The 51,503-nt window shown below is 44.5% G+C and overlaps 4 protein-coding genes across 14 annotated transcripts; 2 read left to right on the top strand and 2 right to left on the bottom strand.

The window, feature by feature from the left end:
- Positions 1–4,042: 4,042 nt before the first annotated feature.
- Positions 4,043–12,496, bottom strand: JMJD6 (jumonji domain containing 6, arginine demethylase and lysine hydroxylase). 3 transcript variants are annotated; one of them, XM_043461783.1, is made up of 7 exons: positions 12,152–12,496; positions 11,231–11,619; positions 10,120–10,406; positions 9,132–9,267; positions 7,696–7,834; positions 6,875–7,002; positions 4,043–5,486 (listed from the first exon to the last, which is right to left on the bottom strand). In XM_043461783.1, exons 1-7 carry the CDS (start codon positions 12,278–12,280, stop codon positions 5,450–5,452), a joined length of 1,245 nt encoding a protein of 414 aa, XP_043317718.1. In that variant the 5' UTR covers positions 12,281–12,496; the 3' UTR covers positions 4,043–5,449. The 3 variants fall into 3 exon arrangements, 2 of the variants coding, with proteins under 2 accessions (XP_043317718.1, XP_043317726.1); XR_006268186.1 differs by lacking the exon at positions 4,043–5,486 and adding an exon at positions 8,553–8,646 and having other exon boundaries at positions 12,152–12,481; XM_043461791.1 differs by lacking the exon at positions 4,043–5,486 and having other exon boundaries at positions 6,608–7,002; positions 12,152–12,476.
- Positions 12,497–12,667: 171 nt separating this feature from the next.
- METTL23 (methyltransferase like 23) lies at positions 12,668–19,834 on the top strand. 3 transcript variants are annotated; one of them, XM_043461891.1, is made up of 5 exons: positions 12,668–13,053; positions 15,653–15,757; positions 17,092–17,329; positions 17,415–17,499; positions 17,834–19,834. In XM_043461891.1, the coding sequence occupies exons 2-5, from the start codon at positions 15,674–15,676 to the stop codon at positions 18,006–18,008; spliced, it is 582 nt and encodes a 193-aa protein (XP_043317826.1). In that variant the 5' UTR covers positions 12,668–13,053; positions 15,653–15,673; the 3' UTR covers positions 18,009–19,834. The 3 variants fall into 3 exon arrangements, with proteins under 3 accessions (XP_043317826.1, XP_043317836.1, XP_043317846.1); XM_043461901.1 differs by having other exon boundaries at positions 12,682–12,749; XM_043461911.1 differs by lacking the exon at positions 12,668–13,053 and having other exon boundaries at positions 15,669–15,740.
- SRSF2 (serine and arginine rich splicing factor 2) lies at positions 18,432–21,943 on the bottom strand. 6 transcript variants are annotated; one of them, XR_006268192.1, is made up of 4 exons: positions 21,060–21,943; positions 20,525–20,835; positions 19,408–19,516; positions 18,432–18,897 (listed from the first exon to the last, which is right to left on the bottom strand). XR_006268192.1 is itself a non-coding variant. In XM_043461854.1 (3 exons), exons 1-2 carry the CDS (start codon positions 21,419–21,421, stop codon positions 20,532–20,534), a joined length of 666 nt encoding a protein of 221 aa, XP_043317789.1. In that variant the 5' UTR covers positions 21,422–21,943; the 3' UTR covers positions 18,432–19,516; positions 20,525–20,531. The 6 variants fall into 6 exon arrangements, 2 of the variants coding, with proteins under 2 accessions (XP_043317789.1, XP_043317797.1); XR_006268191.1 differs by adding an exon at positions 20,149–20,252 and having other exon boundaries at positions 18,432–19,516; XR_006268194.1 differs by having other exon boundaries at positions 20,149–20,835.
- A 194-nt stretch (positions 21,944–22,137) lies between these two features.
- Positions 22,138–49,078, top strand: MFSD11 (major facilitator superfamily domain containing 11). Of its 2 annotated transcripts, XM_043461842.1 has the most exons (14): positions 22,138–22,279; positions 22,560–22,733; positions 23,222–23,277; positions 26,092–26,199; positions 26,773–26,852; positions 26,965–27,061; positions 30,237–30,295; positions 30,826–30,970; positions 34,670–34,710; positions 40,402–40,467; positions 41,940–42,065; positions 44,654–44,828; positions 45,538–45,673; positions 46,202–49,078. In XM_043461842.1, the coding sequence occupies exons 2-14, from the start codon at positions 22,638–22,640 to the stop codon at positions 46,364–46,366; spliced, it is 1,350 nt and encodes a 449-aa protein (XP_043317777.1). In that variant the 5' UTR covers positions 22,138–22,279; positions 22,560–22,637; the 3' UTR covers positions 46,367–49,078. The 2 variants fall into 2 exon arrangements, with proteins under 2 accessions (XP_043317777.1, XP_043317769.1); XM_043461834.1 differs by lacking the exon at positions 22,138–22,279 and having other exon boundaries at positions 22,286–22,733.
- The last annotated feature ends 2,425 nt before the right edge of the window (positions 49,079–51,503 follow it).

Raw genomic sequence — 51,503 nt, forward strand, 5'->3', positions numbered from 1 at the left:
TGGGTTCGATCCCTGGGTCGGGAAGATGCCCTGGAGAAGGGTATTGCAACCCACTCCCGTATTCTTGCCTGGAGAATCCCATGGACAGAGGAGCCTGGCAGGTTACAGTCCATGGGGTCGCAAAGAGTCGGACACGACTGAGTGACTAAGCACAGCCAGGGAATGCTGAGGGCAAGGTAAAGGCTGTAGGACAATGAACCAATTCTGCTTACTTTCAGCCGCTTTCTAGACCCATCGCCAGCGGCTTTTACTCTTTGGGGTTGCCTTGGTACGTTCATTCTCACAGAGGACGTTTCCAGGTGCTGGCCTGTGAATGCCCCATTCCTGTCCGGACCCAGCAGGGAGGGTCGTGGAGGCTGCCCCCAAAGACCGGCTTCAAGGTCAAACTCGATTTTCTCTACCGTCTTTCTTCTTCGAATAATTCTGTAATGTAGGAGAGGGTGAAATGAAGGAAAAGATGTCTACTGTTTTTGCTTCTCCAGACCCTTCCAGGGCTGTTACTGAACGGTGGAGGTTGGAGATAAATGTAACAGAAAACCCTTTTCCCTACCACTCCCAAACCCTGCTCTAGTTATTTTAAAAAAAACAGACAGTGGACAGCTTGTAAGGTGCTGTGCCAAACACAGGACTAATATTGAAAAACCAGGCCCTGGTTTTCGCTTAGGATGCATTCAATACTTTTTCGGGAAAAGCAGTGTCTGAGTTGATATCTGATGTAAGATGCTGGAAGGAGTGAGTTCTTTTTTAATTAAAAAATATGTTTTACTTTTATTCATTTGGCTGTGCTGGGTCTTGGAGCAGCATCCCAGATCTTCGCTGCAGGTTCTTTAGTTGTGGCATGGAGACTCCTAGTTGCAGCAGGTGAGGTCTGCTTCCCCAACCAGGGATGGAACCAGGCCCTCTGCACTGGGAGCATGGAATCTCAACCACTGGACCACCAGGTCCCACCCACCCATCCCCCGCCCCGCCCAGTGCTTCTTTTTAAAAGGAAGATGCAAGAACACTCTCAAGCTTCCTCTTGAGCTCTGGCTAGGACAAGCAAGATTCCAACAGCAGGGTGAGCTTAATCCTGCAACATCACATAATGTTAGGGGGACACACAAAGAGAATTTTAGTGTTGGTTGATGAAAAATGCCCACTACTCTGAAGTGTGGAATGAGGTTTTTCTCCTGGCTACTGGCTTTTGACCACTGGGGGGACGTTCACCCAAAGTGTTTGGACCTTTTTTTTTGTCACCTGTCTCCCGTGTTTTAAAGTGTACAGTTGACTCTTGAACAACATGCATTTGAAGTGCATAGTTCCACTTACATGTGTATATTTTTCCATTAAACAGGAATTGCAATACTATGCAATCTGAGGCTGGCTGCAGAACTGTGAAACTTGGATACGGAGGGCTGACTCTCAGCTTTTCTTGAATTTTTCACTTTGCATAGGGAGGGTCATACCCCTAAACCCTGAGTTGTTCAAGGGTCAAGTGTATTTTTAAGAGGTCCCTTTGTACGGACAAACTCAGTACACTCTGTTGACTTTCAGATGAGTAAGAATGAAAACAAGGACAAGACAATGCAAAAAACCCAACCCCAAATCAAGTTGCTTTATTTAAAATGGTGAACAAGTTTCATCATAGTCCAAGTTAAAAATGCCAATCCAGTGGCAGCTGTCCCCCAGCACGCTCAGGCATTTGGTGACAGTCCCCACAGGAAAAACTAAAGCAGAACCAGCAGGCGCTCAGCGTGCTTGACTTAATGACTGAGGAGGCACCAGGCATTCGGGGGATGGTCCCAGCTCCTCCATAGTGTCTGGTCCCCGTGGAGAGGGCAGGCGAGGTCAGTTCTCCTGCTCCCAGGAGAACAGAGGATGGGTGCGAGGTGTTCCAAGTTTTTGAACTTGAACTACAGATGAGACAAAGTTAAAAGCCATCCTGGGAGGGCTCCTGCAGTTTTGATGTATCATCATGACAGAAGCTAGGGAGGTGGGAGTGAGGAGAAACCAGATTCCACATGGAACCATCAGCAGAACCCACTACACATGACAAAAACACTTATTTGTGGAAATGCTACATACAATTCAAAAATCTACGGCTGCGTGCCTAAATGCCTACTTCCTAGACAGTACTTTTTACATTTACTGCAAAATCCCTGTTCCACTCCAACTCTTATCTAGCATCGTAATAGAGGAAGAGCCTCTAATAAATTTGTAAAGCACTTGTACCAGCAATTTTTGTGCTGCTTCTTAAATACCATTAGCTGATTTACAAAGAAACTGTGTCCTCAGTTAAAAATACAGCTAAAATTATAATTATGTTCCTTTATGAAGATCTCATTAACTTGTACTTAGTAAGGGCTAGACTTGCTTTTCTGATCACGGAGATGGACGTGCACAGTTCTCCTTGCCCTGACCCATCCGTAGCGCTTGTAACAACAGCACCCTCAGTCCATGAAGATCTAGGAGGTCAGGGATCTGGGCTTGTCCCTGTGGCGTCTCCAACACCTAGAACAGAGCCTGGAGCTCCGTTTGTTGAATGTTTTAATGGTGAACAAACGGGCATCTATAAGCTGAGCAAAATGTGAACAGTGTTCCTGTTTTTGGCGGCTCTCCCCTCACAGGCGTCACATTCAACATCACGGCACTACGGACCTCAGAGGCACCTACCGGTGTGCGACACTGGCCGCCTTGGGCTGATGGTGAAGCCTTCATGACCTCCCTTGTCTCCACAGACCCAGATGTCCTGGGTCCCCGACTCTGGTCTCACCCACCCCGATCTCCTCTTCAGTAATTACTAGTCTAGATCCTTTCTTCTAGGATCCAGCTTGTTGGGTTTGTGTTTTAATCATTTCTTTATTTGGCTGCACCGAGTCTCAGTTACAGCATGCAGGATCTTCAGTCTTGTTGGGGTAAACGTGATCGTTAGTGGCAGCATGTGGGAATCTAGTACCCTGACCAGCGATTGAACTGCCTGCATTGGGAGTGCAGTTCATAGCCACTGGGCCACCAGGGAAGTCCCCCCCCCCCCACCCCCCGCTATTGGTTTTAACGTCAGTTGTCATCTCAGAGAATAATCTCTAAAAAGAGTTTAATGTTGTATCTTTCTCCTTACTGTCCTTGACACCACTCAAAGGCGCAGCTCATGCCAGGTGGGTAGAAGGGTTGACTTTAGATCAGATGGGCCCTTGGAGCCCACTTCCTACCTCACAGTGACCAGACCACCTGGCACATTCTACTGCTTTGCTCCTCACCTCGGCCCTACTTTCCTTCCACAGTGGTGTGTTTGCCTGGCACAGTGACAGTCAACGGCAGCTGCTGAATCTCACCCGGCTAAGACAACGAAGGAGGGTCCCATGGTCCTTCACAGGGTGGCCTGTGCCACCCAGGCACTTTCAGGAGAGGGGACTGCGGGCCTGTCACACAGGCTGGATCTCTCATTTCTGGATGTTGTTTATCAAACAGGAATTACCTTTGGCATTGGGGGAAGTAAAACTGGGTGGCCAGTCTCTCCAACCAAACTTCCACTTCACCATGCCCACCACGCCCCCTGGTGGCAGGCGGCCTGTTCGGTGGTTTGATCCTTTACGCTCAAGTTGAGGGAGAAGCGGTTGGTAAGGATTTGAGGAAAAGGAGTGTGAGAGCCCGGCAGCGACACTGGGGAAAAGAAGGAGGCACTTTGAAGATGTCAATAAAAGCTTTTAAAAAGGAGGAGGAACGCCATTCAGATATGAACGCGATCTCTGGATGATCCCTTCAGGGTCTGGAGTCGCTCACCCTAGAGATACTTCCTGGGCTTCCCTGGTGGCTCAGTGGTAAAGAATCTGCCTGCAGTGCAGAAAACTCAGGTTCAATCCCTGGGTTGGGAAGATCCCCTGGAGAAAGGAGTGGTACTCCATTCCAGTATTCTTGCCTGGGAAATCCCACGGACAGACAAGCCTGAGGGCTCTAGTCCATGGGATCACAGAGTCAGATACCACTCAGTGACTGAGCACTCACAGGTACAGCCACTCCCTGGAGCCAGAGGGTGTGTGTGTGTGTGTGTGTGTGTGTGTGTGTGTTGGGGGGGGGGGGCGCGGGTACAGGTAGACTGATACTAGGAAGTGAGCAGAAGTTCCATCCAATCCACACATGAGTTTTGGTTGGCCTTTTAAAATGCAGAAAATTGGGCGAAGACAAAATAGGGGACCAGCCTTCTAGAGTAAAGCCACATGACCAACCCAGGGAGTTAGGAAGGGACAACTGGTCGGTAGACAAGTAAACAGGATTCCCCTGATTATACCCACTTTAAGGGAGGATTCTGAGTGGCAATGGGCATGACTCCAGTTGACAGCCACACTCCTCTGCGCCTGGTGGCGCTGGTGAGGCTCCTCTGCCTTCACCTGCTGGTGCCCTTCTCTCCCGCAGTCCAACCTGGAAATTGTCACTGGGTGTGTCCTCGACAGCCCCCTCTTATAACACTTTAATTGAATTTAGAGACAGATGAATGCAAGCAGGTGAATCGAGAGGGCAAGAGATGGAACCTACTGGTCAACCTCTAAGTATTTAAACCAGAGTTATTTAGAAACCTAAACAGATCCCAAAGACCAGACGAACCACCTCTGCATTTATTCCTGGCTGCTAACAGGATCGCCCACCTAATGTCTGCAGGTCCGGGATATGAAGCTGTTAATCATGAAGCCTCTTAGAGAGTGAGAGCTTCTGACTCAGGGATCACGTACATGGTGGGAAAGATGGGGACAAATTTGTAAGAACCTGGTCCTGTTTATAACTTCAGTTCTGTGATGACAACACACTGAACACCTTTCCCACTTTGATCATAAACCCAACAAGCCCGATGTGTCATCCTTCCCCCACAACACACACCATGTGAAAATATCCTTGGAATCTCACATCCTCTCTGACCACGGAGAAAAGGTGACGAACGCTAAGGCTGCACTAGGCAGTGGGTGAGTGAGTGGCGCTGGCCCCCGGCCAGGTTTCTGCTGCCGAATGCATTTCTGGACGGATGACGGCACACAGGAAGGCGGTGTCCTCGTGGTCCTTCTTTTACATAACTGGTTCACACGGAACTCAGAGTCCACTCACCACTCTTGGCGTCTCTGCTTGCGTGCAGCCAGACACATGTGGCTGGTGGGAGTCCCTCAACACCACCAGCAAGGCGACAAGGCATTCAAAGGATCACAGCCCTCCAGGCTTGCAGTTGGCGGAGACAGAAGCTTCTCACCTGACGTCACGGCGGCCTTCAGGGCTTCACTGAGCGTGCTGAATTTTTTTTTAACTTCTTGACAATCTAGTCTCAGTTAGCAGAGAAAAAACAGCATTTGACTGGAGACATGAGCTTGGGCCAGAGAGGATTATCCAAATTCAGAGAAGACAAAGGAGAAGGTAGGAGCAGAAGACAGGAAGACTGAGGTGGGTGGCTGCCAACAGCTCCCACGGGAGCCACCTCAGGGAGAGCTTCAGTTTAGGGGTGAGCACGGCCTCCACAAGTGTCCCTAATCCTGTCAAGGAAAGTACAACCACCTGTGATCAGCAGGTAGACAACAGGGGCTGCTGCAAAGGGGAATGAAAGGTTAAAAGCAGAACCCCCAGGGCCCTGGGCTGAAATGGATAGCAGGGCCTTCTCTAAAGACTTTCCTTATAAAGTATGAATACAAAGTCATACCCCAGGGGCAGATATAAGTCTACAGCAGTAGAAACAAGGCAAGAAGAGAAATCTACAGCTGGAAAGGACAACTAGGGCTGAGAAATGAGTGATCCAGTCTGATCAGTTCATCTGATTAGGACACCCGAATAGCCCCCCACAGGATTCCAACCAGACCCCAGAGAATGAGGAAAAGATGACAGAAAGGAATGGGGTCCTCCATTTCTGTCACATTTAGGCAAGTGCTAGGCTGCTTGGAGACACAAAGAATGTAACAGGGGCTTCAGCTGCAGCAGGCAGGGCCTTCGGACAGAATCCCAAGAGCTTCGGGATTTCACTGTCTTCCCAGAAACCATCCATCTTAGTGCCGCCCCGGTGACACTTCAGCCAGCAGCATGTGGAACAGGGCTCGGGGGCTCAAAGACCGGGGACGCAGCAGGGTCTCCACACTTCACTGCAGCGCTGGGAGAGCCACTTGCAAAAAGCTTAGCTTATTGATTTTATCTCAAGTTTTAACTTATTCAGATCCAATTCAGGGTTTTTTTTTTTTAATAATTTATTTAATTTGTTTAGGCTTGTGGGATCTAAGTTCCCCAAGTTCAGGGACTGAACCCAGACCACTGGCAGTGAAAGCTCAGAGTCCTAACCACTGGACCACCAGGGAATTCCCTCACTCAGGTTTAACACAAAAACAAAACCCCACTGGAGACATGATTAAGATTTTATTTAAATAATCTGCAAGTGCTCCACGGAGCAGTGGCAAACTGGGAGAAAAAGCAGGAGGCCACACCTCAGACTCTTCAGAAGTTTGGGGATGACTTCTCAGCGTTTCCCCCTTTACTGTGATAACAACCATCATTTCCCCACCGAGGGCAGCCACCACCCGCCAGCAGAGTCAGTATTTTCTCCTAAGGTCAGGGCAAGAAGAGCAATGAGAGGAGGTTCTGGTGTTTTCCAGGAAAAAAAAATTCAAAGATATAAGATGAATTTAACTTTTATTAAATAACGTCAAGGTTTCCCTTGGCACCATTCACACAGATCCTCACCCTTATGCATAAAACAAGCCACGTTCATTTGCATCGGTAGCGGAGAAGAAAGCTACTGTCGCAAACACTGAGTGAACGGCTCCCGTGCCCCAGAGGTCCTCATTCTCTGGCTTTCGCCGGCCCTCCCCGGGCAGCCCCGGGGCCCTGCTGCAGGCTGCAGACGCGTCCTCGCGCACAGACAGCAGGCACGCGCGGTCACCTGGAGGAGCTGCGCTCTTTGCTCACGCAGTCGTCCTGCGAGGTGGTGTCCCCATTCCCCACCATGCCACACGTCCGCCTCTTCTTCCTGCGGTGCATCGTGCCTTCACCTTCAGAGCCAGACTCGCACTGGACGCGGAAGGGAGAAATAGGGCATCAGTCGGAGGCAGCTAGGGATTGAACCTGGGCCCTCAGCAGTGAAAGCAGAGTCCTGACCACAGAAACCAGGCAACTCCCTCTAGGTTTATTATTTACCATCCGCGGAAATTCCCAACGTGGGCTTTCAGTCTGGAGAATGCTTGAGTTTAAACCCAACACCCCTGTCCCCAGCTGTGTGATCCTGCGTCATTTACCTAACCGAATCTTCAGCTACTTCTCACCCCTAGAGAGCACTCTGCGTGCGTGCCGTGTGCACGTGAAGTCGCTTCAGTCACCTCTGACACTCTGCGACCCTATGAACCATAGCCCGCCAGGCTCTTCTGTCCACGGCACTCTCCAGGCAAGCATACTAGAGGGGATTGAGGGGATCTTTCCAACACAGGTATTGAACCCGTGTCTCCTGTCTCCTGCATTGGCAGGTGGGTTCCTTACCACTAGCACCACCTGGGAAGCCCAGTGATTATTTAAATGATTAACAAACACCTTCAGAGTTATAAAATGGGCAAACTTTACCCCACAGAAGGACTGAGGACAGTCGCAGTTCTTGGAAGAAGGTGAAACATGACCCCCCCTCTCTCCCTCCTGGGGAGGAGGCAGGAAAGCCCCCTCTGGTTTTTCCAGGGTGCCCTGCCGCGGAGGACCAGGGAGCGAGCGCAGCCTCACCTCTGAGTCTGAGTCGGACGAGCTGGAGCTGGAGGAGCTGGAGGAGTCGCTGGAGCTGTCGGAGGCGATCCCTGTGGATTCCTGCAGGTCGACGGAGTCAGCCAGGACTGCCAACTCCGGGTGCTCCTGCTTCAAGATCCTGAGGGACGAGACACGTGCTCTCAGTGCGGCGACACCCACCCACAGAGCCCCAGACTCAGGGCTGAGCCCTGCCTCTCCTAGATGTGCCGGGACGGTGGAGAGGACACACACGGATCCACAGGCCGGGGACAAGAGCCCCCCCTGCTGCTCAGGCTTTCCTGAAAGGAAAACTAGCCACACGCAACTTGCTGCTACCTCCTGAGCTGCCCAGCCACGTGTGCTGCCCACACGAGGCCACGCTTCCCTGAGTTAGTCTTGGGAGAAACCATCTCTCTCCCTCGTACTTTTCCCTGCACCTTCCTAGCTAATGTTTTTTAACCTCTCCTTTCCACAGCACAGTGCTCAGTGATGGGAGCTGGGCTCGGTTAATGTTCTTTTTGTTAAGAGCAGAAACAATGAGGTTTGTGAGAGGTAAGAAGCATTGGGTGACGGAGAGGGTCCCCCCTCACTGGAAGGTAAAGCTGGACGGGACTGTCGGGGGGCAGCTGCCAGCCCGCCCCTTAGGGACCTCATCTGGCGGCCCCTGCAACCAGGGACAAAAGACGTACTGTTCGGGAAGGCCTTTTGGAAGGACCAGACGGCAGTACGCAGCGGCCTGAGGGATGGAGTCAGTGGGCCTCGGACGCCCAAGAGTCCGGGGAGAATAAAGCCACCACCCTTGCTGGCCCTCTCAGCAGGGAGGCTGAGCACTGAGCAAGCCGGGATCCCTCTCTTACCCCGAGAGCTGGTCCCTCCAGGTCAGGGTTGGGACACAGTGGCACGGGGTGGCTGGGGGTGGCTTGCACTGCCGCTGCCCGTGCTGTATCTGTTCTGTGGATAAACAGAGGAGCTAAGTCTCCAGGGCAGTCACCTCACTCACGAGAACTGAAGGTAATAAGTTCAAATGGGGGGTAAAGCTTTTGGAGTAAGGAAAAGAAAACAACCAAAATCAAACCCAAACAAAATGGCTACCTTTGCTAGAGCTAGCTTTGAGGAAAACCAAAACCAAAACCAAACAAACGAAAACAGAAAATGAGGAACAATACCAATTATGACCGTGTTTGTTTGTTGGGACTACCTGGCCTTGATCAAACATGCAGTCTGAGCCTGTCACCTTGAGGCGGGCAAGCCTCCTGAGAACTGGCCCTGACCTTGGACCCACTCTTCTTCTACCTGTGAGGTTTTGCAGCCCCAGTTGTTCTCAGGCCTGATTTAAACTCAGCACATGTTATAGCAGCAGTGGACTCTTGCCATTGTATCACTGGGGTAGAAGTTTGAGAAAAGCAAAAAATAAGGAAAAAAAAAATGTCTCTCACCTATACCATTTCCTCGACAACTTTGGTCTCCCTCTTACCGTCTTGTGCCAGACAACAGGGAAGTTGGTACTGCTGGCAAAGTTCTGGGTGATGGCAATGGTGGTGTCAAGATTGAGGACAACGTGCCACCAGCCTCCTGAAATCCAACAAATAAACAGTTAAACAGGAACAGGCTCTACACACAATCACCCTACAACACAAATTTCACATAACATGTGACACAAACTTCAGAAACTGGGGATTCCTGTCCACAAGGGACAGTCTTAAGAGAACCAGGACCCGGTGTGGTAAACGCTCCTCCTGAGGCAGGAACCACCAACCACCTGCTTGTGTCAAGTTTCACTGGAGCCTGGCCATGCCTGCTTTCCTGCCACCTGGGCAGAGCTAAGCACTTACGACAGAAACCATCCGGCCTGCAGTGCCTAAAATATTTATTCTCTGGCTCTTTTACATAATAAATGTGTCCAGCCCTGACCATCCAAAGCTGTGACCAAAACTGTAAAGGCAGCAAGTTCTCCGGTTTCTAGGAGGAGGGTGCATACCTTAAATACCCTCAATTCCAACACTTAACCTATCAAAACAAAGTGTAATTTTCAGGTGTGGGATTTCCTGCCTCTTGGCTTTTAAGTAACTGTTTCCTGACTCAATCCACCCAGTGCTACACTGTGTCAAAAACCCCATTTATGGAAATAAGCACAAGTCACTGAACACACACAAAGACACTGGGTAACTAGTAGGAATAAAAATGAACAGGCACTCCAGCAGATAAGAAGTTTTTCAATAGTCATTATACACACAGGCTACAAGAAAGGTGGACAGCAGCCCCCGAGCAGATCATCACACAGCAACACCTCACAGTCAGAGGCAGGCCCCAGTCAGTTCACCCAGAGTCAGCATGCAGAGGGGCTTCTTTGACTCACTGTATGTAACTGTGCTCCAAAATGACAGATTACTGAAATCAAAGAAAGTACTTTCGGATCATTTATACCTGGTACAAAGACAGTCTCTCCTGGTTTCTGTAAGATTTCCAGGGGTTTGAATTCAGGTGGCCAGGTTGGAAGCTGCGTCCGGGGATAGATGATGTTAAACCAGGTAATAGCTTCATCTTGCTGGTTCCCTCCTTCTTCTCGGGTCACCTTGATGAGTTCCCTAGGTGTGCTGGTAGGGAACAGGCACCAGCGCTTGTGGCCCTGAACTAAGGCATTCCAGGCACTGGTTCCCAGAGGGTCGATGTGGATTCCTGTTCCAGAGCGTGGTGGCCCCATCACAAACCACCTAAAGGATGGAAGCATCCAAGATGTGCAGTGTAATTTAACTACATATATGCCACAAAAGCAGCTTTCAGTTTTATACAAATGTTACTGTTATTTTGAAAACTGGGCAAATTCTGATATACAGAAATGCTGAGTAAATTGTACATGGACTGATCCCTAACAGAAAAATCATTGACGTGGCTTATTGCTGGACTTTAGCTATTAAAATGTCCCTTACAGAGACTTTCCTGGTGGTCCAGTAGCTAACACTACGAGCTCCCAATGGAGGGGGCCCAGGTTTGATCCCTAGTCAGGGAACTAGGGGCTTCCTTGGTGGCTCAGCAGTAGAGAATCCACCTGCTATGCAGGAGATGCAGGTTTGATTGAACCGATCCCCTGGAGTAGGAAATGGCAGTCTACTCCGGCATTTTTCCCTGGGAAATCCCATGGACAGGGGAGCCTGCAGAGCTACAGTCCCTGGGGTGGCACAAGAGTTGGCTACGACTGAGCGACTAAACAACAACAAAAGGGAACGAAATCCTGCATGCCTCAACGTAAAAGAGCCTGCATGCCGCAACCAAGACCTGGCACAGCCAAGATAAGTAAATATTTAGGGAAAATAAAATGTCCCTTACAGATCACTGGTTCAACTTTGATTGCATGCTTGGGTCACATGAGCGAGCTTTCAGAAATCTGATGCCCAGGCAGCATCAGGCAGGAGGCTCTGGGCAGGTATGGGAAGCCCTCTAAGTTCCATGAGCAACCAAGGCAGAACCACTCACTGTTTCAGAAAAAAGATTAGTTGCTGGAGACAAGATTATAACCACATCACCGCCCAGTATTTACCTGTAAGGGGGCCTGCGCTTCTCCCCCGCATACTGGAAAAGGTCATCGGTGAAAAACTTGGGCACCTTGTAGTCTTCCAAAAGTTTCCTTCTTTTGGGGTGCTCCCCGTAGCTGCTGTCAAAGATGTAAAGGGGGCTGTCATCGCGGGTGCTCTCCATGTACTCGATGTAGTATTTCATCTTCATCTTCACTGAGTACCCGTCGTTATCCTCCCCACACTTGAACTTCTGGTTCCGGTATTTCCTTTTGAGGCGCTCCAGAGTCCACTTCTCCTGCGCGGACCAGCCCTCTTGGGCATTCAGCAGAACCACGGGCTTGTACGGTCTTTCATATCGCTCCACAAATTCTTCCACTGACAGTTGTAAAGCGTCTGCCCTTTCCACATTGTCCTGAGGGAATCAGAAAAGACCCATCGAATTAAAAAAAAAAAGAGAGAGAAAGAAAAGCCCAGTGGCAGGTAAGGGTGTTCCCCAAAGCCAACTAGCAATCACATGCCCAAGGAGCCAGATTCTAGTTCTGCCTCCTCGTAGGGAGGGGAAAGGACGTGCGTGCGTTCGGGCACGGCAGCGCCACCGCTATCCCACCAGGCAAGCGGGGCTTCGCGTCTCCCACTCGTGGCCTTGGACGCCCAAGTCCCCTATGGCCCCGCCGCCCAAAAGGGGTGCAGGGGTGACAGGCCTCGTGGAGGGTGTCAAGGGCGTGGGGCTCCAGCTGCCCCCGGCAGGCGCGGCTGCGGCGAGGAGAAAGGAGGCCCGCCCTGGAACGGGCGCCGACGACCCCGACCTCCGCGGGGTGCGGGCGAGCCCATCGGAACTCCGGGCACAGCGCTGGGCGGCTGGCGGACCCCGGTCCCGGGAGAGGTGCGCACAGCCCCCGGAGGATGCCCGTGGTCCGCCCGGCCCGCGATCGCGGCCCGCTTACCGCCACGGCCGCCGGGTTCAGCGGGAAGCTCTCGTAGTAGTTGTGCCGGGTCCAGTCCAGCGAGTCCTTCAGCTCCGGCCGCGCACTCCGCTTGGCCTCGCGGATCCGCTTCTTGCTCTTGTGGTTCATCCTGCAGGGTCACCACCAGCTGGTTCCGCGACAACCTCGGCGCAGCTCGCTTCCTGCCACCAATGCGCCGCCCCCCTCCCCGCACACACACACCCAGGTTCGGGCGACGGCAGCACCAAATCGCCCTTCGCTTCGGCCCGGCGCCTTTAAAGTCGCTTTCCAGAAGATTCACTCCCTAACCACCTCCCGAGCCTCCGGTTGGACCAGTAGCTGTCGTCTTCCCCGCCCTCCGGCCTCTCGCGATAAGCCATTGGCCTCCGCGTCTCCGGGTCCAGCCCTCACACAGGCAGGATCTCCGCCATGTTGGGAAGGTCAGCCCAGTCGTGTTACCTCTTCGTTGCGGCTCCGCCTCTCCCGCGCCCGCTTCCGGTTCGTCACTTCCGGCAGCGCACAGTGTCTTTTTTGGCCTTCTTCCGGCCGGCTATCCGCCCGCTCCACCTGTTTTCTGTCTCGTTTGCCTGGTGTGGGGGTCTGTTCTCGCTGCATGGTCGTTTCGTCGCTCGAGGGGTGCTTCCCCCGCTTGCTGTCGGGTAGTAGCGACCTGACGTGCTCCGGGGAGACGGCCCGAGCCGGCCCGGGGGCCCTCGCGCGTGCAGCTTGGCAGCCTGGCGGCCCGGCGCCCTCCCCTGCTCCCGGCCCGCACGGAGGCCACCGACTCCTCTTCGGACGAGGGTGGCCTCCGAGGGCAAGTGGTCCGGGCCCAGCGCTTTCGGTTCTCGGAGGGGCCGGGTCTGGGAGATGAGGGGGCCGTACTGGAGGTGTGCGTCCCGCAGGTGCGTGTCAAGGCACCTGCCGGGAAGCGCCTTAGAGCAATAGTGTGTCTCAGCCGGCCTGGGGCTGTAGGGAGGGGTATAGGGGAGGGGGTCAGGGGCTTTTTCATTCCGCCTTCGGGTGAACCCGCAGAGCCAAACGGTTTGGTATGAAGCCTTTTGGCAGGTTAAATGTCGAGAAGGGGAACTTCTCCATACCTAATTATTTCTTGCTGGAAAAGTGACATTCTTGACACCTAGTTTTTATAATCTTGTTGAAGGGCGTGTTAATTGAGATTTATCTGGGAGGGGATTCCAACTCTCACTAATCAAAGTTTCTGGGGCTTGGCCTTGCTTCCTTTCAGCTCATGGCTGCCCCCAGATTCTCAATAGCAATTACATATTTTTTTATGCGTCCGGTTTTTCAAAGCACTTTCACGTTGCAGTGTTTCATTTGATTTTAACAGCAGCTGGTGGGGTAGACATTGGCATTAACGGTTTTGAATATGAGAAACAGGTTAAGAGGAGTTGTATGCTGGAGTTGAAGGAGTGGAATCCATTTCTGGCAGTCTCTAAGAGCCTTCGTGTTAAAATTCCCCTTTCGATTTCTTCCCAAGTTTAGGAAGTGGATGAAGATACACCTTGTGAAAAAATACACCTTTAATTTAAAAAATGTTTTATTGGGGTATTGTTGAAGATATGTCTTTTTTTTTTTTTTTAATTACCTAAATTTGGATAACTCACTTCAGATTAGAACTCCTTCACTGTACTCCTGGGCAAAATCCACCAGGGCAGGCATTTTTGTTTTATTCACACCTAGAATATTTTTTTAGGTAAGAAGTGCGTTTGTTTAGAAACACACTCCACAGACAAAAGTGGGCCATTTCAATGGGCAAGTGCAGCCTAAGCACTAATATCTCTGTTGAGTGTATTGAATGATTACATTCAGACCTTCAGTTCCTTCACTTTTTATATTTTTACCTTTTCAGCCTATCACCCTGGGAGGCGCACCGTTAGGAAACAGAAAGACTTGCAGTTTTGCAGTTTAACAGTCACTAACTTTGTATACTTTGTACGAACAAGTTTTCATTGAATTTTTCTGACATTCTGTGAAAATAGTGTTTTGCAGTTGAGGAAACTGAAGCACAGGTTAAGTAACTTGAGTGAGGTCACACAGCTAGTATTGATAAATTACATTTCTCAAGTTTGAACTCAGGCAGGCTTATTCCAGAGTTGTGAGCTGTTACCTTGCCTCCCTAAATACCATGCTCATAATTCAGTGCCTCCCCAAAGGCTTTACAAGTTGCCAGCCTTCCTAACTCCAGGACTCAGGTCTACTCAGACCTCATCTGAGGTGTCATCCTAGAACCACCCTGTTCCTCCTTAGCATTAGCACGTTCGTGCTTGTTCTGTCGCTTAGTTGTGTCTCTTTGTGACCTCATGGGCTGTAGCCCGCCGACCTCCTCTGTCCATGCAATTTCCCAGCAAGAGTACTGAAGTGGGTAACCATTTCCTTCTCCAGGGGATCTTCCCAACCCAGGGATCAAAGCCTGGCCTTCTGCATTGCAGATGGCTTCTTTACCATCTGAGCCACCAGGGAAGCCCATTACCAGGTTATACCTAGCTTAAAACCCTCCAGTATCTTCTCACTGCACTTAAATAAAAAGCTAAACTTCCTGTGGCCTACAAGGCACCACATGTCTGGTCTTTGCTTTCCCTCTGACCTATGCTTGTACTATGCAACCCTACCTCCAGCCCTCAGGCCCACACTGCCAGGGAGAGGGCCCTGGGAGAGGCCTTGGCCTTTGCCTGAATCATCCTGTCTCCCTATCTTGAGCAACCACCTTGTGGTCACTGCCCACCCCCATTACTCTCACATCACCCTGGTACATTGTGCTGGCAGTAGTATTACCAAAAATATTTGCTTGCTTGTTGTCTCTCCACAGTGAGATACACACACACACACACACACACACACTATTACTACCAAAAATATTTGCTTACTTGTTGTCTCTTCACAGTAAGATACACACACACACACACAATTATTACCAAAAATATTTGCTTACTTGTTCTCTCTCCACAGTAAGATACACACACACACACACACACACACACACACACCATGAGTTATATCCTCAGCCTAAAATAGCCACTAAGCCACTCAGGCCCTGGATAAATTCTAGTTGAATAAGTGAATTATGAAGAATGCTTATCACAAAAAAAAAAAGGAAAAAAAAGTGCTTATCACATTGCATTATAGATTTATATTCCCTCTCCCCCACCCAAGGTGCTTCTCTGATGGCTCAGTTGGTAAAAGAATCCACCTGCAATACAGGAGACCCTGGTTCAATTCCTAGGTCGGAAAGATCCACTGGAGAAGGCATAGGCTACCCACTCCAGTATTCTGGCCTGGACAGTTCCATGGACTATAGTCCAGGGGTTGCAGAGTCAGACATGGCTGAGCAACTTTCACTTCACTTCCCCACCCATAGGATGTAAACTGGAGAACAGGGAATTGTCGTTTTTGTAATGGATGCCAGTGCCAGGCACTCAGTAATTGCTGTATAAATATTCTGACTTCCAGCATGTTATTTACGGCATACAAAAAATTCCTTTTCAGGTCCTGCATCTTCAATATGGAATGTATGTTTGGCCCTGTGCTGTGGTCCTGGCCCAGTACCTGTGGTTTCACAGAGGATCTCTGCCAGGCAAGGCTGTCTTAGAGGTAAAAGTGCCCTTGAGGTTTGCAAAAATCCTAGATTATAAATCTGTATGCTGGTTATTGGGTTTTGTTAGATATTTTTAAGTCAGGGATGACGTGCCCAGCCTCCATGGGAGGTAAGTTAAAAACACTTTTTAAAGTGTAAGTGAAACCCATTGACTAATCTTAAGGAATCTTGGCATGGAAGCAGTCTTTGAGGCCATCTTTCTGGGGTGTCCCAACAGGGTCATCCAGGCTCTGCTATACCTTGCAGCCTTTCTCGAAAAATGGCTTTCATCTTTGGAGATCTTGAGGTTAGTTTTAAGATGTATCCGGTGCTTTCTCTCTACTCCACCTGGCTTAAGACTGCTGAAGGCTTACAGAAGTAAACTTAAGTCATTTGCAGAAATGGTACTATGCTTAAACCCAAAGGCTGAAGACAAATCAGCTTAAGGACACCTCCTAACTTTTGCAAAAGCATATAAATGAAATGAAGGCATTTGGTGCATAATTTGGGCTCAAAGTAGTGATGGTTTTTAGCTACTCAAAAAAGGTCCGGAATCTTCAGTGCTGATCCTTGAACAGGAAGCATGTTTCAATCCATAGCAATAATAATGTTTATGAAGGGGCTTTTTGGTATTATGCAAAGTGAGTATGTTTAAGTTCTTTGCTGCTCTAAAAGACCCAACTGGAAAAAAAAAGACCCAACTGGAAAAATCCCCTCAAGTAAAGTCATGCTGAAGACCTGTCAGGCTTTAGCCGTTTAAAAGCTATTTAAAATTTAGTAACTTAATGGCTGGTTGTACATTCAAGTCACCCACTGAGCTTCTAGAGACCTGGTGTCATAATTAGGAACTCCTTATAGATCATGAGAACTGAAAGTGACTGAAGGTCACTGTAGTGCTATAATGCCCTGGACATCCTAAACAATGTAACTGCTCAAGATATGCTCCCATTTGGAAATGGTTGATCCTTTAACAGCTCAGTGATTGGAGCTCCCACCCTGCACAAAACTGAAAATCCACATAAAACAAGTGGTTGTTCCCACATCCCGGACTCAACTGGATTGCAGAGTCCTAGTTACAGACCCTCCCAGTTCAAGCCTGTAGTTGCAGAGTTGAGGGCCCTTTAAAATGCTGAAATAGACCAACTCCTTTGACCCAGTTAGAACTGTCATGACAAGTTTAAAGGAAGCTCCACATAGTACAGCAGTGTTGAATGATGGTGTTTTATAGACATGGAAAATTCAAATTTACACATTGACCCTGTAAAGGCCAATGCAAGCATGAAATGAGAACCATTTGCCAAGATCCACAGCTTGTTGCAGTTCTAAGCAAAACCTTTAAACTTGTTTTCAGATTGGTGCTGGAGTGAGCCTTCCAGGAATTGTGGCTGCAAAATGTGGTGCTGAAGTTACACTGTCAGACAGTTCAGAGTTGCCTCACTGCCTAGAAATCTGTCAGCAAAGCTGCCAAATGAATAATCTGCCTCAGGTCCATGTTGTAGGACTCACGTGGGGTCATGTATCTCGGGATCTTCTGGCTCTACCACCACAAGACATCATTCTTGCATCTGATGTATTCTTTGAACCAGAAGGTAAACCTTTTTTTCCTTCTCAGTATTCAATTTAACCAGAGATACAATGGAATTAAAAGTCTATTAAGAAGTCTTTTCTTCCTAGACTTTGAGGACATTCTAACTACAGTTTACTTTTTGATGCAGAAGAACCCCAAAGTCAAATTGTGGTCTACTTACCAGGTAAGAAGGTAAGCTGGTGCACTAGGAAGACCCAGAGGGATGGGAGGGAGAGGGAGGCAGGAGGGGGGATCGGGATGGGGAGCACATGTAAATCCATGGCTGATTCATGTCAGTGTATGGCAAAAACCACTACAATATTGTAAAGTAATTAGCCTCCAACTAATAAAAATAAAAAATGGAAAAAAAGAAGGTAAGCCTGAATAATCCTGGTTTACTCCGTTTTATTAAAAGTTAATGCAAGCCTTACTACTCATTCAGTGTCTAACTTAAGGATAAAATGAGAACATATCTAAAGCAAAACAAGAAAAGCTCAGTTTTTAAAAGTAATTTATTTTTTTTCAGTGCTGACTGGTCACTTGAAGCTTTGCTCTACAAGTGGGACATGAAGTGTGTCCACATTCCTCTGGAATCTTTTGGTGCAGACAAAGATGATATAGCAGAATCTGCCCTTCCAGGAAGACATACTGTTGAAATGCTGGTCATCTCCTTTGCAAAGGACAATCTGAATTACACCTAAAAACTGTTTTGGGACAATGTCAATACTGCTTAGCAACCTGGCAAGACAACTATGTGACTCAGACCACTTCAGCTTCTTGAGTACAGTGGGTTTGAAGATGGTCAGATCTGCTGGCTTTAGATTGTGATGGGTCACATATTAAGACAAAAATTAAAACTAAGAAAAAGGACCTGGATTGTTCCTAAATTATTAAAATAGGGCATATATTAGGTTATAAGAAGGTGGTATTTCACCTTTTAACAAAGTGCTACCTTAGAGCATTGAGGAGAGTGGGTGCTGAACTACCATTTCCACTTTTTAACTTGGGGGGGAGGGGAAATCAACTACCAAACATTCACTTTCATTCTTTACAGTCAGTAACATTCACAAGGTAACTGCACAGGTCTTTCAAATAAATGGGAGGGGAAAAAAGACCAACACATATTCTGAGAAAAGCTAACACCAAGAAAACGTTTTAATTAAACTACAGAAACAATGGCTATAGTACAGAATATTCATGAGCAAAAAGATACACCATGTTATAAGTACTTACAAAATTACAAACCATTTGTTTGCTTCCTTAACATTTTCCATATTTTAAGTTCGTACATGAAGATGATCAGATTTACCATTTTGGGGGGGAAGAAGAAGAAGAAGAAGAAAAAAAAAAGGTGTATTTATCATCGCTAGATGTGCTCACTGTATGCTCCATTATTTATATGCAAGGCCCGGGTGACTGGAAGTGCAGTTGTCAGGCATTTTAATAAACTGGACAGCCATTTGTTTCTGCACGACAAGGCATCTTTACACAGGAGCAATCAGGAGAAAACAGGAAACAGCCAAGCACTCTGCACTGCAACACGCCACCTTAACAGCTAACCAGCATTACTCAACTGCTACACAACTGCGCCTAGTGCACAAAAATACATAAGAGAAGAGATTAGAATTGTGTTTGGTAAACAATCCTTCCCAAAAAAATAAAAATCAAGTCTTTTCACCTGAAAAGTCTTTATACAAATTTGGGTTCTGTTTACCATTTAGACCTGAAGGTAAATAACATATACAAATAAATTTACACCAACTTTTGTAGGTTTTTAATTTTAAGGTAGGAAGGCAATGTTGAGTCAATCTCTTGACAGCTTTAGGCTGTGTGTAATGGCTGCACAGGTTTCCTTAAAAGTCAGGAGGCCACAAATTAGGTTACCAATCTGTTTAATTCCAAACAAAAAAAGTCAGCACTATATAAACAAAAAGGAAAATTTACCTCAAATATCCAAGTCAATAATGAAATCTGAAGTCGTTCACCTTACTAAATTACAAGAAATTTGAATAACAGCAAAAAATGGCACATAAAATGAGTTTGCCACCTGAGGCAAAGCTTAAAACAAGTAAAAAGTTAGACAAAATGTTACAAAATAACCTTTTTCAATAGCCAGTTGCTTGTTCCAAGGACTCTTCTGATGGACTGAGTACTACCGAGTAAGTGGTCCTTTCCCCCAAGTCCTCCTTTATGTTGCTTGTCGACACATCTAGGTTTGAAAAGAAACAAGCTCAGTTTACCTTCCATTATAACAAAATCACCAAAAGTGCACATGGTTTCAATTTCAGTACTTACTAAGGATCTGGTGAAACCAATAGGTTACAGAAAGGTTCCAACCAGCCATTATCCGTTTTTTTAAGGCCCAATTAGGAAAATTTCACAAAGGTTACCATCAGCACTAAAAACGTGTGTTTATGTTATGTATTTTTGGCCAAATGACCAAGGTGAAAAATGGTAAGGGGGGAGAAGAAAAAAGAAAAAAAAAAAAAAAAGGAGGGGGAGGGGGTTGGGCTGTATCCAAACAAAACAATTAGTCAATATATTTTAAGTTTTTAGTTTTCAAATGAAACCATTGGCATTTTAGAATGCTTTAACATCTGAGCTACTTAGGGCCCTTTCCTTTTAAAAAATAGGACCAAACAATTTGAGAGTTAAAGACACACTATCCTTTCCCCACCCAGTGCAATCAATACCTGTAAACTTTTGGTTCCGAAAGTTCATTGCTTCTTTTCCGCAATTTTGCCACATCCATTAGAATATGAAGTCCCAGTCAGTACAACAATAGTTGAACTGATTGTTTTCTCTAAGAGGATAGTGCATCTTTAACATTTAAAGACAAACCTGCTCCAATACACGCCCACAGAAACTGGTCCCTGGAGGATCAGCCAAATCAGTTAAAATCTGCAATACTGGCCAATATTCTTTTATCAAACAGGAGACCGCAGCTTTAAAGGGGAAAATGCAGACGTTGGATAAAAACAGCAAGAAATAGTCATTTTCATTAATAGGTCTCAAAACAGTTCACGAAACAGCCATTATCTAAGCTTTATACACATCCTTTCTGCAGACCCCTCTTCAGTATAACTCCCAAAGCTGAGTTAGCTCAGAGTAGTACTCTTAACATCAGGAGCCATTTTTATGTTAATACGGAACAAAACTACTCCAAACCCCATTTCTGAATTCCGGCCGTGAAGTCTCGGAGTCGCGCAAACCTTACCATTTGCTTAAGAGGACACCGCTCCTTCCTCTTCCGGAGACTTGGGAGGGCTCTTAGATCGCGACCTGGATTTGGATTCCCTCTTGGACACGGGTGGAGGACTCCTGGACCTAGACCTGGATCTGGATCGCGAGCGAGATCTGGAGACCGACGAGGACTTGGACTTGGATCTTCGCGCCGATCTGGACTTGGAGGTGGATCGCGATCTTGAGCGAGTGCGGGACCGGGACTTGGAGCGGCTGTAGCGAGATCGACTCCGGGACCTGGACCGGCTCCGACTCCGGGATCTGCTGCGGCGACGCCGCCTAGGGCTGCGGACAGGGACGGCGGCGCGTCAGGGTTCGGCGGCCCCGCCCGCCCAGGCCGCCATTATCTCGCCGCCAGACGCCCAGACGCCATTTCCCTGGTCGCGAGCCCCGGTCCCCGCCCTCCCGCGCCCCGCCGACTCGGCCCGACCGCCACCACGTGTCCCCGTAGGCCTTTGTGAGTCAGCCAGGCCCTCCCGGAGCCCTGGCCGCGACGCCCGCCTGCTTACCTGCGGCTCCGACGTCCGTAGCCGCCGCCCCCGTACCTGCGGGGTGGGGGGCCCCGGCGGCTATGGTGTGAATCCGGGGGGCGGCCGTAGCGCGCCATCTGCACCCGCAGCTCGCGGCCGTCCAGTACGGCTCCGTCCATGGCATCCATGGCGTCCTCGGCGTCGCGCTTGTCGTGGAAGCGGACGAAGGCGAAGCCGCGGGACTCCTTGGTGTAGCGGTCCCGCGGGATGTACACGTCGCCGACGCGCCCGTATTTCTCGAACACGCGCCTCAGGGTGTCGGGCGAGGTGCGGTAGGTTAGGTTATCCACCTTGAGGGAGGTCATGCCCTCCACATCGGGAGGCGGGCGACCGTAACTCATGGCTCTGGAGAGTCGGGCCGGGGCTGCGCGCCGACGAACTAATGCCCCGGCGGGCCCGCGCGCTCGGCTACAGCGGCAGCGGTTTCCTCAGGTTAGCTCGGCTCGACGCCGCGCCTCTTTCCTGGCGGTTGGTTTCCGCGTGGAGACGTTTGGAAAGGTGGAACTGGAAAACTCTATAATAGACGAACCCAACCGACTCCACCAGAGAAGCAACTGGGCCGGCGGCGGCTGCAGCGCCCGTTTATATCCCTCCTCACAAAATGGCGCCCGCGCCACCCGGAAATGAATCTTCTGATTGGCTCATCACACCCCGCCCCTCAACGTCCCGGCCGCGCGCCCCGCCCCTGTCCGACGCGCTTGCGCAGAGTCGGCGGGCGGGTGGAAAAGCGCGGAGTCACTGCTGCTGGGAGGGGGAGCGGGATTGGCTGGCAGTTGGAAAGCCCGCGAAACGCTCCTTCCGGCTGCGAGGCCCGTTGTGACAGGAGGAAAGGGAGGGGCTCCCCTGCTGGGCTCCGCCTTCTTTTCTTGCCAGTTTCTAATCTCGCAGCTTTCTGTTGGGATGTCAGCTCTCTCTCTGTAGAGGGGTATTCCTTCACCTTGCCCCTCTGTGTTTCCGTCTCCTCAGACCAGCTTCGCGGCCTCCAGGCCTCCTTCCTCAATTCCTGGCTCCTTCGCTGGGTTCCGCTTTTTAGCCCCCGCCTTCCCAGAGCCCTCGAGGTCCGCCCTGCTCCCTCCGAGCGGATGCTGGAGCCCTAGCCGCGAGCTTGCGCTTCCCCGGCCGCCCTGGACTACAATTCCCAGTGAGCCCAGCGGCCGGCGCCTCGGCTGCGGTCAGGTGACCGGGTCGCCTGACCTGAGGTGAGTCAGGGCAAGGCGGCGGGGCCTTACCAGCTGCTGCATCTCGCCCTTGACTCCTGATTCTCTCTTGGCTCCTCAACTTGGGGGCAGCAACGTTCTTTGCTCTTCTCAGGGTGTTGGGTCCTTCCCTACTCGAATCGTGTGTTAGGAAGGTCCTACCTAAGCCTGTGGGGAGAACTTCACCCTAAGCCCCGGACTCTACTCCAAGACCTGGAAGTTGACAGCTTGGCTGCCCTGCTCCTGGATCTGCCTCCTCTCACCATCTCATTTCTTCTTCCAGGATTGCAGTGGGTTCGCCTGGAGGAGAGCTGTCTGACTGCCCTGGGCTACTGCTGACCTCCAGCAGAGTTGAGCCAAAATGTCCCCGGAATCTAAAAAGCTTTTCAACATCATTATTTTAGGAATTGCCTTTATGTTTATCTTCACCGCCTTTCAAACTTGTGGAAATGTAGCGGTGAGTTGGACTTTGTTCTCCCTCCTTTGCAGTCCTTGTCATAATGCATTCCAAAATTGATAACGTTATGTCTAATAGTACGCTTAAGTTGCACCTTTTATTTTGTCACTTAACACTTCCTCGTTTTCCATGATAAGATTTGATTTCATGTGTCAGACATCTCTTAGTGGGGTCGTTTCTTTCTCTCATTTGATTTGGGGTTTATATGTTGACTTATTTGTTATCTGTATTAAGGACTATATTAGTACTTGGACAGTTAAGGGAATAAACGTAGAGCCTAGTTACAGATGGTCTTCAGCCCTCCCCACCTGACCTGCCCGCCCTTGGTTTGCCTTCCATTCTGTAGTCCTTTCTCTTCTCTCCTGTTGGGATTTCTGTATCCAGCATCTTGAATTTTTACTTTATTCTCACTACTTGGAGACAGATTTTCTGGGTGGGGAGGGGAGATTACAAAACGTTTTCATTGATTAGTTTTATTTTCCACACAGCAAACTGTCATCAGGAGCTTAAATAGTACAGATTTTCACGGCAGTGGATATACCAGGTATTGTACTGTGTGATTGGTTCTACTTTGTGTATTCTAGAAATTGCTTAAACTTCCTCAGTCACAGACAACATAAGATACTGTGATTGGATTGTTTTTTCTTCTCTGTATCTAGACTGTTTAGGGGAACATAATGTGATAAAGGTGATGAGTTTGGGTTTCAAGTAGAATTAAACACTGAGTTTGAAATACAAGATTCAATACTTAATTGCTGTGGTATCTTAGGAAATTGCTTCTATGTGCTCAGTTTCCTTGCTCAGGTTAATGTGTGTAAAGCGCTTAGCACAGTGGCTGGCATTTAATAAGCACTCAGGTATTGTCATAATTACATCTTCCCAATCCTAAACAGAGGATGTTTTATAAGACTCTTGAAATATTTGTTGGTCTTCCTGTTTTTCTAATTTCATAATTATTAATATACTGTCATCAGGAGCTTTTAGATTTCTGTTAAGGTGTTTAGTGGCAATTTTACAGGTGGAGAAAATGAAGTGAAAAGCTCTTCGTAGGTCACTAGTACATTGTGATTGAAGTTGGGAATGTAACTCATACATGTATATAAACACAAACAGATTTCTTAAGAAATATTTCTGTGGTTAAATGTTAGATTGTGGTCAGCTGCCCCTCCCACTCTCCCCAACTCTTCTTATTTGGTTCTTTGTTATCTAACCTAAACCTGACCTTATGTATAATACTTGAGAGTAAAAGAATGTTAATGCCCATTTTTCTAAGTGACTAATAATAACATCTGGAGAAGGCAGTGGCACCCCACTCCAGTACTCTTGCCTGGAAAATCCCATGGACGGAGGAGCCTGGTAGGCTGTAGTCCATGGAGTCGATAAGAGTTGGACACGACTGAGCATCTTCCCTTTCACTTTTCACTTTCATGCATCGGAGAAGGAAATGGTAACCCACTCCAGTGTTCTTGCCTGGAGAATCCCAGGGATGGGGGAGCCTGGTGGGCCGCCGCCTATGGGGTCGCACAGAGTCGGACACAACTGAAGTGACTTAGCAGCAGCAATAATAACATCACAATTTTTACTAATGTATTTTCTTCATATATATTGTAAAGAACAGGTGAAAGAACCATTGGTATTTGAGAAATTCATAAAAGCCAAAGAATAATTTACTTTGGATTTATAAATAGTGGCTTATAAACTTTTGAAATGGTCTTAGTCACACTTGGCTACATATATACTGGGACCAGGTCTGCAGTAGCTGAATAATGTTCAAGTGAACATTCAGTTCAGTTCAGTTCAGTCGCTCAGTCGTGTCCGACTCTTTGCGACCCCGTGAATCGCAGCATGCCAGGCCTCCCTGTCCATCACCAACTCCCCAGTTTACTTGAACTCATGACCTTCAAGTCGGTGATGCCATCCAGCCATCTCATCATCTGTCGTCCCCTTCTCCTCCTGCCCCCAATCCCTCCCAGCATCAGAGTCTTTTCCAATGAGTCAGCTCTCCGCGTCAGGTGGCCAAAGTATTGGAGTTTCAGCTTCAGCATCAGTCCTTCCAATGAATATTCAGGACTGATTTCCTTTAGGATGGACTGGTTGGATCTCCTTGCATGCAGTCCAAGGGACTCTCAAGAGTCTTCTCCAACACCACAGTTCAAAAGCATCAATTCTTCGGTGCTCAGCTTTCTTCACAGTCCAACTCTCACATCCAACATGACCACTGGAAAAACCATAGCCTTGACTAGACGGACCTTTGTTGGCAAAGTAATGTCTCTGCTTTTTAATGTGCTGTCTAGGTTGGTCATAACTTTCCTTCCAAGGAGTAAGCGTCTTTTAATTTCATGACTGCAGTCACCATCTGCAGTGATTTTGGAGCCCCCAAAAATAAAGTTAGCCACTGTTTCCACTCTTTCCCCATCTATTTCCCATGAAGTGATGGGACTGGATGCCATGATCTTAGTTTTCTGATTGTTGAGCTTTAAGCCAACTTTTTCACTCTCCTCTTTCACTTTGATCAAGAGGCTCTTTAATTCTTCACTTTCTGCCATAAGTGTGGTGTCATCTGCATATCTGAGGTTATTGATATTTCTCCCGGCAATCTTGATTCCAGTTTGTGCTTCTTCCAGCCCAGCGTTTCTCATGATATACTCTGCATATGAGTTAAATAAGCAGGGTGACAATATACAGCCTTGACATACTCCTTTTCCTATTTGGAACCAGTCTGTTGTTCCATGTCCAGTTCTAACTGTTGCCTCCTGACCTGCATATAGGTTTCTCAAGTGAACCATTACGTTAAGTTAAATAGATTCTGGTTTAAGCAAGTTATAGTTACATGATTATTTATAGCAGTGAGATTTCATGCCACTGCCAGGAGTTGTCAGCTAAATCTGTAGGGCAGACTGGTTAATGAGGACCTCTAGAGTCAGATTCCCAGGGATGAGATTCTGGTTCCACCATTGACTAGCTGTCCAGCTGCACTTTTGACATTTCTTGACCCCTCTGTATTTCACTTCTCTTTTCCATAAAAAATAATATGTTCTTCATGGGGTTGTGTTAGCTGCTATAATAATTCACTGATAAATTAAAAATCATATTGTCTAAGGCAGACTGACTCGTCTCAATTGCCAAGACTTCAGTATTTTGAACAAGTGAAAACTTTAATGTGACATTAAAGTTTTATGTGACATCAGCATAAGGATGTAGTTATAAATTCTGACTAAAGAATATGAGTGGTTATTGCAAAAAAAAAAGAAAAACCCAAAACTGTAGACTCTAATTAGGTTTGAGAAAAATTGAGCTTAGCTTTGAGACGGTGTTTCAAGAGTTTTGTTTTTTTCCCTTTTGTATGTTATGTGTGCAGCATGGCAATTATTTATGGAGTGTTCTCTGCTTCAAATTTGATTACACCATCAGTGGTTGCCATTGTAGGACCTCAACTGTCTATGTTTGCTAGTGGTTTATTTTACAGGTAAGTAATCTGGTTTTCCTTCATTTAATTAGAATGCCTTCAGCTTCTTTCAAGCACATAGTAAACTTGTGCTTTGAACTTCCTGACTTGGTTGGAATAGATTATAGGTAGTATTTTAGAGGTTTGGCTCTCTACTTGATAATTAGCAATACTATTGTTTTAAAGTGATGGGATTTGTGTATGTTTGCTTTCCTTTTGCCACTAATATATACAATATCCAAAAACCTCTTTCTGTAGGTTTGAAAAGAACTCAGGTAAAAATCTTATTTTGTATCAAGTAGATTAATGGTAATTAAATTTCTTCTGGGCTACAGAACTGTAGTCCCACTGTGTGCTGAGCTGTTTGGTGAAGGCCAGTCTTTAAAGGCAAATCTTTATTCAGTGACTGAGTTCACAAATTTGAAATAGTAAGTTAAGAAATGACACTTGTCCTCTTTTTTCCAACACTGGAAAAGCCCTTTACAGCTTGAATTTTGAAAGAAGAGATCCCTCAGAATTGATTCCTAGAAGGCATAATTGACCTTCTGTTTCAGGTATTGTTTGACTGTAATACGTTGACCTGTTATATTTTAGCATGTACATTGCCGTTTTTATCCAGCCTTTCCCGTGGTCCTTCTACACAGCCTCTGTTTTCATTGGAATTGCAGCTGCTGGTAAGCATTTTGATTTCTCTCTATTTTCTGAGTCTAAGAGTATTGTTTATATGTTTAATATATAAAGCTAAATGCTTTCATTCCCTTGATAAACTTTTGATTTGAATTTTAGTACTTTGGACAGCACAAGGAAACTGCCTGACAATAAATTCAGACGAGCACACTATTGGGAGAAACAGTGGAATTTTCTGGGCACTCTTACAATTTAGGTAATAATTCTTATGGTTCCATCTTTCCTATAATTTTTTTTTTTTTGGTCAGACCATTTTTTAGATCCCGATTGTGTTGAGAACTCAGATCTTCTTTTTACGTGAGTTAAGTTCCTAGGTAAATGTCATAGAGATTTAAAATTTTATGGGATTATTTAAAGATGCATGGATCTACCTCCTTAAAATTTATGATTAGCAAATGGAAAATATTAGCCATAATGTATGTAGCATCTGCTATACTTAGGTGGCTCACTGGTAAAGAACCTGCCTGCCAATGCAGATTGGGTTTGATCCTGTGGAGCAAGGTATGACACCCACTCCAGTATTCTTGCTTGGAGAATACCAGTGAACAGGGGAACCTGGCAGGCTATGGTCCATAGGGTCACAGAGTCAGATAGGACTGAAATGACTTGATAGGCATGCATACTTCATACATACCTTAGGTACTACTGGGCTCTTTAATCTCAATAATAGTTACAATCTCCTGTGATAAGAAGGTATTATCTCCATTCTACAGATTAGATAACAAAAGCTTAACTAAAAGTTAAGTAACTTATCCAATCATGTGGATTCCAAAGGCCATGTCCTTCCCACCCAGTTATGCTACTTGACAGCTGTTAACAATTAAATTTTCATAGACTAACTCTATGGACACTGAAGGATACAGTATGTTATATATTTCCTCAGTAAAAAGCAACAACAGGCATTCTGTCATGGAATCTGTCCTGAGGATTTACCCTCATATCCTAAATGCCTAAAATTTTGGCTTTGGTAAGGCTTAGCAAAAAAAGAAATGCAAAAAGGCAAAATGGTTGTCTGAGGAGGCCTTACAAATAGCTGAGAAAAGAAGAGAAGCTAAAGGCAAAGGAGAAAAGGAAAGATATAGCCATTTGAATGCAGAGTTCCAGAGACTACCAAGGAGAGATAAGAAAGCCTTCCTCAGTGATCAGTGCAAAGAAATAGAAGAAAACAATAGAATGGGAAAGACTAGAAAATTAGAGATGCCAAGGGAACATTTCATGCAGAGATGGGCACAATAAAGGACATAAATGGTATGGACCTAACAGAAGCAGAAAATATTAAGAAGAGGTGGCAAGAATAAACAGAAGGACAGTACAAAAAAGATCTTCATGACCCAGATAACCACGATGGTGTGATCACTCACCTAGAGTCAGATATCCTGGAATGCAAAGTCAAGTGGACCTTAGGAAGCATTACCAGCACCTATTTCACACAGTAGCAAAGTAATGCTCAAAATTCTCCAAGCCAGGCTTCAACAGTATGTGAACCATGAACTTCCAGATGTTCAAGCTGGATTTAGAAAAGGCAGAGGAACCAGAGATCAAATTGCCAGCATCTGTTGGATCATCAAAAAAGCAAGAGAGTACCAGAAAAACATCTATTTCTGCTTTATTGACTATGCCAAAGCCTTTGTGTGGATCACAACAAACTGGGGAAAATTCTTAATGAGATGGGAATACCAGACCACCTGACCTGCCTCCTGAGAAATCTGTATGTAGGTCAAGAAGCAACAGTTAGAACTGGACATGGAACAACAGACTGGTTCCAAATCGGGAAAGGAGTATGTCAAGGCTGCATACTGTCACCCTGCTATTTAACTTATATGCAGAGAAATCCTGGACTGGATGAAGCACAAGCTAGAATCAAGATTGCCGGGAGAAATATCAATAACCTCAGATATGCAGATGACACCACCTTTATGGCAGAAAGTGAAGAAGAACTGAAGAGTGTCTTAATGAAAGTGAAAGAGGAGAATGAAAAAGTTGGCTTAAAACTCAACATTCGAAAACTAAGATCATGGCATCCGGTCCCATCACTGCATGGCAAATAGATGGGGAAACAGTGGAATCAGAAACTTTATTTTCTTGGTCTCCAAAATCACTGCAGATGGTGACTGCAGCCATGAAATAAAAAGACGCTCCTTGGAAAAAAAGCTATGACCAACCTAGACAGCATATTAAAAAGCAGAGACGTTACTTTGCCAACAAAGGTTCATCTAGTCAAAGCTATGGTTTTTCCAGTAGTCATGTATGAATGTGAGAGTTGAACTGTAAAGAAAGCTGAGTGCCAAAGAATTGATGTTTTTGAATTGTGTTGGAAAAGACTCTTGAGAGTCCCTTGGACTGCATGCGAGGAGATCCAACCAGTCCATCCTAAAGGAAATCAGTCCTGAATATTCATTGGAAGGACTGATGCTGAAGCTGAAACTCTAATACTTTGGCCACCTGATGCAGTGAACTGACTCACTGGAAAAGACCCTGATGCTGGGAAAGATGGAAGGTGGGAGGAGAAGGGGACAACAGAGGATGAGATGGTTGGATGGCATCACTGACTCGATGGACATGAGTTTGAGTAAGCTCCAGGAGTTGGTGATGGACAGGGAAGCCTGGCATGCTGCAGTCCATGGGGTTGCAAAGAGTTGGACATGACTGAGCAACTAAACTGAACTGAAGGCTTAACAAATATGAATATTGTTTTAAGGGGTTGTATATTAAGCAACTGGAGTGTAAGTGAATGATTTCTTCCCTGTTGCTGTTTAGTCGCTCAATCCTGTCTGACTCTTGTGACCCCAAGGACTGTAGCCCTGCCAGTCTCCTCTGTCACTGGGATTTCCCAGGCAAGAATACAACAAAGGAGTGGGTTACCGTTTCCTTCTCCAGGGATCTTCCCAACCCAGGGATCAAATCTGCGTCTCCTGCATTGGCAGGTGGATTCTTTACCACTGAGCCATCAGGGAAGCCTGATTTTTTCCCTAGGAAACTGCTAAATAAAGTATTTGATTAGATGCAGTTAACTAAATCATTGATCTTTTCACCAATTCTTTAAAATACAGAATTTTAGAGGTAGAGTAAACTTGTTTCCTGGGTGTCATTTCCAGACTCCAATAAATCACATGTTTCAGTGAGTCAGGTCTTTGGAGGCCGATTCTGAATCAGGTTGCTGTCATGTGGAAGGAGACTAAGTTCCCTCTGGGTCAGTTGAGTTTTTCAGAAAAAGAGTGAAGTCGATACTTTTAAATGACTTAGGGCAGGTAGATAACTTCTTTAGGCCTCTCTCTCTCTCTTTTTTTAAACAAGGAATGGAAAAATTATTTTAAAGCCCATAAATATGAAAATAACTTCCCAACATCCTCTCCTTCCTTTTCTTCCCCCAGCTTGTTCTTTGGAAATCTCTACATATATTTTGCTTGGCAAGGGAAAACTCAGATATCAGGTTTGTTTTATTCACTGTGCTTTATTCAGATATGTTCAAAGCAAAATAGCAGTTCCATGAAAATTCCCAGTATGTTTGGTTCAGATTGTTCTAGTGAATGTTGGTACTCTAAGTCCTCTCAGAGTTTTGCTTTTAATATCTTCCCTTGGATTATATTATTATGCTAGGATTTACAGCTTATGACTGCACTTCAAGTAGCATCTCAAAGTGTGGGAGAAGGTTGTGTATGTGTGGGTAGACTAATCAGTTGTCAAAAGAGTTTTTAATTCAGTTGTTTTGTCTATACTCTGATTAAAAGAATATGATTAAGTTCTTACGCTGTTTTTCTCTTGGCTTATTAGTATTTCTCTAACTGAAAGACAGAGGTAGATGTATCCTATTTATCTCTTTGTCTTAGGATTTTACTGATGCAGTAAAGTAAAATTAGTAATAATGTATGTGAATAGTTATAAACAAAATACCGAACATGATACTGACTCTGGAATTGTGTGGCTAGTGCTATCTACTTTCATCTTCTTTTTTCTCCCTAGAGAGTGACCGAAGAACAGTGTTTATTGCCCTAACGGTGATTAGCCTTGTGGGGACAGTACTTTTCTTTCTCATTCGGAAACCAGATTCTGAAAATGTCTTGGGAGAAGATGAATCTTCTGATGACCAGGACTTGGACATCAATGAGTAAGAAGTTGGAAATGTTCCTTTCTATTTTAAACTATATTTTGAATAGATACAGTCTAGAAATTACAAACCTGTTATAGCCCTAACTGATATCCAGTATTGGGCAGACGTGAGGGGAAAATTTTAAAGCAAATAAGCAGAGAAAGAAGATAAAGAGGAGCTGTCAGGGAGGAAGAAGGGAAAGGAAGATAGACAGAGGTGGGGGAGGTAGCTAAAAGGGTTGTGGAGGGATTTTAGTCTCATCCCACGTCACTTCCTGCGTGACCCTGGACAGTAGCAATGTTCCCCTGACTTTCTCTAGGCCTCAATTTCCTCCTTCAGTTCAGCAGACATTTTCTGTGTTTTAACGTGTGAGGATATGGGCTCATAAAGTTAAGTAGAAAATAGTCCTCAGTCACTTTCTCGCATCCAGGCTTAAAATTTTCCTATCATGTGGTACAAGTAAGTGGCAAGGCCACCAACAGTCATCATAGATGAACCGTAGTTACCCCCATGCTCTGGATTTTGCACTAACCTGTGATGGTAGTTTGCACTGACATAATCCCTGCAGGGAAATGAGTACAAAGTCCTGTTTTTCTAAATATTGTGAATAACCTTGAGCATATTTCTTATGTATTTGGCTGTGCTGGGTCTTAGTTGGAGTGTGTGAGCTCTTAGCTGCGGCATGCAGGGTTTTGTAGTTGCGGCATGTGAGTTCTTTAGTTGTGACATGTGGGATGTAGTTCCTGACCAGGCCCTCTGCGTTGAGGGCATAGAGTCTTAGCTACTGGACCACCAGGGAAGTCCCATGTTATTATTATTTTTTTTTTTACAAAAGTTTATTTTTAAATGTACAGCAGGCTCTAAAACAGCACTTCATTCTAGCTATGGGTGGCAACAGATGTCATGGCTGGAAATCCAGAAGTTTAAAAAGGAATGGAATTAAGGGCCTTTATTTCCTCAGGCACAAGGAACAGCTTGCTTTTTAACAGATTTCTTAATTCCACTTGTAGCCAGGGGGCCATTCCCCAAGACCTCTTCTTTCTGTTTCTGTTTGAATGTCTTATCTTCCTCATCCATCCCCTCGGCCTGGTTCTTGGGCTGCTTCAGCAGCTGCTGCTTGCCACCTTCAAGGCCAGACATGGCGCCTTCTACCCCTTTCCCAGGCCCTGCCACTGAAAGCAGGGGCCTGTTTTAAGTTGTAAGTAAAACTATCTAAAACCTTGCAGGTGATTTCTCTGCAGGTCATCATCTAGATTTGAAGAAAGGGGAATAAGAAGTCTTTACCACTCTTGTGCTATGTGAATTGATAAATTATGAAGCTTGTCTCCTAGAATTTTATCTGTTGTTAAAAATTTTGCATTGAACTTTCTGTGCTGCCTTTTTAAAGCCCCAAAAGGGCCTAAAATTCTCCAGTCACAGGATCATTAAGCATTCAGAATTTGCACTGTTCCAAGCAAAAGAGAGGTGTTTATTTGAGTATACATACATATATATCTCACATATTTTTAAAAGCATAAACCAATGGATATTGGAGAAGAGGTCTCCAAACATGAATGACACAAACTTAACAAAAACTAAACATTCATTCAGCAAATGTTAGGGGCTGTGAAGACAAATACAATCCATCCCTGTGTTCAGGGAACTTCGCTGCTAGACAAGGAATCATGTAACTGTCATAAGGTGCAGTGCTGAGTGGTTCTGCTCCGTCTTGTAGATCTTTCTCTTCTCCTGAATTGTCTTCCCAGTCTTGAAACTTCTATGTCTTTATTTTATAAAAAGCACCATGCATGCGCCAGCCGTCTTCCAAAGGGTGGGGAAGAAGTAATGAGCGAGACAGAGAAGTCCCTCTTCTTATGCAACTTAATTGGAGAGGGGCTGGTAGTCACCATGCATGTTAAGAAAACAACAGAATGAGTTCTATCAGACAGTGAGAGGGGGGAGCTTGCAGACAGCTGGGTGGTGAGAAGGTGTGAAGATCAGCTGATATCTATTGCAACAAAGGCCAGGTGTGGAAGGGAGTGTGGTGTCTGCTGGCGGCCCGCGGGATGTGCACAGTGCAAGTAGTAGTACCCGCAGCAGACAGAGAGATGATTACATAAGGATATGGCGGGAGTTTGGATTTTATTCTTGGTGTGATCAGAAGGCACTGAGGAAATACGTAGGATCTGATTTTAAAGGATTCCGTAAAGTGGAGTCCACTTTGAATGATTTACAGCTGAGTACTAGCTGAGTTGATTATATTTTAATAATAGCCTATAGCGTACAAATCAGTTCCTACTTAATTTGGGGCCTGGAGTGTGAAATGGTATATCCACCCTGGTGGCTCTGTGGTAATGAAGCCACATGCCAAGCAGGAGGAGCAGGTTCAATCCCTTGGTAGGGATGATCCCCTGGAGAAGGCAATGGCAACCTGCTCCAGTGTTCTTGCCTGAGAAATCACAGAGGAGCCTGGCAGGCTACAGTCCACGGGGTCACAAAGAGTTGGACACGACTGAATGGCTAAAACACCACCACCACCCCCCAATCTTATCCAAATACAAGGTGAGGGTGCTGTCATTAAATGGAGACTACAGAGTATTTGCTTCCAGGGATGGCATGAGGTGTGTGTGTGTGTGTGTGTGTTTTTAATTTAATTTTAATTGAAGGATAGTTGCTTTACAACTATAGTTGTGTTGGTTTCTGTCATACATCAGCATGAATCGGCCATAGGTATACATTTGTCCCCTCCCTCTTGAGCCTCCCTCAGGCATGAGTTTTTATGGTGGGGGAGAATGTTTTCCTATTGGTTAAAACATATTACCTTTTTTGTGTCAGTAATTTAAGTCAACTGATCTCCTTTAGGTTTTTTCTTAGGTTTGTTTGTAAATGATATCTTTTCAAGATCTAGGAGTAGACTTGGCTGATAGGATAAGAAGTGTGATTTCTTACAGACTTTCTTACCACAACCTGCAGACACTTACCCTTAAGCCACTGTATCTCTTTTCCTTCTCACGGGTAAGTGATAGTGTCCCTGTTTTACAAATGAGAAAGGGAAAGAGAAGTGGAGTCACTTGTCTGAAACCACACAACTAATAAGTGGCAAAGTAAGACTCCGCCTCGAAGCCCACGTTTTTAACCAGTTGGTGATACTGCACCCAAACCCACATAGCCGATGATGGTGTTGCTTTTAACACTGAAGAACCACAGAGTAATTTTTTACGTAGTTGGAGTGGTGGAAAAATTGAGCCCTCATGATTTGCTTTTACAGTTTAGAAACAGCAGGGTAGAGGAGATTTTTGTCCTGCCTGAAGTATTGTTTCTTTCTTTCCTTTTAAAATGTTTTTCCTTTTTTTTGTCTGCGCTGGGTCTTTGTGCAGCTTGCGGGCTTTCTCTGGTTGTGGCTGGGGCTTTTCATTGCGGTGCTTGGGCTTTTCTTGACAGGCTGTAGAGCGTGCAGAGAAGTACCATTTCTGAGAAAGACATGCATGACTCTGTGCCATAAATTTAATGTGAGAGAATCACGTTGTGTGGTTAGTAAAGAGCCACCCAAGGAGCACTTTACCCACAGTCTCTGAAGCAAGGACACCTTGGAGCAGGGCGCATTGAGGCCACTGAAGTGTTTACCAGACCACACAGAGAGCAGAGCTTTTACAGACTTAAATGAGAATGTGATGGTTTTTTTGTTTGTTCTCTTTTTCAGTTTTCTGGGGAAAAACTTTTTTCTTTTTATCTTTTCAGGTCTCCCCAGAACAACATGACAAAGGCAGTAGATGCGTTTAGTAAGTATTCTCTGTATCTGAAGTGCAGGAACTGTTCAGGAACAACTTTCCCCCTTTCTCTGGTAGCTTTGCATTGACAGCACCCCAGTATTTTCACGTTTCTAGGTGTGCTGCTCTGAAACCCGCTAGTCTTCTCAATAAGTATCTCTAATAGGCCTGTGAGGGATGGAGAATAATGCAGTGCCCTACCTGAGTGCGTGTGTGAGGGAGGCCCGAGGAGGAGGAGGCAGAGGTTTAGGAGTTTATAGGAGGAAGTGAGGACACAGACCATTTCTTCAGACATTGCTTGTCACTCCTTAGAACAGAGCACAGGCTCGGGTGACCCAGTAACGTGTAAGACCAATCACCCTCATCTGTTGAGGGTTCTTCCTTGCTAAACCTCTTGATGTGTTTTATTTCATTCTCATGACAAATCTGTGAGTATCATATAATACATATGTATCATTGTCTCCATTTTATAGAAAAGAAAACTGAGGCTTGGCAAAATTATTTACTCAAGGTCAAACAAGGAATTTCCTTCTTGTTATGAGAGGCCTAGAAAGACATGTTGGCTTTTTTGGTGAACATGAAGTCAGGCAAAGGGAGGGTGATGACCTTCAGGCATATGGGCTGGTTCATCCAGCTTCAGTGAGACTTGATGCAACCTCTATGCTCTGAACCCCCCTCTGGGTGTCTCTTAATATTAACCAGATTCAGGATGTACTTTCTAGATAGTTGTACCAGCTTTGCCTCAACTTCTCTGTAAAAGGAGACACTAACGCAGTGAGGGCCTCAAGCTTTTTATCACGGAGCTGGTTGGTTACATAGTGTAGGGTTTGGTAGTAATAGGATATTGGGCTGTCAGGTTTGAATGAGGAGAAAGAAGGCAGCAGCTAAAAAAGATAAGGCATATAAGTGCTATAGGGCAAGAAAAATTAAATTTAGGCAATGGTTCCTGGCATTTGGGAAGCAATGGGAAGTTAGGAGGTGGCAATGAAGCTGAAGGCAAAAGAGAAAGGGAAAAGAATGTCCAGGCTTTAGTTTGCTTGTGAGCCAGTGTTTCATTTATTATTTAATCATGATATTCCTTTAGTTGATGCTGTAGTAGGTATTGGGCAGAAGGGATTCTTGCTTATTTAAAGGCACTTAAGTTCCTCAGCTCAATGTATATATTAATGCAATTCTAGAAAATTTCAATGAGGATTTTTAAATTTATTTTTTTGGTCCTGATAAGAGGTTCCTCTGGAAGAATAAATATCTGTCAATAGCCAACAGAATTTTTTAAAAGAACTGTCCCTAGTAAATATCAAAACCTATTATGAATTCATTTGAAAACACTGGAATACAGACAGCACTGGAACTGAAGCTAGACCCAGGTCTGTGTTCATAAAGGAATGTGGAATACTGTAAAAGAGTCTTAAAAGCAAGGCCAGACAGCTGGCTACATGGGAAAGTGTGAACTCATACTTCCCATCTTATACTAAAATTCCATGTAGATTAGATGTAAAAATGAAACCATACTAGTAACTGTAAGAAATTAATTTGGTAGAGCCTTTCACAGGTCTATCAAACAGTAAGGGAAAAGTATGCTCTTTTTTACCTAAAATATAAAATTTCAATCTCTCACAACCAAATGAAATTAAAATGGCAGGGACAATATTTACAGTATATGATAAAGGGTTATGAACCAATAAGAAAGGAATGCATTAGAACTGTGGTGTTGGAGAGAAGACTCTTGAGAGTCCCTTGGACTGCAAGGAGATCCAACCAGTCAGTCTTAATGGAAATCAGTCCTGAATATTCACTGGAAGGACTGATGCTGAAGGTGAAACTCCGATACTTTGGCCACATCATGCAAAGAACTGACTCATTGGAAAAGACCCTGATGCTGGGAAAGATTGAAGGCAGGAGAAGGGGGTGACAGAGGATGAGATGGTTGGATGGCATCACTGACTTGATGGACTTGAGTTTGAGCAAGCTCTGGGAGTTGGTGATGGACAGGGAAGCCTGATGTGCTGCAGTCCATAGGGTCACAAAGAGTCAGACACAATTGAGCAACTGAACTGAAGAAAGGCATAAATACTCCAGTAGAAAAAAGTTATAAACAAAGGAAAGTTATTAAAAACTACAAGAAATGCAAATTAAGTTTTCTATTAAATTTCTGAACATAAATAATTCTCAGTATATAGGCTATAGGTACTTAAATGCATAAGACCACATTGTTAAAAATATAGTCCTTGTATTACTTTCTGAAGATTGATTTATCAGTAAGAATCAAAAGCCTTAAAAATATTTATCCCTTTACTCCAACAATTCCACTAATAGGATTATCCTCAGGAAATAATTAAGAATTTTTCCCAAGATTTAGTTACTATTTATATTAGTGAGAAATAGAAATACTTTAAATATTCAACTACAAAGCAGCTATCCAATAGATTACTGTAGCCATTAAAGTGATTACTACAAATGTTATAAAATGTTTGCTTTGTTATATGAAAATAAATTGTAAAACAGAATAAGTAGTGAAATTTCTTTTTAAATTTTAAAAAGCGTAAAGCCTGGGAGGAGACTCATTAAGATGTTAGATTATGGTTATTTTCTTTAATAGAATAACTTTATTGAGATGTAATTCACATAGTATACAGCTCACCGACTTATATAATTCAGTGGTTTTTAGTATATTCAGAGAGTTGTGCAGATATCACTACAATCAATTTTAGAACCTATTCAGGTAGTTACCTGGTCTAGTGGTTAGGATTCAGTACACATGTGGCCAAAATTAAAAAAAAAAAATTTAGAACCTAATTATCACCCCCAAAAGAATCTTTACAACCATCAGCAGTGAGTTCCGTTTTCTTCCCATTAGTAATCACTTTCCATTTCCTCTCCCAACCCCAACCCCAGCCCTAGTTATCCAGTAATCTACTTTCTATCTACAGATTTGCTGATAGTGGACATTTTGTATAAATGGAATCACAGGACTTGTGGTCTTCTGTGATGGGATTCTTAGCATACGTTTTTTTTTGTTTGTTTGTTTGTTTTAGCATAAGTTTTTGTGTGGACATTTGTTTTCAGGTTTCTTGGATGTATACCCAGGAGTAGTGGGCTTGCTGGGCTCTGTGGTATCTCTATGTTAAATCTTTTAGGAACTACCAGGTTGTTTTTCAAAGTGGCTGTACCATTTTACATTCCCACCAGCAATGTACGAAGGTTCCAATTTCTCCACTTTCTAGAGTTATCTTTTTGATTATAGCTATCCTATTAGCCCCTGATGGTTCAGACGATAAAGAATCTGCCTGCAATGTGGGCAACCTGGCTTCGATCCCTGGGTCAAGAAGATCACCTGGAGAAGGAAATGGCAACCCACTCCAATATTCTTGCCTGGAGAATTCCATGGACAGAGGAGCCTGTTGGGTTATAGTCCCCAGGGTCACAAAAGTTGGACACGACTGAGTGACTAACGCTATCCCAGTAGGTATAAAGTGGTTTTTTGTGGCTTTGATTTGCATTTCCCCAATATCTAAGATGTTGAGCATATTTTCATATGCTTATAGGCATTGCATCTCTACTTTGGAGAAATTTCTGCTCAGGTCTTTTGCTCATTTTTTAATTGGTTTATTTGTATTATTGTTATTAATATTATTTTGGCCTCACCATATGACTTGTTCCCTGACCCTGGGATTGAACCCCAGCCCTCAGCAGTGAAAGTGCTGAGTCCTAACCAGTGAACTGCCAGGGAATTCCTTGTGTTTTTATTATTGAATTGTAAGAGGTCTTTATATATTCTAGATGAAAGTCCCTTATATATAATTTACAAATATTTTCTTCCATTCTGTAGGTTGATTTTTCTCATTTTCTTGGTATCTTTTGAAGCATAGAATTTTTAAATTTTTGATGAAGCCTGATTTATCTACTTTATCTTCTGTTGTGTGTGCTTTTGGTGTCCTAGGAAGACTCCAAGTCACAAAGATTTATTCCTGAATTTTTTTGTAAGAGTTTTACAGTTTTAGCTTTTACATTTTGTTCTGTGATCCATTTTGAGTCAAGTGTTATGGATGTTGTGATGTAGGAATCCAGCTTCATTCATTTGCACGAGATCAGTCATTCTAGCACCATTTTCTGGAAATACTATTTTTTCTCCCTTTGAATTGCGTTGGCACCCTTGTTGAAAACAGTTGACTGTGAATGTAGGAGTTTATTTCTCAACATGCCTGTTCTTATGCCAGTACCATGCTGTGTTGATTATTGTAAATTTTGAGTCTTCATCTTTGTTCTTTTTCAAGATTATTTTGGCTATTATCAGTCCCTTGAATTTGCATATGAATTTTAGGATGAGTTTGTCGATTTCCTTAAATAAATTATATTAGGTTTTTGGTTTGTTTTTTTTTTTTTTTTTAGAAGTTCTGGGTTCACAGAAAAATTGGCAGTATACAGAGATTTCCCATATATGTCCTGCCCTCACCCATGCATAACCTTCCCCGTGATCGTTACCCCCCCCATCACTGTGGTACTTTTGTTAACAACTGATGAATGTACAGTGGCTCATCATCTTTGCCTAGAGTCTGTTGTTTACATTAGGGTTCCCTCTTGGTGGTGTACGTTTTATTTTATTTTTTTTTAATTTATTTATTAGCTGGAGGCTATGGTGTACATTTTATGGGTTTGGACAAATGTATGAGGACATGAATTCATCATATAGGATCATACTAGATTATTTTTGTTTTTAGGTTATGTTTTAAAATTTCCTTTTGTTAGCTAAATCTTCTGATTACTCAAAAGCAAATGTGCTTTGCTAATATGATTTTTCTAATTAAAAATGTTGTTTTAACCTTTATTAATCATGTATTTTTTTTCTGGAAGTATATGAATATGATTGGTGAAAATATCTTACTGATTTTAGTCTCACTTTATTTTAGTGAAATTCAGGAAAAAAGCTATCCTCTTTTGTATATGGAGAAATTCAGGACAGAGTGTCTGTGACCGATGTGAGTTTCCTAGTCATTCACTGAGTAGGAGCTGAAGTCTCAATCTGCCATTAGTTTAGGATCCTAGATACGCGGCCTTAAATTATGAAATGTGAGCAGGTTCAAAGACAGTTAAAATGTGCAACTTTTAGAAATGCATTTTCCACTGTAGATTTCAACTAAGTTAAACAACAAAAATTAAAAATTAAAGGGATCAGAAACAAATGGGCAGAACTAAGGTTTCAGTCCTCAGATCCAGAGACTAAGAATCTCAGGAAGTGGTGGTATCCCAGCTTGGGGTGGTCAAAAAGCTCTGGGCTGATTCTGATCTTGAGTCCAGCCTTAAAGCTGCCCGGGGACAGTTGCTTGGGGGAAGTTAGCACTTTGCCAACTGTTGACTCCCTAACCTTTAATCAAGTCTGTTGGAATAGTCAGTTGTTTGGTTCTGTTTCTTTTCTCCGTTTTATTTGTTTTCATGAGAGCTGGAGAAGGTGTTAGAGAAAACACAACTCCGGAATATATTTAAACAGTTGAAATCAACATTTTATTTACAGGACAGGTTTCGTTCATATGTTAAGCATTTTAATCTGAATCATTAACCTGTGTCCCAGTGTGTCTGTTTACTGGCATTATTGACAGCAAGTAATAATGAATTGGTTGAATGAATATTTTAGAATTTTTGTTCAGTTGATTAAAATCTAGTTAAGTACTCCTAAATTTTTTTTTCTTTCTTTTTTTTTTTTTACAGAAAAGTCTCTGAAGTTATGTGTCACTAAGGAGATGCTCCTTCTTAGCGTTACAACTGCTTATACAGGTAACAGAATTAATTATAGTGTTGGTTTTCTGTGACTGCGTAATGACAGTAAATGTTGACAACAACTGTGTTACTTTCTCACGGTTCTGCACATTGACCTGTCTCAGCGAAATGGGTTTTCTGATGGTCTCAGTCGGGGTCTCCTGTGGCTGCTGTCATAGTATAGCTGGGGCTGAAACTTCCAAGGTAGTTTCATTTGCACGGCTGGAGGGGTCTAATGCAAGCTGGATCTCCTCGCTCTCCATGTCTCAGCAGTTCTGTGACCCCTTCCCGTGTTGGTGAAAACAAATCCCAGGGCCAGCCCAAGTTCCGTGAAAAGCGGGAGGCTCGATTTGTCTCCAGCAGTGATCTCAGAACAACGTGGAGCACTGCAGACAATAACCATGAGGAAATCTGTGCAGCTTGGGCATGAATTAAGATAATTTCCGATAAAACAGGCTGAATTCTCTGTCTTCCAGTGATAATGTGATGTGGTAATAGGTGGAATAGGCTTAGGTCTTAAGGAAATCTGTTTCCTTGTCAGAAATTGCTCTAATATGTCAATTATTACTTTTGCCTTTACAGTTGACCCTTGAACAGTGAAGGGATGGATTAGGTGTGCTGACCTCCCCTGTGATCAGAAATCTTTGTGTGACTTTAGTCAGCCCTTTGTATCTGTGCTTCCTGGTCTGCACAGTCAGCCAGCTGTGGATCCTGTAGTACTGCAGGGACCTGCACAGTTCAAACTCGATTTGTTCAAGGTTCAACTCTGTGTGCCTCATAGGTATAGGTAGAAACATCTTATTTTTAGGTCAAATAGAATATTAAACATCTTCAAAATTCAGGTAAGGTTTTGTGACATTAAGGAATCAGGTCTTCTACTGATTCGCTCTAATTTTTTACCCAAATTTTTAAAATTTCTTTTCCTGGGAAAACATTTAATTAAAACTTTTTCCTTTAAGCAAAAGTAGATAGTAGGTATTAGTCTTGCAACCATATGTTCCTGTTCCCTTGGAAAGCTATTAATAAGGATAGTGAGCACTTTAGTTTCCCTGTTACAAGTTTATGTTAATTATGTCCTCTGTCCATCCCCTTTCTGTGCAGAGTGACTGTTTTAACGTAAGGCTGTCTTTGCTTATTTGAGTTGTACGTTCTTATCTGAAATATGCGACAATTGCCATCTTGTGGCTAATTCCTTTCCATCAGTTGTATCACTTAAAATTACGCTCTGCTAGAGGAGTAACATTTCAGTCTGAGTGAATTTTGTTTTATACATGCTCAAATACTACTGGACATGAAGAAAAAACCAGGAAAGGGAGACTGTGTGTTTTTTCAATACAAAATCCAGTGCTTTGTGATCCACAGTTGGTTTACTCTAAGGATGTAGAGACTTGAATACAGAGAGCTGATTATAGGACTTGAGTATTTGGATTTTGGTACCCATGGCAGATACTGAAGGACAACTGTAGTTTAAATCTGACTCTTTTCTAAAGGTCTGGAATTGACTTTCTTCTCTGGTGTATATGGAACCTGTATTGGCGCTATAAATAAATTTGGAACAGAAGAGAAAAGCCTCATTGGACTTTCTGGCATTTTCATCGGCATTGGAGAAATTTTAGGTTGGTTTAAAAAATTTTTTTGCATTAAATCAGTTTGTTACAGATATAATGGAAATTTTAAGTATATTTCACTTCTCTGTCCTTGGATTTCTATTTCTTTGCTTATTTTTATCCACATGGGTATGTCTGGTTTTTCTTTTATTATCGCTGTTCTAAAACTAAATTATAAAACTTTTGCCAAGTAATTCAAGACAAAGCCATAAGTAAGAAAACATAAAGATTTTTGCTTTATGTTTCCCAAATTTTCCTCTTAAAATACTTAGAGAAGGTGTATTAGAATCCCTGAATTTCTTGTTCTCTGGACCTCTGACACCAGTTGTCTGTCCAGCAGTACAGTTCAGTTCTGACACTGACTCCTAGAGTTAGCATCAGACCACACAGGTTCAAGGGTACAGTCCTGCAAGGCCAACCTCACTTCAGATGCCAGTCCAAGTCCCAAGTCCCCAGGCCACCTTCACTTCTGTTCAGCTTGGCTATACATTCAAGGGTTCCTACAACACCCCTGGGAAGTGCTGTTCTTACTGTTAAAGTTTATTAATAAAGGACGCAGATGAACAGCCAGATGAAGAGGTACTTGCAAAGCCCAGAAGGACCCCTGGTGTGGGAACTTGCGTCCGCTTGGAGTGTAGGATGTGGGGCCCTCCTGACACGTGATGCATTCATCAGGGGATGGTCTCCCAAACCTGTTGTGTGGGGATTTTTATGCAGATCTCATCCTGGTGGATTAAATCATGGCAGTGGACTCAATCTCTAGCCCCTCTCCCCTCCCCTGAGGTGGGGGGTGGGACTGGACATTCCACCTTTCTAATCAAGACTGGGTCCTTCTGGCAGCCAGCCTCCATCTTGACTAGAGCCACCCCCACAGTCCCTCAGGGATCAGCATTAACTCAGGTGTGGCTGGAAGGGGTTAGTTAAGGTAACTAGAGACACTGCTTTCACTGAGGAAATTCCTAGGGTTTCAGGAGCTCTGTACCAGAAGGCGGGGAGAAGAGGACAGGCTGAGACCACACCTCTGCTTTGATCATACCACCAGTTACTCCTTCTGCAGCAGTGATCTGGCCGTTCGTGCAGTAGTGGACGCTGTGTAACGTGTGAGGAGCTTCCCAGAGACTTTCTGTGCATCCATCGTATGAACAAAACATGGAGCTTATATTCTTGGGGAAGAACACAGGCAATAAAAAATATCCAGAACTTAAAATGTCAAAGTGATAAGCACTGTGGAGAAAGGGGGGGTTGGTATATTTTTTTGTTCCCTATAATTAATTTTAGAACATTTTCATTGCCTTTCTCCAGGCAACTGCTAATCTACTTTCTCTATAGATTTGTCTATTCCGGACATCTCATGTGGATGGAATTATACAAGATGTATTTTTCTGTTGTTTCTGACTTTTTACTTAATACAGTGTTTTCAGGGTTTTTTCATGGTGTAGCATGTATCACTACTTCATTTCTTTTTTCTTTTTTACTTCATTCCTCTTTATTACCAAATGATATTTAGTCATATGGATCTACCACATTTTTATTCATCCATTCATCATGTCATGGACATTTGGGTTGTTTTCACTTTTTGCCCATTATGAATAATGCTGCTGTGAACATTTCTGTATAGTTTTTGTGTGATCTTATGTTGTATGTAAACCTAGGACTGAAATCGCTGGGTCAGGTGATAACTCTGTGTTTGACCGATTTGTCTCATGACAGGTCCTATTTTCCTGTTTCTTTGCATGCCTGGTAATGTGGATACTAGCCATTGTGAACTTTACCTTGTTGGGCGTGGGATGACTTTTACATTCCTGTTCATGTTCTTGAGCTTTGTTCTTGGGTGCAGTTCATTTACTTGGAAACAGTGTGACTTTTTGAGTCTTGCTTTTAAAGTGTATTGGATGGAACCAGAGTAGTGCTCAGAGGAGGGCTAATTATCTCTCTCCCCCAAGGGAAGACCCTTTCCTGAATACCCAGTGAATAATATTTCCGGTCTGGCTGGTGGGACCAGGTACTCTTCCCTGCCCAGGGTAGGGCACTAATGCCACTAATCCTCTTGGAAAGTTCTTTCTGATCTCTGCTACTCACATCCTGTGCTGATCAGCTCTCCTTTCTGATGCCCTGTCTTGGAAACTCATACCTTGGTTTGAGCACCTTGGTCTCCCCAGACCCTGAGCTCTTGTCTCCTCAACTCAGGGAGGCTGTGGGCTTCCTCCTGCCTTTCCTCCCCTTCTCCCCCACTTCCCGGTCTGGCCCCCTCCTCCCCCTGTGCTGCCGCCCTCCCGCTCTCCGAAGCCCACCGCCTCTCAGTCAGCTGGGGCAGGTGTGGGCCTCACCTCATTTGTTTCCTGTCTCTCTGTGTCATATTTTTGTTTTTTTTTTTCTTTTTTTTTTTAGACTGGGGGTAAATTCAGTTCCTGTTACTCCATCTTACCTAGAAGTCTGTCCTGATTTTTATACTTTCCTTTGTTTCAACAGTTATTTCTTATTTTGTATATTTATGCTTTCTTATTTTATTAAATTCACTATTGTCCATTTTTTCAAAAATAAATTTTTGATATATTAACTTGGCCTTGGATTTTTTTGTTTGTTCATTGATTTTATAGGTGGAAGCCTCTTTGGACTGCTGAGCAAGAATAATCGTTTTGGTAGGAATCCAGTTGTGCTGTTGGGCATCCTGGTACATTTTATAGCTTTTTATTTAATATTCCTCAACCTGCCTGGGGACGCCCCCATTGCCCCTGTTGAAGGCACTGACAGCGGCGCTTACATCAAACCCAGGTACAGTGACTGCCCTTCATCTAGTAATTAAGGAAGGCAGGGGGTAAAGGGGGGCTTGGAGTTTAGAATGCAGCGGTTAGTCCTTTTCTGTGAGTCTGTTATAAGGTCATCTGTCATGTGTTCATGGAGCCAGAATGAGTTTGAATAGAAATCCATAGAGAATCTGAAGTTATTTTTGTGATTGTTGGTTTTAACCTTTCTCCCCACTGAATCTTTTTCTTGATCTGTGAAGGGTCATGTAAGTGTCTGATTTGAGTTTTTTATCTCTGCCTTTTGAGCATTGAAATCTCTAGAAGTTCAGGCTTCAGATGGAGCGAGGAGTGAGGAGCGAGTGGTGATCTGTCTGCTGGGTCAGCTGCCCAGTCCTTTTGCAGTGTTTACGGGAGTTTTGCAGGTGTCATTTTACTGCACTCAGCTCTCAAATTCATTGTCATGTAGGCATTTATGTCTGGATCCACAAGCCAAGGGCAGCCCTATTCCAGACAGTGTTTGCTTCCCTGATAGTTAATAGACTAGAGTTTGCTAGACTGTGAAGGTGACAGCATTTGAGCATAAGTTCTTACTTTGTAAATTCCAGTGTTTATTCATTCTTGTTTCATAAACTTGTTTAAATTGGAGAGTAAAATGTTTTTGTGGGTGAGTTGCTGTTACGTTTTAAACAACTCTAACAAATATTATTAATGCTCACTCTCAATTTTATTTTAATCAGCAAAGAAATTGCCATCTTCTGCAGCTTCCTGTTGGGTCTTGGAGACAGCTGCTTCAATACCCAGCTGCTTAGTATTTTAGGTTTTCTCTATTCTGAAGACAGCGCCCCAGCTTTTGCCGTCTTTAAATTTGTGCAGGTAAATTCTTCTCTAGACTGTGTTAAAAGGTGGGTCTTTTTTAAGTGCTATAACTTCATTTTCTTAATGTTTCTTAAATGAAAGTCCAGGAGATCCTTTAAAAGGATTTGTGATCAGAATGAGGAGGCAATAAGTAGTGTGGTCTTTTTTGTCCCATCACTCGTATATATTCCAGCCTCTATGGCTCAGACTTCTTTCCGTAGGTACCACAATTCAAGGTGTTTGCAGATAACAAGTGTGTTTCTCACTGTGCATGCACGTGATTTTATCACTCCAGTTTGTTTTGTGTTTTTTTTTAACAAAATACTGTTTTAAATAACAGACTATAGCTTACTTGATTATTCCCAGCTCTCAGCGGGACTTGGTGGTGTGTGTCTGTGAGCTGCCAACTAAGGAGGTGCCCTCTAGATGCAGAAGGAGCAGGGAACAGTGACAAGAAGCCTTGGGTCAGAGTGGTGGGGTTCGTTGTGGAGTTGGCTGGGTCACCTGTGCACGTTTCATGATCTGTCTTGTCTTCTTTATTCTTAGTCCATTTGTGCAGCTGTGGCATTTTTCTACAGTAACTACCTTCTCCTTCATTGGCAACTCCTGGTCATGGTGATATTTGGGTTTTTTGGAACTGTCTCCTTCTTCACTGTGGAGTGGGAAGCTGCTGCCATTGTAGCCCGGGGCTCTGACTACCGAAGTATTTGAGGAGGGGCGCCAGTGAGAGGAGGCCGCCTCTTCAGACCCTCGGCTGAGCGGCCGGGCCGCGCAGAGGAGGCCGCTCTCATCTTCACCGTACCTTGGAGGCTGTTTAGGATGGAAACTCCGAGATCTAAGACTGCTAAATCTGCCAGAGTTGGTATTCAAGTTTACAGATATTGTTTAAAAACTAGTGAAATAAGGGAAATTTGTTCTGTCAGTCATGTTGTTCGGAGATGTTGTGTTTCAGTTCATCTGTCTCATGTTCCTTATGATCATGTATAAATGTAAATGTTTTCTTCTGCCCCCTGTTCTGGTTGAAAGATCATGCTTTGATTGAAACTACTAGGCCGTATGTCGTATGAAGACTCCTACAGGGTGTGGCTGTGTGTTACTATGTAGTAACAGGGAGCATGTGCCACCCCATGTGTGTCTGGGAATGACGTTTAAATAAATCATGTAATGCTGATATGGAATCTTTGAAAAGATTTGCACATTTTTGATTATTTTTCTTATAGTTCATAGCAAGAGGGGTGCTAATCAAGTATTATGAAATGAGGTAAAAATTGTCTTAAGTTTTTAAAATAGGAATCTAACATTTGTAAATGAGCAAAAACACAGTTAAGAAAAAAATGTACACATTTACTGATGGAGGCTTTTGCTAGTAATTTTTCTAGAGGATGCAGTGCATAAAAAACAAACCAACCCAGAACATGTAGTGAAGTCTAAGCTATGGTGGCAGGCTGTTGTCACTAAGAAACACCATTCCATATGCATGTCTGGGAATGGAATCTAGCTATTTGGGGAGATGTTTAGAATGGAAATGTTAACTTTAATCCATAAGAGCTTTAAACAGTTATTTTAATTGAGATATAATTCAGAAATCATAAAATTCATCATTGTAAAGTATACAGTTTAGTGGTGTTTCAGTACATTCACAAGGTTGTGTAACTATCACTACTATCCTTTCCAGAACATTTTCATCACCCCAAAAAGAACCCCCTTGAACCTACTAGTAGTCATTCCCCATTTTCTTGCCTGGCACCGGTGGTCAGTAATCCATTTCCTGTCACTGTGGATTTGCTGCTTCTGGACATTTCCTATAAACGGGAAAGCTCACTTTTAAACTTGAAAATTAACTGTACAAATTGAGTTTTATGGCAAAGTAGATTTAATCAAGAAGACAAACAATATTTTGTTTTCTGTTATTTTTAAAAACCTGCTTAGCAATTTTATGGAGTGTGACTTTCAGATTTGATGGCAATTTCAGGGAATTGTGGTTAGCTGGAACCCTTAGAGAAATTGCATGTGTATGGAACACTAAACTCTTTTGCTTCAAGTTGTAAAATTTTGATTTTCTTTCTTGAAGTTGAGATAAACTCAGTTGACAGTTGATTTTATATAAGTTGTAAATGCTGTTTCAGAATTAATACAAATGAATTTATTATCTCTTTAAGCACATTATTGTTTACTCAGATGTATTTGTTTTCTATCACCATATGATAGATTACCCCAAAACTTAGCCATTTCCCTGGTGGTTCAGATAGTAAAAAATCTGCCTGCAATGCAGGAGACCCGCGTTTGATCCCTGCGTCGGGGTCGGGTAGATCCCCTGTAGAAGGGAACGGCTACCCACTCCAGTATTCTTACTTGGGAGAATTCCATGGACAGAGCCTGGTAGGCTGTATTCCATGGGGTCACAAAGTCAGACATGACTGAGCAACTAACAGTTTTTTTCACTAAGCACATTATTGTTTACCCAGGTGTATTTGTTTTCTATCTCCGTATGACATATTACCCCAAAACCCAACCCCTTAAAACAAGACCTATGTATTCCTGCATAGTCTCTGTGGGTCTGGAACCTCGGCGTGGCTGAACCAGGTCCTCCCGCCAGCGCAGGGTCTGTCACAGGCTGCAGTCCAGGTGTGACCCGGGGAGGACCTGCTTCTCAGCTCAGTCTCCTCCTCGGCAGGAGTTGGTTCCCCACAGGCTGTTGGACTAACAGTCTTAGTTTCTCACGGCTTTCCTCATCAAAGAAAGCAAGTGAGAAAAGCCAGAGGGAAGTGCCAGCAAGTCATAAGTCATCGTCTTTTATAATTTTAGTCTTGAAAGTGACATCTCATCACTTTTGCTATATTCTGTTTACTAGATGCAAGTCACTAGTTCCCGGCCACACCCAAGGAAGGGGGTGGGGGTTACACCAGGGAGTGACTAGAACCAGGATCCCCAGGACCATCTCACAAGGCTGCCTGTCTCACGTTCAGCTGGAAACTGGGCCCTGCATTCCTGTGTTCCTCACTCCCAGGCTCAAGCTCCCTTTGCTTATGATAGGTCTGTAGAATTAGGCTGCAGAGGTTCAATGGCCTCTGTTACTACTACTGAGTACATTCACCCAGGGCAGCCGCAGCCTCTTATCCCTGCTGGTAGGATTCCTGGTAACAGCTTTCACAAGGGAAAAGAAAGGGAGTGAGGGGAGTCTGTCAGGAACACAACTTCTGTCTGCCTCCCTCCTGTTGTTATGTGTGATGTCCTTCACCTTAAGTTCTGTACTCAAATTTTGTGTTTGGGTGGGTTTCGTTTTGTTTTTTACTCAGTCTTTATGTCTATAAGTAGTGTTGGCCTTGGTGGGCTTTTTATTTGACTGATAACAGCTCATGTTTGAATTTGTATCATTTGAATTTGAAATGTGGTATGAAATAAATAATTTAATTTTTATGCTTGTCTTATGTATTCTGTCAAATAATTTATGCTTCTGGGTAAGTAAGTCTTCACTTTGTCTCACATGGGGGTGTGTGTGTGTAAGTATGAGTGTGCTGTTTTTTTACGGCAAATTTCTATATATTGAAATTTGGCTTAGTCCTGGAGCAACCTTTATTGAGTCACAACTGTATTACTCTGTGTGAAGGAGTCCCCCCACCCACCTCTTCCCTCCTATTCCCGAAGGCTGGAATACCTTAAAACCTAGGTTTTGGCTGTTTACACTGAGGCTTGCTTTCCTCTGGGAGTTCTTTAAGTTCTCAAAGTACAAAAAAAGTTGCCAATTAAGCAAAAAAATAAAGGGAGGACATAAGAGAAACTGGAATCCTTGGTAGGAATGTAAAATGGTGCTGCCTTTATGGAAAACAGTAAAGTAGTTCCTAAAAAATGTAAAACTAGAATCACTGTCTGATCCACCCATTTCATGTTTGGGCATGTACCCCAAAGAATTGAAAACAGACTTGAAGAGGTATTTGTACAGTTATGTTTGTAGCAGCATTGTTCACAATGGCCAAAAGGTGGAAACAACCCATGTCCATCAGTAGATGAATGGATAAACAGAGTGTGACCTATACATAAACAGTATGCTGCCTGCTGCTGTTACGGGGCTTCCCGGGTGACTCGGCAGTAAAAGACTGACAGAGGGAGAAGGGGGCGGCAGAGGATGAGATGGTTAGAGAGCATCACCAACTCAATGAACATGAATTTGAGCAAACTCTGGGAGACATAATCCCCTGCAGGAGGGTTTGCAACCAACACCAGGATTCTTGCCTGGGAAATCCCATGGACAGAGGAGCCTGGCGGGCTACAGTCCATAGGCTTGCAAACAGCTGTACTTGGCTGAAGCGACAGCCCGCAGGCCCCGGGAGATGGCGGAGGGGAGCCAGGCCGGCCGCGGTCCATGGGGCTGCAGACTCTCACATGACTTAGTGGCTGAACCGCTGCAACAGGAGCGGAGCTGGTGCACCGTTAGCACAAGGCCCTGACGGGGCCAGGGGTCCTGTTCAGTCAGCTTCGCCAGGGCCCTGGGCCCTCCAGGCCCTCTGGCCTCCGGGTGGGCAAGTGAGCTGGGGGCCCAGGGAAAGGCTGAGTGCTGGGACTCAGGAGCTCCAGGGCCCTACCCACGGCCGCCTGCAGGCCAGGCCCAGGCAGCAGTGACCTCTTCCCCTCTCGCCGTCTCCTAATGGCAGCGGCTGTCTCCATGGGTCACAGTCCAAGGAGGCCTCAGCAACTGGAATATATGGACACAGCTGTTAAGGTAACAACTTCACAGAATTCCCTGCAGGGCCAGTGGTTAGGACTCAGTGCGTTCACTGTTGTGGCCCAGGTTCAGTCCGTGGTTAGGGAACTGAGTTGCCACAAGCCTCAAGGTGTGGCAAAAAAAAAAACTAAACTAAAATTGTGTGGCCCTGCATGATATGTCTCAGGCAACTCCAGGACTACTCGTAAGTTGGGAGATTTGCTAGCAGGAATCAGGGGTACTCTCAGGGTTTATTACAGTGACCTGGTAAGGATACATAGCCAGGTCATCAGGGACAGAGACCCTGGGGGGAGTCTAGAAGAATCCAGGTGCAGGCTTTCTTATGCTCTCTCTCTCCCTTCCCTGAAGGTCACCCAGAGCTTCCTCTTGCCCCAGCATCGAAGATGTAGCAACACGTGCGATGTTTCTGCCCAGAAAAGCCTGCTAGAGATGCACCCAGGGGTTTTACAGGGGCTGGTTGCAGGCAGCCTCTGCCTGGCATTTGCCAGGATTCTAGACTTGCAGAGAGAAAGCAGGTGTTTATTTAGCATAAACCACATTGTTTGGGACTTCCCAGGTGGCGCAGCAGTAAAGACTCCGTCTGTGATGCGGGAGACTTAGGTTGGATCTCTGGGTCAGGAGATACCTGGAGGAAGAAATGGCAACCCACTCTAGTATTCTTGCCTGGGGAATTCCATGGACAGAAGAACCCGGTGATAGTCCATGGGGTCGCAAAGAGTCGGACACAACTGAGTGACTAACACTTTTCACGTGTATAATTGAATCACTTTGCTGTACAACAGAAACTTACACAACATTGTAAATCAGCTATATTAAAAAATTTTTTTTTTGATTAAAAAAGTTAATTAGGGACTTCCTTGGCAGTCCAGTGGTTAAGAATCCATGTTCCCACTGCAGTCAGCACAGGTTCCATCCCTGGTTGGGGAACTAAGACCCCTCAGGCTGCAAGGTACAGCCAAAAAAAAAAAATTTAATGTCTAATTAGATAATTAGCCAAGATGTCTCGTTAACATAAATATTTGGGCTTGTTTCATTGGCTTCTTTTGGTTTGGTTTCCAGCAAGTAAAATATGGTTAAACAACTCCTTACAACTCAACTCATACTACTTAAGAAAAAATTTGTATTTTC

Source organism: Cervus canadensis, chromosome 1, assembly GCF_019320065.1.
Source record: "Cervus canadensis isolate Bull #8, Minnesota chromosome 1, ASM1932006v1, whole genome shotgun sequence".
Classification (NCBI taxonomy): Eukaryota; Metazoa; Chordata; class Mammalia; order Artiodactyla; family Cervidae; genus Cervus; species Cervus canadensis.

Coding starts and splice junctions, on each gene's coding strand:
- SRSF2 (XM_043461854.1), bottom strand. CDS start 21,421: ATGAGTTACGGTCGCCCGCCTCCCGATGTGGAGGGCATGACCTCCCTC. Junction 20,836..21,059: donor TACGGACGTCGGAGCCGCAG/GTAAGCAGGCGG, acceptor CCCTGTCCGCAG/CCCTAGGCGGCGTCGCCGCA.
- MFSD11 (XM_043461842.1), top strand. CDS start 22,638: ATGTCCCCGGAATCTAAAAAGCTTTTCAACATCATTATTTTAGGAATT. Junction 22,734..23,221: donor AAACTTGTGGAAATGTAGCG/GTGAGTTGGACT, acceptor TTTTCCACACAG/CAAACTGTCATCAGGAGCTT. Junction 27,062..30,236: donor TGGGCACTCTTACAATTTAG/GTAATAATTCTT, acceptor TTCTTCCCCCAG/CTTGTTCTTTGGAAATCTCT.
- JMJD6 (XM_043461783.1), bottom strand. CDS start 12,280: ATGAACCACAAGAGCAAGAAGCGGATCCGCGAGGCCAAGCGGAGTGCG. Junction 7,835..9,131: donor TTGTCGAGGAAATGGTATAG/GTGAGAGACATT, acceptor CTCGTCCCTCAG/GATCTTGAAGCAGGAGCACC. Junction 7,003..7,695: donor CGTCCGACTCAGACTCAGAG/GTGAGGCTGCGC, acceptor TTCCGCGTCCAG/TGCGAGTCTGGCTCTGAAGG.
- METTL23 (XM_043461891.1), top strand. CDS start 15,674: ATGTATGTTTGGCCCTGTGCTGTGGTCCTGGCCCAGTACCTGTGGTTT. Junction 15,758..17,091: donor CAGGCAAGGCTGTCTTAGAG/GTAAAAGTGCCC, acceptor ACTTGTTTTCAG/ATTGGTGCTGGAGTGAGCCT. Junction 17,500..17,833: donor TCTACTTACCAGGTAAGAAG/GTAAGCTGGTGC, acceptor ATTTTTTTTCAG/TGCTGACTGGTCACTTGAAG.